We start from the raw sequence: 71,241 nt of genomic DNA on the forward strand, positions 1-71,241 counted from the left end.
GGCATCTTAATCGCGCACGATTACATATACATTGGCCTTCACATAGCCACACACGCGAAGACAATACTCGAACTTCGCGCTGCATATAGGCTCGTCCTTGTTCACATCACATGTATGTTCGCGTACGTGCACACACATGCACGCGGAACTACGGTGATCAAACAAAGGAACACACACACATTATTTCTGGCGCAATTACTAAACATGAACATTTACTAATATGTTTACACTTACGGGGAATGCCTGCAAATAACTAACAAAAAGGAGTTGTCGAGAAGCACACACGCAAACTTTTCATGCTGTCTTTCTAACCGATAAATGAGTTAACAGTCTGTTTTCTCATTTCAAAATAAAAGTCCTTATATGACTAAACAATTTATGATGACAGAGCAGTGGTTCTCAACTTTTTTGCTCCATTCCTGAACAGTGATGGCACGTTCATATGTCTTTTGGGACGCCTCGAGGTTTTGGCTCATGCGTTTAAAACAAAAGACTATTAAAAAAAGTATTTTCTCTTTATAGTTGCCGTGCTTTGTTTCTAAATGTCTCTGCAATTTCGAAGGCTTCAGGCTTTCATTAGCTAGTATTTCGTTGCATAGCACACACAACGACTTGTGCTCACCATTCTTCACGCAATACGTAAATCCATATTTCAGAAATACCGGGTCGTAGGCCCGTAAATATTTCCTCTTTGGTTCTTCAGAAGAATACATATCTGAGCTGGTACTCGGTTTACACAAAGCTTTGTTGTTGACTTTAAGAAATGTATCCATTTTTTTTGTTTAGCCTACACTAGTTTACTCTAGAGTCTAGACATTCTCCGGTCATGTCAGAGTAGATCCTCGCGCAGTACAGTGACGTTTTAAATGTTGATACATTTTAAATATCTGATATGCAAAATTGATTGGCTAAATGTTCTAACATGTTATTGTTAGATAGGCCTACATGCAGAACTAGTGCCGGTTTATGTAGTTTAATGTCAGAACTGGGAGCAGGGATTCCCTAAAGGACAGAGGGAGCATGGCTGGTGAAAAAAGGTTAACATTTAGAACTCGTCTCGCGACCCTTTCAGAAACTCCCGCGACCCAAATTTGGGTCGCAACCCAAGGGTTGAGAACCACAGACATAGAAAACAGATCTGAATCCTTAACACAATCACTTATTTTGGCAATAGCATCATCTTTCAGTCTCATGTCATCAAAAGTGAATGCAGTTTATTGAAAGTGTAATCCTGCCCCAACTCATGCACATTTTGCATCTCTTCGACGAATAATTTCTCTGTACATGTCACTTATGCTATTCACCAAATATTGTTTATGTTTCCTGGACATGTGAGCAGTAAATGATGATTTCACACACCAAACCACTTAACACATCACACGCTGAACTGATTGGTTACCATATGGCTTTTATTTGAATAAAGTTGGGGAGAATTTAAAAAAAATTACAGAACAACCCTTTATTTACCTGACAATCTTATACTTGGTTTTGTAGTTTGCGTTCAATTCCTTGTTTCACAAAGTGGAATTCACCGGTGGTACCAAAAGGGTGTCTGTGAGAGCAGACTAAAGAGCTGCTACTCACACGTTTGTCTTTATTCTGTGAAGTCATCTGTGTGGATCTCAAGTAACACTGAATTACGCTACAGTAGCAGTCTAATTGTCCTGTAACTCAAACAGTTTGGACTGTGAATTGTCTCTAGTGTAAACATATAAGCACATTTGATCCACTCCAGCATCTGAAGAGTATGTGGAGGTCAGTGAATTTGTGATGTTTTAGGCCATAGCAGAGCAACTACAAGGAGGGTGAAAGGAGAGAGAATGAGGATATAATTCGAAGCGGATATAGCTATGGACTAGGATGTCCTTGAAGAAGGAATCAAGCATGCTTTTCAGATTTGTTTCTCAAATCCAAATAGAACCTATTTGTTCTGTTTTGGTTGCTGCCAGAGAGGTCACGTAAAAGATAAAGGAGATAAGCCCCAGACTGTTTTTGCCTCTGGGCAACTGGTTAAGTCAGTGAAAGGATAAACATGTTTTTAGAGGTCATCAATCCACTTAAGACATTCCCAGGGAAGCAATTAGTTCCGCCACACCTGAGACCCCATGGACTGGCTAAATACATCCTGAGGAGACTGGATCAACAGGTCACACACCTGCTGCCCCAGGTGGACAGTGTCATGGGGGTTACATTTATCGCCTAATAATCTCCCTGTGGAGGCACCAATGTCACGGACAGAGCAAGCTCAAGGGGATCAAGGACACCATGGCTATTGTAATGATACTACCCTCATCAGTGCAGGCAGGTATTATTTTAATGGTATATTCACATTCCCCATTTATTAATTTTGCAGACATGCCTACAAATCAAGCAGTACACTGTGGATGCACATTTTCTTCTGTATCTATGCTCCCTAAGAACTGAACACATGATGTTTGTGTTTTGTTTTTTTTGCACCTTGCGCTACCAGTTGAGCAACAGGAGCATCGGTATGATGCAACTGTTGTCTGGTGTTAAATTACTGTTTGTTGTGTCATCAGTGACTAATTGTGAGTAATCCTAGGGTTGAAGTTCACACTGAATTGTGTTCAGATGCATGGAAACTGATTTAGAAATTGGTTTTGCAACATTACATACTCTTCATCACATTTTTACAAAGTAGACTTTTCATTTAGTTACATCATTCCATCATAGTGAAAGAGAATGCTTAGAAATCTTATGGCTAATGTGTGGCTATCAGGGGCTGTTAGACTACAGCTCATAAACTTCACCAAAACCAAAAGACAGAGGTACACCATCAGCTCAACATAGCTACTTTGACCTTGAGTAAGATGGATTTCTCAGATAGTTGTCAAGTTGTCAGGCCTTGTCTACCAGGTGATAATGTGCCTTCCTCATGTAATCTAAATATGAGGTATTGAGCTTGATATGTATGCTGCCACCACATATTTCAACAAAGTAGGTCAACAATTGTAGTTGTAGTATTCTAAAATTAGCAATTACAAGACCTGAACAACCAGAAATGTATGATCACCTCTAATACATGTATTTCACATAACTGATGTTTTAGTTCCTTTAATTTTATATTACTAATGTTTTTTTTTTTCAATTGAAATATATTGACTATGAAACATGTTAGCACTAAATCTTTATTTTAAAAGTGTGTGGTATTTTATGTGTAACTGCATGTGTAGAATACAGCAGAGCTTGAATAGAAAAAGTGTACATTGTCTGAAAGGATGTCATCAACGGCCAAATCAAAAAAAAAATTAAACAAAGGTATGGCAAAGGATTTTACTCTTTGATCCTCGCCAAAGATGAATTCCTTTTCAAAACTTATTCTGTCATGGTAAGTGATAGCCCATCAAGAAAACCCACCCACTATACTTAAAACTCATATCTTGTACATCTGGTCAATTGGGTGGCATATTGACTTTTTAAGGTATGACGATATGACAATACCGTTTATATCGACACATAATTTATATAGTATATACAGTGGTTTGCGTAACATAACCTGTTTGAGGGGAGTTTCACAATACACTATCTGCATCCCGCTGTCTTCCTATTGCTGTCATCACATGCTCTTCCGCTACTGTTTAGGCCAGGTATGTTACATTGTGGCTCATGTCTGCCTATGGGAGATCCCCATGGTCCTGATATGTTTCTCATTAGAACAAGGAATTTTTGTATGCACCAAAATGCATATTGCAGTCATAAGACCCTTAGGGATACAAAGGAAGAGCATATCTTCCAGTTTTACACACAGTAAAAATAATCTGTATCTCAACTAAGCACCTTAAGGTGTAAAACCTACAATCCCACCCACTCTCCCTCTCCCTCTGCAGAGAGCCCTGTGGACCCCATAGCAGCCAGTGACGGAGAGACGGCAGTTCTATATTTCACTGTAACGTATGTTTCCATGAATGAAAAAGAGTTATAAACAGTGTTCAGGACTTAAAGACTACTTTAGATCCTTGTCAATAACGTGAGTAGATATGATGTATCTATAAAACTATTGAGACCTTTTCACGTTTTTGCATGGTACTGGTGTCTGCCATTCAACATCTGAGAAAGTGGAGGTTCCATTTCGTGTTAAATTGTGCATGTTTAGAGTGCATGAGTACAGCCACATCAGTGAACCATTGCCTACAATTTGTATCTTTTGATTAGATCTGTTTTTGATTATGGGTGTTTGGTGTAAGCCCAAACATGCTTAATACATTTGGTACAGCCAAAGGCGCTCAGGTTGTGTTGTGAGGCATTTTATACAATTCCAATTCCAGCTCTGTTAGTTGAAATGGGGCAGACAGCACTAAGTTTTGGCATGTTTACACTTACAACGTATTACAGATATAACTTGAGGGGACATGACCCCAGGGCAGGGTTCAGCGCTGTCGTGGCATTATTACGGGCATTACATTGGGTTGATGAAGCAGGAGTGGATAGTGTAGTCTTATGTTCTGATTCATCTGCAGCTCTTCATTGCAAGAAGGCTAAATCCAATATAGTAGAGCAAATCTTCACTGTCCTATATAGGTTGAATGAGCAGAGAAGTAATGTGGGTTTTTATGGGTCATGTTGGCAGCAGCTAGTGGCTTGAGTGTGAATTGGCAGCAGACAAGGCAATGAGCATTATACCATTATCTGTAAGAAACATTCAAAACAGTAACCTGGTAAAGTGTATGGAGTAAAGGCAATTGTATAAAACATGTTAAATATGTATACTCTGGCAATGATGGCTAGGCTATTTATTTCATATTAGACTAGCTAGTGTTTCACTCAATACCATGAATTAAAAAAAAAAAAAAGCTTTATATGTAGGCAATCAATAATAGTATATCAGTATCTATAGGCCTATACATTTAAAAAAAAAAAAAAAGAGAGAAACACATTTATTTTTCACATTGGTCAAAATTATTAAAATATTAGTTAACAGTCTAAGGTTTACTAAACATTTGGGTTGCACAGTGTTTTACTTGTTGATTTTTTTCCATTAATACATAATATTTGTCAGCTGGTCCTTTATTTTACTCATTACTTTGGTCGCGTCCTCGTGCAGGTTTTGTAGAACTGCGTCAGTCAGCACCCTTGGCTCCCGACGCACCGAAGAGGGTTCGGACGGCTCCTGGTCCTCCTGAGTGACCACGGACTGGACAAAGTTGGGTACTTTAAGAAAATATATTTAGAAATTTGGTTTCCTCTAAATAACAATTATTTCATGGTTGGTCTGCCATTTCAAATTATTTTATTTTACGCATCGAAATTAAGGTTTGCAAACAGTGGTTTGTTTCTTTGGCCAACAATATGGATTGTTAGGCTTTCAGTAGTGAAGGACCCACTAGCAGACAACACAGCTCAAGGTTCAGAGTTAGTTTTAATACATTTCTCAGGCAACAATCCAAAGGCAAAACAGTCTCGTAGTCAACAGGCAGGCAAAAGGTCAAGAATCCAAAAATCAGAGTCCAAGGCAGAAATATCCAAAACACAGAATCCAAACAGGGTCAGGTAAAAAAAATCAGGCAAATGTCAAGATCACAGGCAGAGTATAGTAGACTCACCTAATCGCTGGAAAGGCACAGGTAATAAACTGGCACGATCTGGCAGAGACTTATAGGCACACTGGGCTTAAATACCCACAAACCAATGGCAACAAACAGAAATCAGGTGTGCTCACAAAATGGCGGGAAATCAAACAAAGACAGGGTGGAGTCAGAGACACATGTCATTTCAAAACAAAAACAGAAGGCACATGACACCCCCACCTGATCAAAATGCAAACAAAAGCACATGTTGCCGGAAAACTCAAACAGCAAAATCACTAACAATTGATGTTTGATGGTCCAGCTTGTTCTGTGGGTACAGTGTCACTGTCTCCATGTTCAGTGATGTCAGAGAGACCTTTATCACCAATGATGCTGGCAATGTGTGTGTCCAAAGGTGAGAGGAGGTCTGCTGTGCTCTGTCCTTCTCCAGTTGCACAAATGTCTTGGTTATGTGCAGGTTTTTGCCTTTCAAGATGTTCTCAATGCCATCACTACTGGTTACTGGTATGTATTAAAGAACAAACTGCTGGTAATGTGTGTAATTCGGTTATATTAACCATCAGTGAAATGAATATTCTCATCGGCACAACTTCAGGAAATGCTCCAATGAGAGGGCTTATGGATGCTGATGTAAGTGAAGATCACCCTCTGGTGGTCAAAAGGCCAAACCAGCCTAATGTGTGCCTGATCTTTACTGGCTGCACTGAGTTTATAACAGATATAAACAGACAAATCATATATAGTTTATAACAAACAAATCTCTCAAATACAGAGAGGTAGGTTTAGATCTATTGCTCTTCAAAACTAATAAGGTAAGTATACAAGACAATAACATGTTTTCACTTATTCAACAGAAAACAATGCCTTTTTTTACCATAAACTGTAACCTGTATGTGTGCGTGTGTGTGCTGACTTGTTCCTGAAGCTGAGTGTTAATAGCTTATCCTTGGCTACAGCAGTTAACATGTTTTCCCCCATTAATTCAATGTAGTAATTCTGGCTTGATTGTGTGGTATGTGCACGGGAAGTAGTTTGTCTCTTTTCCCTGAATCTCTTTATACCTGCAGTAACTTGATTTAGTGCCATATCTTGTTCTATAAGAACAGCATTCCAAAATAAGAAACATTCAACTTTTCAAACCTTTATTTTTAAGAAAATAAGCAGAGCGAGCACAACAGCAGCGGCGAGCATGGCTGCTCTCTGGAGGCTCAACAGGCTCAAGCACATGCGTTAACTAAATATTAACTAAGCCATCTACGAAAAAAAGAAAACAGGTTCCTTGAGTGATGGGGTAGAATGGAGAAGGAAGAAAAAAAGACAGAGAAAGAGAGAAATGTTTGTGCTGGACAACCGGCGTACTGGGTTTATGTGCTGAGGTGTTTTTTTCCTGCTCCCACACTACTCCTCTAGGAGCATAGTCTGGGGGTCACCTTTTTTTTTCTCCTCCCTTTCCTCATGTTATGCTGCAATTCTTCCCTCAACCTTGTCTTCCCGTCCTGTCTACCCCCTTGTCCGATGGCGCTTGTGTAGCGGCCGTGGAGATCTCGTGCAGGAGATCATTTGGTGATACTATAGCCTGCATGGAGAATACCAAAACAAATTCCTAGTATCTGTATACATGGCGAAATAAAGTTGAGTTGAATTGAATTGAATTGAATTGAAACCAGTACAGTTTCTTTCTTCAGCAGACTATCGGACCTAACTACGCCACTGGTAGCATGTCAACGACACCACAGAGCAGACTCTACTTTTTGAGGAAGCTTAGGTCATTCAATGTTTGCTGCAAGAAGTTACATGTCTTCTGCCAGTCTGTTGTGGCAAGTGCAATTTTCTTTGCAGCCATCTGTTGGGGCAGCGGCCTCAGAGACTGTTAGAAACTCAACAGAATGATAAAGAAGGCTGGCTCTGTGCTGGGGACTGAACTGGGCCCTATTCGTCGTACGTGGTTCAATTAAGTCGATCAAATGTCCCATTAGCCAGTTAAAATTAACGCGATGATTGAGGACAGGCTATCTCGGTTGGTCCAAGGCTGATCCGCGCTCAAATAATGTAGTTAATTCGAACCAGACTTCACTTATCAGGGCAATTGCGCGTGCCCGTCCTACTTCAAAAGGGGGAAGCGTCGATCACCAAAAACATGATTTTCTAACAGTACAATGGCTACTAAACTTAAAGAAAGAGCCTCTTTTTTTTCTCCGCTGGCGAGCAGGAGATTATTATAAACACTTATGAAGAATACAAGACCATAATCATGGCAAAATCCAACACCGCCACCGCTGCGAGAGAAAGACAAGAAGCTGTGTTTGGGAGGATATTTATGTATGTATATGTTATGACAAGTACAACAGTGGTACAGGGGGTAAAGGAGTTGTCAAGAGAAGTTGTTTAGTAATTGCAAGGTTGCTAGTTCAATTACCCTCATCTCCCTACCCAGTATACTTTTACATTTCTTTGTAAGTCGCTTTGAGTAAAAGCGTCTGCTAAATGACTAAATGTAAATGTATTAATAAGAAATTCAATAAATTGAAGCAGTGAAAAGAAATTGTGTGTATTTCTCTCTATTCTTATCATGAGTCCACCTTAATCATTTTATACAATAATGATATGCTATGGTGCACTAATAACACTGTCATATATTTATGAGTGCTTTGTTCTCCGCATCGCTGACACTACAAAAATGTACCACTCGCAAAAAAGCAAAGTGGCAGTGAATATTGTCAGTAATGTCAACACTTCTCACAGTGTTGAATGGAAGTTCACACACACAGCAATTGCAATCAGCTGAAGCCAGTTGGTTAATTAGGATTCAGACAGAGGAGCTGTGCCTATAAAAGACCAGCTTGGTTGTTTGGGAATCAAAGCTGGGGTGTTGCTGTTGCAGTAGTGAGTAGAAGAGTGCTACTTTTGGGTCTTAGATTCAAACCGTTGAAGTTGGTGATGACTCTTGGCATGATGTTCAGGTACACATTTAATTGTTTGTCTTTAGGTTGTCTTTTCCTCTCTGTCACCTGGTGTAAACAAAGTGTATTCTGCAGGTTGCCTTGGATTTGCCTTTACTTCATATGTGAAATATGTGGCCAAAAACTTCAACAAGGTATGAGTTGGTGCTTTTTTTTTTTTTTTTTTTGTAGTAAAGTTGCATGTTAAGTATATTTTAACTGAAGCCCTTGTTTTGTTCTAGAGTTGGAAGTACCCCAGAGTTCTGGGTACTCTAGCTTCAGACCCAGGCCTCCTGGCATTGGCTCTGTACCTTCCATGAATGACTTCAGCTCAATCAAAGGTCAAGCGTTCCCAAGTTACAATGAACCTTCTAAGGAAAGTAAAGCAGAGACTCCTCATGCCCCAGCAAGCCAGATGCAGATGCCATCAAACCAGGTTTGGTCTCCGGTGAGCCAAGATGGCCTGGCGAACTCAGTGTGGACTCCCCTCACCCCTGCTCAGGAGGGCCAGGGTCAGCAGTCTGTAAGCCAGGCGTTCAAGATGGCAAGGGCCCAGATGTCCCCGCCATCAGTGAGCCAGGCTGCCAAGATGCCACAGGCGCAGATGCCCCCAGCATGGGCCCAGATTCCCCAGGAGAAAACCCAGATGCCCCCAGCATGGGCCCAGATGCCTCCAGCCCCAGTGAGCCAGGCTGCCAAGGTGCCCCTATCCCCAGTGAGCCAGGCAGCCAAGATGCCCCAGGCGCAGATGCCCCCATCATGGGCCCAGATCCCCCCGGCTCCAGTGAGCCAGACAGCCAAGATGCCCCAGGCCAAGATGCCCCGAGCATGGGTCCAGATGCAGATGCCATCAAACCAGGTTTGGTCTCCGGTGAGCCAAGATGGCCTGGCGAACTCCGTGTGGACTCCCCTCACCCCTGCTCAGGAGGGCCAGGGTCAGCAGTCTGTAAGCCAGGCGTTCAAGATGGCAAGGGCCCAGATGTCCCCGCCCTCAGTGAGCCAGGCTGCCAAGATGCCCCAGGCGCAGATGCCCCAGGCGCAGATGCCCCCAGCGCAGATGCCCCCAGCATGGGCTCAGATGCCTCCAGCCCCAGTGAGCCAGGCTGCCAAGGTGCCCCAGGCGCAGATGCCCCCATCTTGGAACCAGATCCCCCCCGCTCCAGTGAGCCAGACAGCCAAGATGCCCCAGGCCAGGATGTCCCGAGCATGGCTCCAGATGCCCCCGGCCCCAGTGAGCCAGGCAGCCAAGATGCCCCAGGCCAGGATGTCCCGAGCATGGCTCCAGATGCCCCCGGCCCCAGTGAGCCAGGCAGCCAAGATGCCCCAGGCCAGGATGCCGCGAGCATGGGTCCAGATGCCCCGGGCTCCAGTGAGCCAGACAGGTGCAGATGCCCCCAGCATGGGCCCAGATGCTTCTGGCCCCAGTGAGCCAGGCAGCCAAGATGCCCCCAGCATGGGTCCAGATGCCCCCGGCCCCATTAAGCCAGACAGCCAAGATGCCCCCAGCATGGGTCCAGATGCCCCCGGCCCCAGTGAGCCAGGCAGCCAAGATGCCCCAGGCGCAGATGCCCCCAACATGGGCCCAGATGCCCCCGGCCCCAGTGAGCCTGGCAGCCAAGATGCCCCAGGCGCAGATGCCCCCATCATGGGCCCAGATCCCCCTGGCCCCAGTAAGCCAGACAGCCAAGATGCCCCCGGCTCCAGTGAGCCAGACAGCCAAGATGCCCCAGGCGCAGATGCCCCCAACATGGGCCCAGATGCCCCCGGCCCCAGTGAGCCAGACAGCCAAGATACCCCAGGCCCAGCATGGCTCCAGATGCCCCTGGCCCCAGCGAGCCAGGCAGCCAAGATGCCCCAGGCGCAGATGCCCCCAGCATGGGCCCAGATCCCCCCGGCTCCAGTGAGCCAGGCAGCCAAGATGCCCCAGGAGCAGGCAAAGGTGCCTCCGGCCCCAGTAAGCCAGACAGCCAAGATGCTCCAGGCCAAGATGCCCCAAGCATGGGTCCAGATGCCCCCGGCCACAGTGAGCCAGGCAGCCAAGATGCCCCAGGCCATGATGCCCCGAGCATGGGTCCAGATGCCCCCGGCCCCAGTGAGCCAGGCAGCCAAGATGCCCCAGGAGCAGGCAAAGGTGCCTCCGGCCCCAGTAAGCCAGACAGCCAAGATGCCCGGGGCATCTGCGCCTGGGGCATCTTGGGCCCAGATCCCCCTGGCTCCAGTGAGCCAGACAGCCAAGATGCTCCAGGCCAAGATGCCCCAAGCATGGGTCCAGATGCCCCCGGCCCCAGTGAGCCAGGCAGCCAAGATGCCCCAGGCCAAGATGCCCCGAGCATGGGTCCAGATGCCCCCAGCCCCAGTGAGCCAGGCAGCCAAGATGAGCCAGGCAGCCAAGATGCCCCAGGCGCAGATGACTCAATCCAACTCTTTAGGTAGTCTTGGCAGCTCCTCCATGGATGTCAGTGGCGATGCTGAGGGTCCCTCATCAGGGCAAGAGCACTACCTTGTGATCTCAGAGCCATCAGGTTTTCAAACGCGCTACGTGGTTAAATCCTTCAATCGTTACGTGCGTGGAAAAAGGGTCTTTTCCCAAACCACCTACATCCCACTGGACGTTCCTCCAAGTGATGGTGCTGCTCAGCCTGCTCCGGTCCCCAGTTTTCCTGGACATGAAGCCCAGACTGGCCAAACTGTAGACTACATTCCTTCAAGGTAGGCCTGGGTGTTTCTGTATGTCTGTGGCCATAAGTGAGTGTTTGAATTCTAATGTGTTTCTTTCTCTTCAGGAAAGGATAAACTTGCCCGGTTGATCTTTGCCATAGAGGTATACGATACATTTTGCACTCAAATTCTGTGTTTCATGTGGGAGGGAGTCTTGCTTTTCTGAACTCCAACCTGAATGGATTTCTAGGATTCACTTTACATTGTGGTTAAAACAATAAAAAGATTTTTCTCATTTTGCTCCTTAATTTCTTGACTAAACCTTTTTAACCTCCTGCTAAAACTGAATGGAATTGAGGTGTAAAAGGCAGGCTATCCATGTGTAACATGGGGCATTTTGTCCTGCTGTTGAAAGAAGCAAATTGATTACAGTATTAGTGGAGAGTCGTGACGTTCAGGAGGTAGAATTTCTTTATTGGGTTCTCTATGACAAACCAAGTTTATAAGAAGCCACCTTCAGAAGCCAAATGTCTGCTTTCTTTTGAACTGTTAAGCTGTAGGTGTGTAACGTGCTGCCTTTGATTATACCATAGAGGCAAATGCTCCATAAAATGGGCTATATTTGTAAGTACCCTGCATCAGTGTTTCAATGATATTCTCCTGTCAACCACATATAGGCAATTTTTATTTTTGTAGTAATTCAAAGTTTTTAAGATATTAATTTCAGATGGTGTATTCTAAAGGACATGGAACAATAAAAAGGGAAACTGTAATTTTAGTCTGAGTATGAAATGGCGTGCATTTGATCAGCTTACAGCAAGCATCTAAGAACAGTTAAGTCTTGCTGGCTACAGCTACTGACAACATCCTTGATGTCATCTGGAAGTTGCTTCCGACACAATTTTATGACGAATATGAATATATGTAGTACACTTTTCTGAAGTTATGTGAAAGGGTCACTGAAACAAAGAAAGAATAATGTTAGACACTTGAACATAGATTAACATCAATGCTGGTGTTCACATCCTGGTGCGAGTCTTCTGGCAGTAGGAATACAATGCATATGTAAGTGATTATATAAAATATGATATAAATAGATGGCAACAACATTAGCAAACTAGTGCTCCCATTGTACAGTATGAAACAGCAATAACAGAAACTCTACAGCAATATCACAGTATCAAAATAGGTGCAATAGAAAGTACATGTGCAAAGGTGAGTCTAATATTCTACTCTAAATATGCAGTATGTTATTGGTTACATGTATCAACTGCTAATTTAATGTAACAACGCTGGTAGTTTTACTGCTAATGACCATAGTAAAAAAGGGAATTTAAGGTACAAAGTAAGAATTATATTCTTGTAACAGTTATAATTTCTTATCCACATCTGTTCAACAAAAAGATGTATTGGCGTAACTACCTTATCCATGACATAAATGGAAATATAAACGGATTTAAATATAAGTTAAGGACACAAATGTGCTCCCCAGCAGCCAAAAGACCCAATCGATGTCTAAATAGAATCACTAAATTATGTTGTAATTAATTTTACCTCAACAAGCTTCATTTCAAGGGAAGACTGTGTTCAAAAAGGTATGTGTTAATTCTCTCTTTTACCCTGTAAGTTACAGGACATATATGTGTGTTTGATAGGGTTAATTTAAAAAATATATAAAACTAATCCATTTTGCTACCTCACATTCTTAGGTTTTAAGCGGTTGAGACCCTAAGAAACTTAAATCCTTCTTAATAAAATAAATTAAGTTCAGCCTAGAAATACTTCACGTCTTGGTAGTCTACTGTTCTGTTCTGAAATAATATGGCCACTTTATCAATATAAATACCCTGAAATATTTCATTAATAAATGCAGCCTAAACAAAATGAAATGGTGTGTCTGATGTTTCATAATTATTTTTTTTTTTTACCTTGTTCAGCCTTAGCCTTTTCCCATGATCCCCTCTGACTCCCTGTCTCCTTCTTCTAGTCTTTATCTTAGGCTATCAATCTTTCCTAGGGCAACTGTCTGAGCCTGAATTGTATTGCAGGGATTATGATTTAACAATATATTCCTTCTATTTTTTAGATGGAACACAAGACAGGCCGACCGTCCCCCTATCAGAGATCAGTGACTGTGCACCTCAAATGCGTAGAGAAAGCATCTGGAGTCATAGCTATTGAATTTCAAATTGGGGACACGGTTACTGCGGATTGGGCTTCCAGCTACGTGTGTGCGTTGCCCGAATTCGGTCTACACCGCCACCATCACAGAGACAATGACCGCTGAAGTTGATGTTGACTGGACATATTCATTCAGAAATATAGTGCTAAAGGGGCAGAGAGCTTACATAAATAGAGAGATTTATCGGTCATATCGGTGTGACTGTGCGCCCTGATATAGAAGCTTGGGGGTGAGCCCCTTGTTATCTTGATTTTTGTTTTCATTTGATCCTCTAATTACTTTTTTTATTGTATTGTATTATTTCGTTAGTTCAACTTTAAATGATCTTTTAAATTTAATTAAAGTATTTTAAAGTTCAATAAAACAAAGAAAAAATGCCAATGTAAAATGAGGGCAGGCAAGCACAAGATCTAACCCAGGACATATGGCCATTACGTTGAACAAGTTATCCACAGGGGCAGTGGTATAAACCGCTTTACTGAGAGGAGCTTTCAGTATGTGGTACACTACTGAGCTAAATACAGTGCCCTCCACAATTATTGGCACCCCTAGTGAATATGAGCAAAACAGGCTATAAAAAAATATGTCTTTGCTGTTTATCCTCTTGGTCTTTCACTCAAAATATTCACAAAAATCTTACCTTTTCACTGAAGTAAAACTATTGAAAGAAAAAAAACTGTTGACATTAAATAAATATTTTTCCCAAAACATGTGTGCCACAATTATTGGCACCCCTTAATTTAATGTTTTTTAAAGCCTGTTTTGCTCATATTCACCAGGGGTGCCAATAATTGTGGAGGGCACTGTATGTCCTGGATCTGGATCCAACTAGCCCACCTGCAGAGGCACATCGTGGACCTGCTGATCGTGCCGCTCCTTCTGGTGACCAGCAGCAGCCAACAACCCTCATAAGCCACCTTGAGTCTGGCCTGGTGCTCGACCACCCAATCCTGTACCCGACCCAGGAGAAAGCCTACGGGGGAGGAAAGGGGAACTCACCCGTGCCCTTATTAGGTGTGGTATTATAGCAGAAAAACACCTGCGAGAGACAGGGGGCCCAATCCTGCTTCCACGATGCCGGCAGTGTGTGTAGCAGGGTGTGGAGAGTTCTATTGGAATGCTTGCACTGCAGGGTGGTACGGGCTAGTAAGGGACTTCTCTATCCCATACAAGCAGCGGAGCTGGTGGAGTAAAGGACTCTCAAAGCCCCTACCTTGGTCAGAATGAATAAGGCTCGGAACTCAGAACTTGAAAATCCAAGGCGTCAGAAGGACCCTGGTAACGGTAGAAGCCTGCTGATCACGAGAAGGGACAGCAACGGTGTATTTGGTGAACACGCCAGTCATGATGGGGACATTCAGTAATCCATTCTTGGATGGCTCCAACACTGTGGTATCTATGGTAAGATCTCATTTGGCCTAGGGCTAGGTGGCCCATTAAACATTGGTGCTGGCCCCGTATCTTTTGCAACGATTGCACTCTTGGCACAACCACTGCTTTATGTCCGAAGATATCTCTGACGGGTGTCAGCGCTGTGGTACCAGTTCAATGGTTCACTCAATGCCTTAGTGTCCGTGTTCCAGTGTCTCCTTTTTTGAAGACTACAGGCAGGATGGAGATTCTCCTCACCCCCATCCAGGTGGAGCGGACACCCTCTCTTTCTATCAGGCCGTCCAATTGGGACAATAGGTCTGGGGACCTGTCGTCTCTCACCTGGGGTAAGCCTGACCTGTTTCCTCCTAAACACCAAGACATCCTTCAGGATCCTTCCTTGCCTCCTACATGGAACAAATGTCAGAGAGAGGAGGGCACAGAAGGACAGATGCCATGGACTGAGTCAAAGACATCATTAAATGTCTGGAAGGGTGTGTCCCAAATTGTCCATTGTTGCTTGAATATGAATCTGCACACACTGACCCTGATTCTGGAGGAGCCATTCATTGTGTATCAACACAATCCCCAAAACAGGAATGGTATTCTGTTCACCTGTTACAATTAGGTTTCATATCCGTCCATGTTTTTGATATGTTACAGTCTGATGTTTTTGACAACAAGATTTACAATTTAAAAGATTTTAGTTTGTGGCAAATAATACAAACAGTAATGAATAACTACATTTATCACAAAAGAGAGAAAATTCTAGGGAGAGAAGAGAATGTGTGAGCATGTGTGCAATGAGTGTCACTCCAGTGTTGAAGGGAGACAGAAAGTGTTTGTGAGAGAAAAAAGGTGATAATATGGTGTATGGTGACAATAGATTTCATGACAGTTCATGTATTTATTAATTCATTTAAAATATATTTGGGCTATCAACATTTATTTATTCCCAATTGAAATATTGTTTTTGGAAAAATGACAGGAACTTGGCTAAATAGATAGGACAGCCCTCCCACAAACACTTATGAGGTAAGATTAATGTTTTAGTACTAGTCATGCAGATGAAAAGTAAGCTTGTGCTTTATTTATCTTCTGTCATCATATGACCATGTGCATCTACCACATTATGCTACCACATGAAGTAAGTTTCTGTGGTAATAAACCTTCTGTGTAGATAACGGCACAAATTGTCCTTTCCTCACGACATAAAAGCAAGTGATGAAGGGCTAGAAGGGCTGAATGAAGGAAGAAACTTTGTGTTAGGCACTTCTTTCCATTAAAATTAGACATTTACAGCCCATTCATCACATAAGGACAGTTTTTTAATACAACATACGAAGCATACATAGGAAGGTCTGTGCATTCTATCAAGTCTCCAGCTTTAACATTGAGCTTTCCACAGGCCTTCAAAGATGCTGCAACAAAGCATAAAGTAAAATATTTACGCAAATTCAAGCACCCCGAATACTATGATATACCCAAGCCACACCCTTGGAAGTCCCTTGAATAATCTTCTAGTAATGGTATCATATTTTAAGCCTAGAAAGTTTGAAGGAGCTAGCTAAACGCTGCTAAAAAAGCGTCTCAAGTACAGGCACCCCCTCCCTCCTAAAACATCTTTTTGTGACAAAACTATTGGGAGTAGAGAGCTAATATTTGGGACTATTCATATTAAGAAGTTTATGAACAACCTTGAATTTTTTCAGCCAAATCTGAGATGGTCGAGTGGGGAATTTTCCTTAAATTGTCACGTTTGGCGTGGAATGACCCCATACTTCAGGACCAGAACATTATTTTGCTGAACACCAATGACAAGTTGCCTCCCTCTCGTGTCCATTGATGGAACTGTGATTGATGGAACCCAAACACAAACACAACCACACAAATTCGTAAAACAATGTTTTATATTTCATTTGCATTAATGTATAGTTCTTGTATTGTACCTACAGTATATATAGCAAATTAATGTTTAAACTGAACTAGTACTAGTCAGCTAAGCTTGAGCTAAGCTGAGCTTGATTACATAGTTTTTGTCCACATACATCAATAATTTAGCAGAAAAGTAATTTATTCATTTGAAATTATTTTGAATTATTATTGTCATCATTATTATTATTATACCGATAATTATCATACTGACTGATTAGATGTGAGTCATATGACACTCTCTGTCAACTGAACTACCCAGTAGCAGAACCCAATCTGCACTTTTGTCCCAGAAAATGTGCAGTTAGAGAATTATCATAGGTATAAGCGCAACAGACATGTCTCATATACAGATTATTCACATCTATTGAACAGGCATGGCGGCGGAGTTGCTGTGTAAAAAGCCATGATCAAGCCCACCACATGCAATACAGACAGGGTGTGACTGATCTGGAATTCCTGGTATTAAACGTTGTGGCCCCAGTTCAGGTACTAAATGCAGTGATCTACACATCATCAGATTACAACACCTTTTTGCCAAATCTGTCAGGTATTGGACTCTTTACATGTTATTGCTGATAGTGCAGTTATTGTCTGTGGGGATTTTAATGAGGACCTACTGGCCTATGGAAGGAAACCTAGAAACCCAATCTAGTGTTTTCATCCATCTCATTACCCCGTCAACCACAGAGAGGTATACATTGTTGGACAATATCTTCATTTCTGATCTGCAACACTGTGCAGATTCAGGTGTTCTCCAAACATATTACAGTTATCACAATCCTGTGTTTTGTATTCTAACTTAATTTACTCAATCCATCTCAGTTCTATTTACACTGCTGTAACCCATAAAACCACCATCACACAACAAATGTAATGATGTCAGCAGAAAGGAGTTTCATTCCATCAATGTACAGATCATCTGCGATGCACATTTGGCCCTGACGGTGCCCGGGGGCCTGGAGGACTGCATGACTCCCTTAGCCAACCTGAGGATCCAACAGGAGCAGACTTATAACCAGGGTTGGGAGGATTACTTTAAAAATGTATTCCGTTACTATTACTGATTATTACCTGTTATGTAATCAGTAATGTAACTTGATTACTTTCCGTTACTTTTGGATTTCCTCAATGCCAAATGTGCAAATGAAGACAACAGAAAAGAGACATTAATAGCCTTGTCCACTGTATATTGGTGGTTTTCTCCATTTTGATGTCTGTGATGGATATAAATGCTGAAAAACATTGGTCCAACCTTGAAGACAAAGACATTTACTGCTAGAGTCATAAACTGCACAACTCAATACATTTCATGAAGTGGTTGTGCTATCCACAAACCCCTCCTAAAAGGGCACACACCAGTTTTTTCAGAAGACATACTTTCTACATTTGTGCAATAGTAGTGCTAATAATTAGCATCTGGTGTGTCTGGCGTCCCATGTATTACTGAGGAAATCAACTTAGTATGCTACAAATATCAAAATGTACTATATTGTCATAGCTATGTGTTTGACAACAAACTGAACTCTATACTAAATATGTAAAGCTCTTTTTATGTGCCACTGTATTGATTGGAATGTCAGGATTTACTTTTTGGGCCCAAATGCAGCATTTCACCGAGATATTGTACTAGTGTACTAGAAGTATGAACCATAGAAAATAAAAATAAACCGGTCATCCCCCACTTTTCTTACCCGTAGTTGAACACTCTCTCACTGTCAACAGTTTTTTCAAACAAATATCTTGCATAATTTTACACTTTTTGCCCAATCCCCTGAAGGAAAATGGGCATGAGGGCCGTGTGATTGTGGTTTGATGTGTGCATATATGTCACGCCATCGCTGAACTCTGCTCCTGCCACGCTCCCTTCGACTTCAACTCGCACACCTCCGTCTCATTCACAATCACCGGAGTACTAATCACGCACATTTGTCACCTCTTTACTTAAACCATTCACTCCTTGTCTGACCTGGCATCATCATACAGGGCCGTCCCTAGCGCATTTGGCGCCCTAGGCAAGCTTCACTCCTTAACAGTTCTACAGTACTGCACCTTTAGGAACAAGGAACGTCACACGTCACTGGCTAGCTAGCGTTAGTTAACTAGCAAGATTACATACAATCCATTCGCTAAAGTTGACAATACAATACTTGGATTTTTACCAGTATTCCTCACTTGTTGACAAGTTGCCGTGTTTGTCTTCCTTCCTTCTTTGCCCATCTAGCACGGGGTGAACACTGCAGTATTGGCCTGGAAAGTCGTGGCTTGCCATGTGCTCCACAGCCTGGTCAGAGCCCCCATGCCTGACAAAGATCCTTTACCACCTCCTAATGCTGGGGCCATTCAGATGAGCGCTGGGGCCAAACTAACACTATCCCATACAGAGATCTTAGGGAAGTCTGCCTATTAGCCAAGGTTTGAAAAATAAGAGAAAAGCATTTATTTAGCAGTATGGTCACAAAATATTAGTATTAGTATTATTATTAAAATATTAGTTAACAGTCTAAGGTTTACTAATAATTTGGACTGCACAGGAAGCTTATTTTACTTGTTGATTTTTTTCCATTGATACATTGGAAATAATTGTCAGTTGGTCTTTTATTTTACTCATTACTTTGGTCGTGTCCTCTTGAGTTTGTAGAACTGCGTCAGTCAGCACCCTTGGCTCCCGACGCACCGAAGAGGGTTCGGACGGCTCCTGGTCCTCCTGAGTGACCACGGACTGGCCAAAGTTGGGTACTTTAAGAAAATATATTTAGAAATTTGGTTTCCTCTAAATAACAATTATTTCATGGTTGGTCTGCCATTTCAAATTATATTATCTTACGCATTGAAATTAAGGTTTGCAAACACAGTGGTTTGTTTCTTTGGCCGACAATATGGATTGTTAGGCTTTCAGTAGTGAAGGACCCACTGCAGACAACACAGCTCAAGGTTCAGAGTTATTTTTAATACATTTCTCAGGCAAAAATCCAAAGGCAAAACAGTCTCGTAGTCAACAGGCAGGTCAAAGGTCAAACATCCAAAAGTCAGAGTCCAAGGCAGAAATATCCAAAACACAGAATCCAAACAGGGTCAGGGCCCCATTCGTCGTAAGGGTTGAAGCTTAGTTAATCAATTGTCCTTTTAGCCCGTTAACATTAGCGCGCTGATTGAGAACAGCAAATATCGATTCGTCAACGGCTCATCCGCCTCCAAATCATGTGGTTAATTTCAACCAGGCTAAACTTATCAGGGCTATTGCGCGTGCACGTCCTACTTCAAAAGGCAGGAAAGGTTGATCACCAAAACAATGATTTTCTAACGGTATAATGGTTCTAAACTCAAAGAAAAGGGCTCTTTTTTTCTCCGCTGGCGAGCAGATGAACATGAACGCTTATGAAGAATACAAGACCATAATCATGGCAAAATTCAACACCGCCACTGCTGTGAGAGCAAGGTGTGTTGGGATGTTTATAGGGTGATATCTATGTATGAATACTAGTGCTGTCAGTTTAACGCGTTATTAATGGCGTTAACGCAAACCCATTTTAACGGCGTACATTTTTTTATCGCGAGATTAACGCGATTTTTATTTTTATTTTTTTAGATTTACATTCTTTTTGGCCTTGCAAACTGTGTAGTAGGCTAACGTTACGGTTTGAGTGAATGGTGAGCGCGATACGGCGAAATGGATGATAAAAAGCTTCTGAATGGAAAGTTTACTTTTAAAAGTTAGTAGTAGGCTTATCTTTTATTGGTAACCTAACTGTTACGGTTCATTGTTTCTGAAATAAGAGGCCTGACTGCTATGTTCCCAGCAAACTTGAAAAAAAATAAAATATTAAGCCATGGTTTAACTGCACTATAGGCTGAGTCCTTGTTTACCTGAAATGTGCACTTTATAATTTTATTTTGTACCGCCCTGTTTGGCAATGTTGGTTTTCAATCAAATAAAACATTTGCATAAAGCAAGCCAATCCACTTTTCCATGTTGATAAGGGCATTAAAATAAAAATAAAAAGATGGAAAAAATAAATAAACGAAGGGACATTTAGAATAGATAAAAATGTGCGATTAATCACGATTCATTTTGAGTTAACTATGACATAAATGCGATTAATCGCGATTAAATATTTTAATAGTTTGACAGCACTAATGAATACCCAATGGCAAGTGTCAACTGGTACAGAGGATTACTCTACCGGTTTGAAACTGGAAGGTTGCTGGTTCAAATCCCCTCACCTCCTTCCTCGAAGTAGTTTTACATTTCCTTGTAAGTCGCTTTAATAAAAGCGTCTGTTAAATGACTAAATATATTAATAACAAATGCAATAAATTGAAGCAGTGAAAATAAATTCTCTGTATTTCTCTCTATTCTTATCATTAGTCCAACTTAATCATTTTCTACAATAATGATATGCTATGGTGTACTAATAACACTCATATAATTATGAGTGCTTTGTTCTCCGCATCACCGACACTACAAAAATGTACCACTCGCAAAAAAGCGCAAGACAGTCAATGTTCGACTGTGGTGTTTGCAATAAATGACTCGAAAAGGTCTTGTAACTTAATTATTCCTTGTCGGCTTAATCGGTAGCGCTCATACAAGAACTCATCATGATGGAATAATGGATCTTGGCGATCGCAAATAACTCTCTCCCTACGCTAATCTAACTATCTAATATCAGTCCTTGGTCAATGGGATCCCTCCTTTTTCCAGGGGTGTGGCAAGCTTATCCAGCTACACTTAAGTTAGCCTGCGCTGGAGCAGGTTAGTGCTAATTGATATGTTACTATGGTGATTTATCAAAAGTTGCTTCCACGAACCAAAAAGAGGGGCGTTTCTTATCTTAGCCTGAAAATTAGCTCGCTAAACCGCTTAGCGAGCTACGACGAATACCCCCCTGTATCACCAATGATGCTGGCAATGTGTGTGTCCAAAGGTGAGAGGAGGTCTGCTGTGCTCTGTCCTTCTCCAGTTGCTCAAATGTCTTGGTTATGTGCAGGTTTTTGCCTTTCAAGATGTTCTCAATGCCATCACTACTGGTTACTGGTATGTATTAAAGAACAAACTGCTGGTAATGTGTGTAATTCGGTTATATTAACCATCAGTCAAATGAATATTCTCATCGGCACATCTTCAGGAAATGCTCCAATGAGAGTGCTTATGGATGCTGATGTAAGTGAAGATCACCCTCTGGTGGTCAAAAGGCCAAACCAGTCTAATGTGTGACTGGTCTTTACAGTCTGGCTGCACTGAGTTTATAACAGATATAAACAGACAAATCATATATAATTTATAAAAAAACAAATCTCTCAAATACAGCGAGGTAGGTTTAGATCTATTGCTCTTCAAAACTAATAAGGTAAGTATACAAGACAATAACATGTTTTCACTTTTCATGCCTTTTTTTACCATAACCTGTAACCTGTATGTGTGCGTGTGTGTGCTGACTTGTTCCTGAAGCTGAGTGTTTATAGCTCATCCTTGGCTACAGCAGTTAACATGATTTTCTAATGGTACAATGGCTACTAAACTCAAAGAAAGAGCCTCTTTTTTTCTCCGCTGGCGAGCAGGAGATGATCATGAACGCTTATGAAGAATACAAGACCATAATCATGGCAAAATCCAACACAGCTGCAAGAGAAAGACAAGAAGCTGTTTATTGGGTGATATTTATGTATGTATGTGTAATGGCAAGTATGACAGTGGTACAGGGGGTAAAGGAGTTGTTAAGAGGAGTTGTTTAGTAATTGCAATGGTGCTAGTTCGATTCTCCTTACTCAGTGTACTTTTACATTTCTTGAGTAAAAGCTTCTGCTAAATGACTAAATGTAATTGTATTAATAAGAAATTCAATAAAGCAGTAAAAAGAAATTGTGTGTATTTCTCTCTATTCTTATCATGAGTCCACCTCAATCATTTTCTACAATAATGATATGCTATGGTGTACTAATAACATATAATTATGAGTGCTTTGTTCTCCGCATCGCTGACACTACACAAATGTACCACTCGCAAAAAAGCAAAGTGGCAGTGAATATTGTCAGTAATGTCAACACTTCTCACAGTGTTGAATGGAAGTTCACACACACAGCAATTGCAATCAGCTGAAGCCAGTTGGTTAATTAGGATTCAGACAGAGGAGCTGTGCCTATAAAAGACCAGCTTGGTTGTTTGGGAATCAAAGCTGGGGTGTTGCTGTTGCAGTGGTGAGGAGAAGAGTGCTACTTTTGGGTCTTAGTTTCAAACCGTTGAAGTTGGTGATGACTCTTGGCATGATGTTCAGGTACACATTTATTTGTTTGTCTTTAGGTTGTCTTTTTCTCTCTGTCACTTGGTGTAAACAAAGTGTATTCTGCAGGTTGCCTTGGATTTGCCTTTACTTAAGTGAAATATGCGGCCAACAACTTCAACAAGGTATGAGTTGGTGCTTTTTTTTTTGTAGTAGTAAAGTTGCATGTTAAGTATATTTTAACTGAAGCCCTTGTTTTGTTCTAGGGTTGGAAGTACCCCAGAGTTCTGGGTACTCTAGCTTCAGACCCAGGCCTCCTGGCATTGGCTCTGTACCTTCCATGAATGACTTCAGCTCAATCAAAGGTCAGGCGTTCCCAAGTTACAATGAACCTTCTAAGGAAAGTAAAGTAAGTAAAGCAGAGACTCCTCATGCCCTAGCAAGCCAGATTCAGATGCCATCAAACCAGGTTTGGTCTCCGGTGAGCCAAGATGGTGTGGTGAACTCAGTGTGGACTCCCTTCAACCCTGCTCAGGAGGGCCAGGGTCAGCAGTCTGTAAGCCCTGCGTTCAAGACGCCATGGGCCCAGATGTCCCCGCCCTCAGTGAGCCAGGCTGCCAAGGTGCCCCTATCCCCAGTGAGCCAGGCAGCCAAGATGCCCCAGGTGCAGATGCCCCCATCATGGGCCCAGATGCCTCCAGCCCCAGTGAGCCAGGCAGCCAAGATGCCCCTATCCCCAGTGAGCCAGGCAGCCAAGATGCCCCAGGTGCAGATGCCCCCAGCCCAAGTAAGCCAGACAGCCAAGATGCCCCAGGCCAGGATGCCCCGAGCATGGGTCCAGATGCCCCCGGCCCCAGTGAGCCAGGCAGCCAAGATGCCCCAGGCCAAGATGCCCCGAGCATGTGTCCAGATGCCCTGGGCTCCAGTGAGCCAGGCAGCCAAGATGCCCCAGGCCAAGATGCCCCGAGCATGGGTACAGATGCCCCCGGCCCCAGTGAGCCAGGCAGCCAAGATGCCCCAGGCCAAGATGCCCCGAGCATGGGTCCAGATGCCCCCGACCCCACTGAGCCAGGCAGCCAAGATGCCCCAGGCCAAGATGCCCCGAGCATGGGTACAGATGCCCCCGGCCCCAGTGAGCCAGGCAGCCAAGATGCCCCAGGCCAAGATGCCCCGAGCATGGGTCCAGATGCCCCCGACCCCACTGAGCCAGGCAGCCAAGATGCCCCAGGCCAAGATGCCCCGAGCATGGGTACAGATGCCCCCGGCCCCAGTGAGCCAGGCAGCCAAGATGCCCCAGGTGCAGATGCCCCCAGCATGGGCCCAGATGCCCCCGGCCCCAATGAGCCAGGCAGCCAAGATGCTCCAGGCCAAGATGTCCCAAGCATGGGTCCAGATGCCCCCGGCCCCAGTGAGCCAGGCAGCCAAGATGCCCCAGGCCAAGATGCCCCGAGCATGGGTCCAGATGCCCCCGGCCCCAGTGAGCCAGGCAGCCAAGATGCTCCAGGCCAAGATGTCCCAAGCATGGGTCCAGATGCCCCCGGCCCCAGTGAGCCAGGCAGCCAAGATGCCCCAGGCCAAGATGCCCCGAGCATGGGTCCAGATGCCCCCGGCCCCAGTGAGCCAGGCAGCCAAGATGCCCCAGGCCAAGATGCCCCAAGCATGGGTCCAGATGCCCCCGGCCCCAGTGAGCCAGGCAGCCAAGATGCCCCAGGAGCAGGCAAAGGTGCCTCCGGCCCGAGTAAGCCAGACAGCCAAGATGCCCGGGGCATCTGCGCCTGGGACATCTTGGGCCCAGATCCCCCTGGCTCCAGTGAGCCAGACAGCCAAGATGCTCCAGGCCAAGATTCCCCAAGCATGGGTCCAGATGCCCCCGGCCCCAGTGAGCCAGGCAGCCAAGATGCCCCAGGCCAAGATGCCCCGAGCATGGGTCCAGATGCCCCCGGCCCCAGTGAGCCAGGCAGCCAAGATGCCCCAGGCCAAGATGCCCCAAGCATGGGTCCAGATGCCCCCGGCCCCAGTGAGCCAGGCAGCCAAGATGCCCCAGGAGCAGGCAAAGGTGCCTCCGGCCCGAGTAAGCCAGACAGCCAAGATGCCCGGGGCATCTGCGCCTGGGACATCTTGGGCCCAGATCCCCCTGGCTCCAGTGAGCCAGACAGCCAAGATGCTCCAGGCCAAGATTCCCCAAGCATGGGTCCAGATGCCCCCGGCCCCAGTGAGCCAGGCAGCCAAGATGCCCCAGGCCAAGATGCCCCGAGCATGGGTCCAGATGCCCCCGGCCCCCGTGAGCCAGGCAGCCAAGATGCCCCAGGAGCAGGCAAAGGTGCCTCCGGCCCCAGTAAGCCAGACAGCCAAGATGCCCGGGGCATCTGCGCCTGGGGCATCTTGGGCCCAGATCCCCCTGGCTCCAGTGAGCCAGACAGCCAAGATGCTCCAGGCCAAGCTGCCCCAAGCATGGGTCCAGATGCCCCCGGCCCCAGTGAGCCAGGCAGCCAAGATGCCCCAGGCCAAGATGCCCCGAGCATGGGTCCAGATGCCCCCAGCCCCAGTGAGCCAGGTAGCCAAGATGAGCCAGGCAGCCAAGATGCCCCAGGCGCAGATGACTCAATCCAACTCTTTAGGTAGTCTTGGCAGCTCCTCCATGGATGTCAGTGGCGATGCTGAGGGTCCCTCATCAGGGCAAGAGCACTACCTTGTGATCTCAGAGCCATCAGGTTTTCAAACGCGCTACGTGGTTAAATCCTTCAATCGTTACGTGCGTGGAAAAAGGGTCTTTTCCCAAACCACCTACATCCCACTGGACGTTCCTCCAAGTGATGGTGCTGCTCAGCCTGCTCCTGTCCCCAGTTTTCCTGGACATGAAGCCCAGACTGGCCAAACTGTAGACTACATTCCTTCAAGGTAGGCCTGGGTGTTTCTGTATGTCTGTGGCCATAAGTGAGTCTTTGAATTCTAATGTTTCTTTTTCTTCAGGAAAGGATAACTTGCCCAGTTGATCTTTGCCATAGAGGTATACGATACATTTTGCACTCAAATTCTGTGTCATGTGGGAGGGAGTCTTGCTTTTCTCATTTTGTCTTGTCTTTTCAGGCCCTGAACTCCAACCTGAATGGATTTCTAGGATTCACTTTACATTGTGGTTAAAACAATAAAAAGATTTTTCTCAAATTTTGCTCCTTAATTTCTTGACTAAACCTTTTAACCTCCTGCTAAAACTGAATGGAATTGCTACCCATGTATAACATGGGGACGTTTCTCCTGCTGTTGAAAGAAGCAAATTGATTACATTATTAGTGGAGAGTCGTGACGTTCAGGAGGTAGAATTTCTTTATTGGGTTCTCTGACAAACCAAGTTTATAAGAAGCCACCTTCAGTCAAATGTCTGCTTTCTTTTGAACTGTTAAGCTGTAGGTGTGTAACATGCTGCCATTGGTTATACTATAGAGGCAAATGCTCCATAAAATGGGCTATATTTGTAAGTACCCTGCATCAGTGTTTCAATGATATTCTCCTGTCAACCACATACAGGCATGTTTTATTTATGTAGTAATTCAAAGTTCTTAAATTAATTTCAGATGGTGTATTCTAAAGAACATGGAACAATAAAAAAAAAAGAGAAACTGTAATTTCAGTGTGAGTTTTAAATGAAATGGAGTGCATTTGATCAGCTTACAGCAAGCATCTAAGAACAGTTAAGTCTTGCTGGCTACAGCTACTGACAACATCCTTGATGTCATCTGGAAGTTGCTTCCGACACAATTTTATGACGAATATGAATATATGTAGTACACTTTTCTGAAGTTATGTGAAAGGGTCACTGAAACAAAGAAAGAATAATGTTAGACACTTGAACATAGATTAACATCAATGCTGGTGTTCACATCCTGGTGCGAGTCTTCTAGCAGTAGGAATGCAATGCGTATGTAAGTGATTATATAAAATATAAATAAGTATATAAATAAATAATAAATATAATGTATATATTATAGTAAATAATAAATAAATAATAAATATAAATAGATGGCAACAACATTAGCAAACTAGTGCTCCCATTGTACAGTATAAAACAGCAATAACAGAAACTCTACAGCAATATCACAGTATCAAAATAGGTGCAATAGAAAGTACATTTGCAAAGGTGAGTCTAATATTCTACTCTAAATATGCAGTATGTTATTGGTTACATGTATCAACTGCTAATTTAATGTAACAACGCTGGTAGTGTGGAAATATAAACTAATTTAAATATACACAAATGTGCTCCCCAGCAGCCAAAAGACCCAATCGATGTCTATATAGAATTACTAAATTATTTTGTAATTAATTTTACCTCAACAAGCTTCATTTCAAGGGAAGACTGTGTTCAAAAAGGTATGCGTTAATTCTCTCTTTTACCCTGTAGGTTACAGGACATATATGTGTGTTTGATAGGGTTAATTTAAAAAATATATAAAACTAATCCATTTTGCTAATTCACATTCTTAGGTTTTAAGCGGTTGAGACCCTAAGAAACTTAAATCCTTTTTAATAAAATAAATTAAGTTCAGCCTAGAAATACTTCACGTCTTGGTAGTCTACTGTTCTGTTCTGAAATAATATGGCCACTTAATCAATATAAATACCCTGAAATATTTCATTATTACATGCAGCCTAAACAAAATGAAATGGTGTGTCTGATGTTTCATAATTGTTTTTTTTTTTTACCTTGTTCAGCCGTAGCCTTTTCCCATGATCCCCTCTGACTCCCCGTCTCCTTCTTCTAGTCTTTATCTTAGGCTATCAATCTTTCCTAGGGCAACTGTCTGAGCCTGAATTGTATTGTAGGGATTATGATTTACCAATATATTCCTTCTATTTTTTAGATGGAACAAAAGACAGGCAGAGCATCCCCCTATCAGAGATCAGTGACTGTGCACCTCAAATGCGTAGAGAAAGCATCTGGAGTCATAGCTATTGAATTCCAAATTGAGGACACAGTTACTGCGGTTTGGGCTTCCAGCTACGTGTGTGCGTTGCCCGAATTCGGTCTACACCGCCACCATCACAGAGACAATGACCGCTGAAGTTGATGTTGACTGGACATATTCATTCAGAAATATAGTGCTAAAGGGGCAGAGAGCTTACATAAATAGAAAGATTTATCGGTCATATCGGTGTGACTGTGCACCCTGATATAGAAGCTTGGGGGTGAGCCCCTTGTTATTTTGATTTTTGTTATCATTTGATCTTCTAATTGGGTCATTCCACGCCAAACGTGACAATTCAAGGAATTTTAAATTTTCAAATTGCTATAACTACAAAAGTATTTAAGCTAGCTCCTTCAGACTTTCTAGGCTTAAAATCTGATACCATAACTTGAATAATATGGATTTCCAAGGGTGTGGCTTGGGTGATCATAGTATTCGGGGTGCTTGAATTTGCTTGGAATTTTTACTCTACGCTCTGTTGCAGCATCTTTGAAGGCCTGTGGAAAGCTCAATGTTAAAGCTAGAGACTTGATATGATACACAGATTTTATACACAAACGCAGTTTAAGCTCTGTGTCATAAACGTACCTTTTGCTACCATTTGAATGTGCTTCCATAGGCCATTGAATGCTGGCCGTGTACAAAAATCCCATATTTTCAAAAAATATTTTGAGAAAACGAGGCAGAACACCATCACAATTTTTTTTATATGTTAAGAACAAATATCTAATCTTTCCCCAAAATTTTTTTTCATGTTGGTAAATGCTGTCATTTTTTTGCTATAGCATGCCAAAAATTGCACAAAATGGGTTTTCATCCATTTTCAAGCTTTAATATCTTCCAGCCCATTTATCACATGAGGACATTTTTTTTAATACAACATACGAAGCATACATAGGAAGGTCTGTGTATAATATCAAGTCTCCAGCTTTAACATTGAGCTTTCCACAGGCCTTCAAAGATGCTGCAACAAAGCGTAAAGTAAAATTTTCGCGCAAATTCCAGCACCCCGAATACTATGATATACCCAAGCCACACCCTTGGAAGCCCATACTATTCAAGTAATGGTATCATAATTTAAGCCTAGAAAGTTTGAAGGAGCTAGTTTAAATACTTTTCTAGTAATAGCAATTTGAAAATGGCTCTTCAGAAAACGCTGCTAAAAAAGCGTCTCAAGTACAGGCACCCCCTCCCCCCTAAAACATCTTTTTGTGACAAAACTATTGGGAGTAGAGAGCTAATATTTTGGACTATACCTATTAAGAAGTGTATGAACAACCTTGATTTTTTTCAGCCAAATCTGAGATGGTCGAGTGGGAGCCATTGTCCCGTTTGGCATGGAATGACCCAATTACTTTTTTAATTATATTGTATTGTTTCGTTTGTTCAACTTTAAATAATCTTTTACATTTAATTATAGTATTTTAAAGTTTAATAAAAAACAAAGAAAAAATGCCAATGTAAAATAAGGGCAGGCAAGCACAATATCTAACCCAGGACAGATGGCCATTACGTTGAGCAAGTCATCCACAGGGGCAGTGGTATAAACCACTTCACTGAGAGGAGCTTTCAGTATGTGGTAGACTACTGAGCACTCTTGGCACAACCACTGCTTTATGTCCGAAGATATCCCGACGGGTGTCAGCGCTGTGGTACCAGTTCAATGGTTCACTCAATGCCTTAGTGTCCATGTTCCAGTGTCTCCTTTTTGAAGACTACAGGCAGGATGGAGATTCTCCTCACCCCCATCCGGATGGAGCGGACACCCTCTCTTTCTATCAGGCCGTCCAAATGGGACAATAGGTCTGGGGACCTGTCGTCTCTCACCTGGGGTAAGCCTGACCTTTTTCCTCCTATACACCAAGACATCCTTCAGGATCCTTCCTTGCCTCCTACACGGAACTAATGTCAGAGAGAGGAGGGCACAGAAGGACAGATGCCATGGACTGAGTCAAAGACATCATTAAATGTCTGGAAGGGTGTGTCCCAAATTGTCCATTGTTGCTTGAATATGATTCTGCACACACTGACCCTGATTCTGGAGGAGCCATTCATTGTGTATCAACACAATCCCCAAAACAGGACAGGTATTCTGTTCACCTGTTACAATTAGGTTTCATATCCGTCCATGTTTTTGATATGTTACAGTCTGACGTTTTTGACTGCACAGATTGACAACAAGATTTACAATTTAAAAGATTTTAGTTTATGGCAAATAATACAAACAGTAATGAATAACTACATTTATCACAAAAGAGAGAAAATTATAGGGGAGAGAAGAGAATGTGTGAGCAGCTGGTTTAATTAGCCATAGCGAGCAGAAGCCTCATAAATGGGGAGAGAGGAGGGAGTGTTGGAGGTTCCCCCGCCCTGGCTTTGCTGTTATTTGTTACAGGATCTTGGCGGAGTGCCGCGAGTTGCAGAGGAGAGTTTGAAAGCAGAGGGCCGAGGAACACTGTCTTTGGCGAAAGTGGAGACGAGACGTGGGGATCCCTCGATAATCAGCTGACTGAAGGCTGACTCAGGATAACGTAAACCAGCTGTGACTACAGTGGAGCTGTCATGGACAGAAAGTTCCGGCTAGCGAGAAGTTCCGGATGACGCAACAGATGTTCCAATCAGCTGTTTATCAAAGAATCTTGGCGTCGTTGCTATGATGGTTGCTATGAGCTCGCGGTTGACATATAGGAGTCGCGAGAAGCTGTCATTTACCTCAGGAACACCTCAGGAACACACAAGCGGACAGCGACAGAGACAGCGACAGCATTACATTTCAATTACATTTCTTTATTACATTCTAATCTTCATTATCCTATTTGCCTACTTTGTGAAAATGGTATCGTTTGATAATATTTTATTTTATCTTGTAGGTAGCAAGGACAAGTACAAGCCAGGGACGGAAGAGTCCGCCAAAAGAGCTATTAGAAAAGCTGCAAAAGCCTACTGTGTCCAAGGTAGGCCAGCAATTAGCTGCTTGTGTCAGAAGTAATCGTTCGTCTTTAGTACTTGATTGTTAGCTTACATTTTTACATGAAATACCGACGTGGTTCTTAAAGGTTGTTATGAACAGAAAGGTTAATTGTTATTACTTCGGGAAGATCCAGAGCAGAGATGGTTAAAGCTAGCTGTCTTTGAACATTGTTAAGCACTACTTCAATTACTTTTAATATGCATTTGAACTGCTCGGCTAATAAGAAAACATCACAAAGTATATTTGTCCATGACAGAGCCGTAACCGGTGTGGACGTACACCTCCTTTTGCGCAACTGCCAGGGAGGAGAGAAGTGTGGAGCTTTCCTCCCTCAACGAGCTAAGTGGCCCTTCCTTGCCCTGTTAGTTTTAGATTAAGCAAGACTGTGCTTGAGTGTGCATGTTTCACAAGTGGTGAGCAGCAGGGCTCTCAAGTTTTGAAGACAGGCAAGAGTGACATATACCCCCCCCCCCCCCCCCCCCCCCCCCACCCCGGCCACGCACCGGCCCGCCCCCATTCCGCCCGCCCCTCCCCTGCCAGATGCCCACAGACCAGCCCCCCCCCCCCCCCAATTATTATTAGTGTTTTTTTGTTGTTAATAATTGATCAGACTTGCAGAAAAGATTTGACACATGGCACTGACAATTCAACCAATTACTAAGTATTTATTCAATTTGGGAGAGAGAGAGAGAATTATGACTTGTGTTGTTTATTGTAGGGGTTTGTTGCCTTTTTGGACTCTTATCATTTTTGGTGTTGGTTCCCATTATATATGCCATAGTCATAGAATTGGATGTATTATTTAGGAAAAATGATATTCATGAACATTGTAGTCAACCTTATGCATTTAAATGTACCTTGACCTCTTGCACAATCATCTCTGCAGTCACTGGCAAGTAAAAGTTTTTGACTGCGCTGGTTGACTTCAGTGCCTGCTGTTTGGCCAGATGCCCCTTACTGCCTATGTGCCTTGTCACATCCCGCACACCTGGATGGGCACAGGAGTTCTCTTGGTGGCAGATAGAGCACCAGTAATATGAGCGGGTGCTTCCTACAGTAATAAATGGCCATTTAGAGGTCCATTCACTATTAAAAGAGGTCTTGTAGGTGGCTGCTCCTGGGACTTTTCTCCCTTTTGTTCTAGCCATCTCCTCCACTGTTTCTTCCACCGTCTCCTCCTCTTCCACCTGCACCGTCTCCTCCTCCTCCACCTGTACTGTCTCTTCCTTCTCCACCTGTACTGTCTCTTCCTCTTCCACCATCTCCTCCTCTAATGTGTTTACGACCTTCTCTGGGCCTAATCTGGCCTTTTTAGGGGGCTTTCCTCTTTGGGCGAAGGACATGATGCTTATTTGTTTTTTACCTGACATCTTTGAAAGACAGATGCAATGATTAATGCATCCATGGCCAGGATATTTATAACATGCTAGTATGCCTAATGAGCTCGCGATTCACAACTTCACGTGAAGAAGCCTCGGAATCTGAATAGAATGTTCAAGCAAACACATTTACAAAAAATAATGCCCATAACATCATTGAATATTAAGGGCTGCCTAATATTCGTTCGAATTATAGGCTATATATATTTTTAATAGGCCTACTCGAATTTATTATAGCCTATTAACGAAGTTCGGAGTCAAAGCTATAGTGAAAAGGCAGGCTATAGCCTAAAACTGTGTTGGCTACAAACACTCATTAAAACCTGATGCTAATTATCTGGGAAATATTCTCTAACTGCAGTCAAGTTGTCATTGCTTGTGTCAAACCATTGTGAATTTGTTGTAACACTAAAACAGGAGACTACTTATCCTTTGTAGAAGACTGATGCTCGGAGCTCCAGTGGTTTCCTCAGGTGAGCGAAACTTTCGGAAGATAAGTCACGCGCAATTCCAGGATGCTTTATTTTCATTGGTTGCTGGATTAAATCTTACCCAGATACAACAGATACAAAAGATACGTTTTTTTCTGATTGGCTATTGTGTAGCCCATTTTTCTTTGATTGGCTGATAATTGGCACCTCACGGCAGAACTCCAGGGGATTCGGGGAGACGTGCTTGATTCCTCCATGGTGAGGGCAGCGCGGCCAGGTCATGTTTGCGTGCTGCGGCACATTAAATAGCCTAGAGTTTTTTTTCAGCGTGAGAAATACGATGTGTGGCGGGAGTACGTGATTAAAGACCGAAATGAGTGACTGTCACGCTCAATGCGTGACACCTGAGAGCCCTGTGAGCAGTGTATTGCGCAGAAAGGCAGTAGCCTGCTAATGACTGTATGTATGTTGGTTGTCTGTGTTATTCACTTCTGAAAACAATTTTGATGTGACCCAAAAAGTTTTGGTTGTTGATGGGTGTCTTTTTGTCTTTACAGCAGAGCTTGTTAGCCTTCGATCACTGCCTGAGCCCACGACCAGAGATGATTTACTGGCGTGTAAGTATATGATACACATATACAGTATATACTGCATGTACAAATACGTAAACACACATACAAAATACAAACACACATATACAAGAGGAGAACATGGTGCCCTGCTCTCTCTGGTAGTGCACATGATAATTAATTATAAACCATTATGTAATAATTTAAACCATTATGCCCCTAATCACCACTGGTCAATAAGTCATGTTTTATCCTCCCTCAGATGCTTGCAAGCTAACCCTGGATCCCAACACTGCTCATAATAACCTCACACTGTCTGAGGGAAACTAATGTGAAATTCATATCCTGACCATCCAGACAGATTTGATTCATATGGTCAGGTGCTGTGTAGAGAAGCTGTATCTAAACACTGCTACTGGGAGGTTGAGTGGTCAGGAAATGTTGACATTGCTGTATCATACAACGGGCTCACAAGGAAAGGAGGGGCTAAAGATTGTGGACTAGGATGCAATAACAAGTCTTGGAGTTTGAATTGCTCTTCTACACATTCATACATGAAAATAAACAAATGTCACTCCCTCATGAGCCCACCTCCACCTCTAGAATAGGAGTGTATGTTGATCACGAGACAGGAACTCTGTCTTTCTGTCACAGGTTCAGGTTTAGTTTTTCTTATCTTTATCCGGTACACTGCATTATTCACAGTTAGCTTATCAATATCCTTTGGCTGTGAAGCACCCCTTCCCAACATACAGACACGGATGCAGAAGTAGAGAAAATAAAATAATCTGTATTTAATACAATAGCTAATAAATATGTAGAAAAGGTGCAACGAGTAAAAGAGTCAAATTCATGTCTTAAGCACTCTCCTCCTACGTATGGCTGGCAGGCGTGCCGGTCCCTCACTGTCTCAGCTGAGCTTCACTAGGAAGTAAACATACACACGCACGCACACACACATCGTCAGGTAGGCAGCCACTTGTAGATGGCCTATAGGCCTACTGTGAATGTGGAGGCCTGGAAACTACAATAAGACAGAAAATTATCCAAATGCAATTTAACAAACATAAACTTTCCTCCAGGCCCTACTGGAGCATTTTGGCACAGACCAAGTCATCCAGTGTCCTGCATCATAAATATAGACACCGGAATTGGTGTGAAAATTAGGTACTGGTCATATTTTATTAAACAATTGAGGTGCAGGAGACTAAAGACATCCACTCTGACATGCTCCAGCTTGACAGAACTGCTGTAGAGACGACAAACTTTAGACAAAAGACCACGAGGTGAGTCAAAGATTTCTGGAGGTGTATTTCAAGGTACTCCTGCAGGGAGTCAATTCCAACATCAAGTAGAGGCAGGCAAAAGACTAAAGGGCATCACAGTGTTACAGGTTAAATACTAGTCAGTCATGGGAGGTTACAGTGGGGTCAAGGGTCAACATTGGGGATGTTTTTACAGGTCAAGGTTGGGCAGGGGGCGTGGGAGGGGAGGGGAGGTGACCTTCCTACGGAAGGTTCCGGAACACACACACAAAGGCAAGATGGTGGACAGATGATGTGTATCCCCCCACCTAGGGCAGGCAGGATGTCTGCTAGGGTGTCAAGAACAGACATTCATGAGGCCTACTTAGCATAGGCCATGGTTGTGGCTTCCCAAGGGTGTGCCCAGACTATCAATACACATGGCGCGCACACACACACACACACACACACACACACACACACACACACACACACAGGAGAACATACTTTCAATGCGATGGTAAGTATATAAATGAATGGTAATATCAATTTTCATCAAGCTCCAGTGTAGTCCACTCTAAATCTAGTCAGATCAGATCTAATGCAATGAAAAATGGCATTTATGTTAGGGGTTATACATTTGATATTTAAAATGAAATAACAATCACAATGTTCCTGCATGCGGCATTGTGTAAATAAACAGGGGTACGTTCGTCGTAGGATTGAAGCTAAGTTAATCAATTGGCCTTTTAGCCCGTTAAGATTAGCGAGCTGATTGAGAACAGCAAATATCGGTTCGTTAACGGCTGATCCGCATCCAAATCATGTGGTTAATTTCAACCAGGCTAAACTTACCGGGGCATTTGCGCGTGCACGTCCTACTTCAAAAGGCAGGAAAGGTCGATCACCAAAACAATGATTTGGTAACGGTATAATGGTTCTAAACTCAAAGAAAATTGCTCTTTTTTTCTCCGCTGGCGAGCAGGAGATGAACATGAACGCTTATGAAGAATACAAGACCATAATCATGGCAAAATTCAACACCGCCACCGCTGTGAGAGCAAGGTGTGTTGGGATGTTTATAGGGTGATATCTATGTATGACTAACTGATGGCAAGTGTCAACTAGTACAGAGGTTCTCTCTACCGGTTCAAAAGTACAAGGTTGCTAGTTCAAATCCCCTCACCTCCTTCCTCGATATAATTCTACATTTTCTTGTAAGTCGCTTTGAATAAAAGCGTCTGTTAAATGACTAAATGTATTAATAACAAATGCAATAAATTGAAGCAGTGAAAATAAATTGTCTGTATTTCTCTCTATTCTTATCATGAGTCCACCTTAATAATTTTCTACAATAATGATATGCTATGGTGTACTAATAACGCTCATATAATTATGAGTGCTTTGTTCTCCGCATCACCGACACTACAAAAATGTACCACTCGCAAAAAAGCGCAAGACAGTCAATGTTCGACTGTGGTGTTTGCAATTAATGACTCGAGAAGGTCTTGTAAATGAATGATTCCTTGTCGGCTGAATCGGTAGCGCTCATACAAGAATAATTGATCTTGGCGATTGCAAAGAACTCTCTCCCTCCGCTAATCTTATTAACTATCCAATATCAGTCCTTGGTCAATGGGATCCCTCCTTTTTCCGGGGGTGTGGCAAGCTCATCCAGCTACACTTAATTTAGCCTGCCCTGGAGCAGGTTAGTGCTAATCGATATGTAACTATGGTGATTTATCAAAAGTTGCTTCCACGAACCAAAAAGAGGGGCGTTTTTTATCTTAACCTGAAAAATAGCTCGCTAAACCGCTTAGCGAGCTACGACGAATACCCCCCAGGTGTTGCCTTTGTTACCTTCTTCTCTATTATGTTTACCTCATTACCAAAGAGCACAGAATAGGAAACTGACGTTTTGACTGACAGGTAGAGGTGTCTCAACAGTGACCTCAGGGTTTCTGCAGGTTTCAACGAGTTAAATTTAAGACTTTTTAAGACCTTTTTATGACCATGATGAATGCAATTTAAGACCTATTTCACGTCCTTACGGGCAAACAAAGTATGAAGGATATGAAGTAAAATCAATAGTCCCAAAATTACTTGCAAAGTTAATGAATTTATTCACATTAAACTGAACATGACTACACACATAAATGCGTGTACGCAAGAGTAACGTATACGTGTGTACACAAGAAATAGGCCACATTAGCACCCAAGTCTGGGCATACACCATCACCACTCAGACTCAGAGACAGTGGGACTGTAGACTTACCCGTACGTCGTCATTACCCCACAAGAGAACGACGACCCCCTGGCAGATTGAATATGTAGTCTAGAGACTAACCTCTAACAGTGGGGCAGAATACACCCCAGGGTTAAATCTGGGAATTGAGGCAGTCTACCCTCTTTCCATAGTTCAGGAAATGTTATTTTGTTAATTTGTTAAATGTTATTATGTAACATTGTTAAAGTAAAAAGGACTGTTATATTAAAAAGAAAAGCAAGTTTCTTTAAGGTTTAAGACTGTTAGAAACGAATAATCAATACAGCGAATATTACTTTTACTTATGGGGATTTAAAAGTAAAGGGGGAGGAATGTTGTGTATTGATTTTGAATTAAGTTTGTTCCCTCGGGGCATCCGTAATACCCCACTGTTAACCTGCATATAATGCTGGGTATTTTTGTCCTATGAAACATACAGTAAAGAATGCACGTGATTTCTATCACGGTCTCATGTCCGATCATTACTTTGTTGTATAGCACACTCTATACAGATACAACAGTCTCTCAATGAAATCTGCCAATCCAAATCGCGTAATGTAAGACGTCTTGTCCTTTCCCAACTTGAAGGTTTTTAGCGATGTCAGAATCAGGGATCATGGTTTGAAACAGCTCACCTATGTCATCATTGCTTTTATAGGACTGATGTTTTGCTACCGTGTGTAAAGTCCAGAGCACCTCTGCTTTTAATGTTGGCGTAGATGACGCTGTCCGGAGGTCGCTTACCGGAGTTGTAGGCGTCAAAGTTGATAGAGCAGACTGGGTCGCACTGGGGCCGGGTGATGCTCCCAATGAACCAGAACAAAATTGGGTGATTGCAGGTGTTTGCTGCTGGCTTTTTAGAGTGGCGTTATGTTTTTCTGACCTTCCATACGACTCTGCTTTCATACCCAAAGAAGCTGATTTCAGCGTTTTCTTGCACAAAGTGCAGGGGGCTTCAAATGGGTTATTTTCGACAGGCTTCAACCAAGCACTAAATGCACTGTTCTCGAGACCGATCTCGTTGAACTTGCACTTACCCATATTCGAAGCAACGTTAACAAACAATTTTAAGCCACCATGTTATCCCACAACGCACATCGCAACACACTACCTTAGCGTGCTCCGTCAAATCCTGACCGGGCTGAAGTTTGCCGTGTTTTTATTGTTTCCATGTGGTTTTCGTTTTGTTGTGGAGTGATCCCCAAAACAACTTTAAAACTTTATAAAAGTCACATATAATCCAATACATTTTTATGACCAGTCAAAATCGTAATTAAGACTTTTTATTACATTTTAAGGCCTAAAATTCGGATTATCTGATTTGAGACTTTTTATGACTTTTTAAGGACCCGCGGAAACCCTGGACCTTTTACAGAACTGCATATATGAACTAATATCTTCTGTGATAATGCATCATATCTGAATAGTGACAATACCTGAAGGAAACAAATGGGGTTGTCAGTGTGTGAAATCTGCTCCAGCGCAGCATCTCTCTTCTTCAGCTCAGCAATCTCCTGCTCCAGCTTCTTCATGAGTTCTTCTGCTCGACTCACTTCAGCCCTCTCCTGATCTCTGATCAGTTCTGACACCTCAGAGCGTCTTCTCTCAATGGAGCGGATCATTTCAGTAAAGATCCTCTCATTGGGCCTCATTCTCGAACGCAGTTAAGAAGAATTTAAGAGGAATTTAGGAGGAATTTCTTCTGAATTGGATTTAGGAAAACATTTGGCATTCATGAAAGTTCTCTCATCTGGGATTTGTTCTGAACTTCAGAAGACTTTCCGAACTCGAAATAGCAGTCGTAACTCGGCCAGAGTTTTCTCAAATGCGATCCCTTAAAAAAGGAATCGCATTTAAGAAAACTCTCCGTGTTAAAAGTGTTAATGAATTTGTGAGAACTCGTTGGTGATTGCGTTCACATCAACTCTACAGACATCCTCGGATTAAAGTAATTATAATAATAATAATTACGAGAATATTTGTATCATTAACAATTACGTTTCACATGTATAGTCATGATTCTACGAGGCACCGTGATGTCATAAAATAAATAAAAGGACTGCGCTCGTCTAGTGAGCGTCGTTTGGCACTGCCGTCTGTGCAAGTACGGCAATCCAGAATTTTCGACTAGTGCTTAACTTGCACTTACAGCAGTTACATTCCTGCACTTCGTTTTTATTTTCTATTTCGTTTTTCTATTTCTTATGTAAAGTAGTATTTATTGTTACACTAGGTCTCTATTGCTCGTAGCTTGACTGTTCTCTCCCTTGTACGTCGCTTTGGACAAAGGCGTCTGCTAAATGACTAAATGTAAATGTACACGAACACTGCAAATGTAAGTGAATAAATAAATAAGCACTAAACTCAATCGCGTAAAAATAGCCATAGTGGAATATAATGGACACATCTATCCTGCAACAGTACCTCCACCTCTACACCGGTTCTGCGTTTACTTGTGCTCGCTTTCCGCTTTGACATGACTCGCTTACGAGTTGCTTTCGCGTGGACTCGGTAGATTCCGACAGCACATGTCACTACGGTTGCGTGCCCTTATAAGGTGCTGGCGGGGCGTGTATGTATGCAAATCCAGGTGCACGAGAACGCGCTTTCAATTTAAGAAAACTCTTCCGGGGGAGCACAGCTCAGAACACTTCTGCTGTGTAGGAACACATGTTCAAGCGTTCATGAATTTGGTGGAGGTCTTTTTCTTACGTTGCTTTTCCGAAGCCCGTAAGAAACATTTCAGAAGAAACTTCAGAAAATGTTCGAGAATGAGGCCCACTGTCTTCCACTGCTGCCTGTGCAGAGCTCTGTTTGGACACAAGACAAGACAGGAGACATGAATTGCTACATATGTCTCTTGTTATTTCCTCTGGTTGATACAACTCACCTGAAGAGTTTTCACAGCCTGTCTCAGGTCCTGCAGTTCAGTCTCTTTTTCCTGGATGATCCGTTTGGATTTTCTCTGAGTATCAGCCAACGATTTCTGTGAACAGATGGAGCTATTAGAGTTGGGTATTTAATGTATTGAAATATTAAACAATATCATTGTTTGGAAGATTTTCACTTTCCCTGCTTCCCTCACAGACTCACTTCCACGCCCCTTTCCCAGCCTGTTCATTTCCCCATTCTGTTTCACTCAGCTTCAATTAGCCCTGATCACTTGCCTCACCAACACCCCATTTGCCCATCTCAAGCCAGCCACCCTAAACTCCAAAACTCCTTTTCATGGTCCTTCGAGCCAGAGCCCTTATGACCAATGGAGTCCAGTCATTCACTGCCTTCGCTACTTCGACCTGAGCGCCCACGCCGGCAAACCCAGCTTCCTGCTCGCTATGATGAGTTTGTCCTGCAGTATCGCCAAAGGCCTTAAGCGCCTGCAGGAGCGCAGGAGCAACAGCCCCTCTACTCTGCAGACATCTTTGGTACTGATCCTCATTATGAACCCCAACCCCAGCGGGAAGATGAGAAAGAGCCAGAGGATGCAGAACTGCCCGAAGAGAACAGAAGTCCACCTTCTTCACCTTTCCCTTCTGAGGGAGCCCCAGCCCCCCCCCCCCCCCATGACCCTCGGGCAGCTCCAGTTCCTGACCCTCAAACTGCGCTCCTACAACAGTTATTAGAAGAAGTAAGTAATCAGGGCAGATTAATCCAGCAGTGCATGATTAGAGTTAGTACCAACTCCTCGCCTTCTCGCTCATGGCCATCCCCCTGCCTTGATACCCATGGCCCCTAATAGCAGCATCCTCTCAGGCCCCTCACACTGCAGCGCCACCTCAGGCTACCACAAGTAGTCATAGGCCCTCTCCTCACCCACTTCAGCAGCGGCTTCCTTCCCCTCCTCCTGTAAGCCGGGCTCCCCCTGTCCAGCCCTTAGTTCAGTCCTGGCATACCTCAAATCTTCCTGCCCATAGTCAGTTCCCTGCCATAAGACAAGTCCCAGCCCCACATAACTCTCTGCACTCAGTCCATACACTGCCTCATCAAGCCTCGCCTAGTGCCATGACCCAGTCTGCCCAGCCTGTGTATCAGCCCCTCAATGCACAACACCACCACCTGACTTATGCTGCTCATTCAAACCATCTAGCCCCCCCTGTGGCCCGACTGCAGTTCTACAGATGGGTAGAAGGTCCCTCATTCCCTGATCTCACCAGAGAGGATGAAAGCCAGTATATGATGCTGAATATAGCCCTATCCAACCTGTTGGACCCGGGTGAGTCTGAGCAGTATAAATACCATATCTTACTGGATCACTTAAAGGTAGATCAAACAAAGCGACTTGCACTGGCTTATGTTGATGCCCCAGACCCCTACACTCAAGCTAGTAGAGCCCTAAATGAGCGTTATGGCCAACCCAGACAGCTTGCTCTTAGAGAGCTTCGAGCCATCATGGACATGCCCACTATCCGAGCAGGTGATGGTAGAGCCCTAGATCAGTTTTCACTTAGAGCGCATCCTTGAGAAACTTCCCAGTGAGCAGTTTTGCCAGTTTAAAAGAAAGTATGGATCAGAGCCAGTCAGGTTCCCTTTCCTATAACCTCCTAAACTTCTCCAACTGGCTGCAAAGAGAAGCCCGCTGTCAGCCAAGAAGGGAGAGAGTCCCTCAGCCGATCCAACCAAGGCCACCACCACTACATCCTCACTCATACAGAGGTACAGCCTCCATGGTTCCAGGAACTCCTATCAAGCACCCTCCTCCAAAGCTCAAACTGCCCCACCTAAGGCCAGTCAGCCTCCCCCTAATACCTCATCTAAACACTGTCCAGTCTTTGCGTATTGTAAATCCACTGAAGCATCATGTCAGTAAATGCGATCTATTCCTCCAGCTCCCCAATGAGCAGAGAGCAAGCTGGATCAGAGAGCAGAACCGCTGCTGGCGATGTGCACGAGACCACTTTGCAACCCAATGTGACCTGAAGGGGCGCTGTAACCAATGCAATGGGAAACATTTGCAGTTCCTATGCGACATCAACCAGCGGTCAGCTCAGAACCTTTACCTAGACCACTCCAGTGACTGCAATAAAGTGCTGCTGAAGGTAGTGGAATGCCATACTGGATGATGGGTCAGAAAGGACAGTTCTCTTGCACCCTGCAGCCCAGCTAGTGGGCGAGCCAGAGAGCCTCAGACTGCGGACTGCGAGACAGGATGTCCAGACTCTTTACGGCGCCACTGTGTCTTTCAAACTCATCCCAAAGGCCCATCCAGGGAAATCCTTTGCAATCAGCAATGCCTTCACTGCTGACAAGCTAGCTCTGTCTGAACATTCTCACCCAGTGAAATCCCTCCAGCGGCGCTATCCTCATCTAAGACAGCTCCCCCTTAAACGCCTCGACAAAGTAAGCCCCCTGCTGCTCATGGGAGCAGATCACACTCACCTTATCACTCCAACACAGCCTGTGAAGTCAGGCCCCCCTGGAGCTCCTGTAGCAATCAAGACCCAGCTTGGCTGGACACTGCAGGGACCAGCAAGAGACATAGCCACATCCCCCTCAACCAGGGTCCACTATATCTCCTTCAAATGCCCGCCGGATGACGTCCATCGCAATGTGCCGAAACTGTGGCAACTGGATGCAATGCCTCAGAGGAGCATGACCGCAGTTGTGCGCTCTAAGCAGGACCAACAGGCACTCCACCAGCTCGAGACCCAAGCCATCAGAGTCCCCGTTGATGCTATTCTTCGCTATGCCACACCTCTCCTCCGAGCAGACCCATGGGCCCACCTAAATGCCCCTAAGGAAGCAGTGATTTACCGCCTTCGCAGTTGTGAGAGACGACTACTTCAAAATACTCAACAGGCGGAGACCTATAACAGTGAGATCCAGAAATAAGTTAATGCTGGGTATGAATTGAGTTTGATTGCTCCTTTTCCTATCAGAATCAATGCCTGAATTCCCAACTGCTTCCTGGGCCAACCCTGGGGCCTTCCCTGCTTGGAGTTTTACTTCACTTCAGGCGGCACAGGATTGCCATCAGCGGAGATGTGAAATCAATGTTCCACCAAGTGTGCCTCCTGCCCCAAGACAAACCCTTTCTTCGCTTCCTCTGGCGTGACCTGGATTGCAGATCCCCTCCAACTGTGTATGAGTGGCAGGTTCTCCCATTTGGCACCACCTCCAGCCCCTGCTGTGCGATCTACACTCTCCAAAGAATTGCCAAGGATACACATGCCGAGGAACGCATTACTTATTCCATACACAATTGTTTCTATGTGGACAACTGCCTCCAAAGTCTCCCCACAACAGAGGAAGCCAAGGACCTCCTTCACAGCCTTCACACAATCCTCTCCTCTGGTGGCTTTGAGATTAGACAGTGGGCTAGTAATGACCCCAAGGTCATCTGTGACCTACCCCCAGAAGCCAGGTCAGACCAGAGCTCTGGCTGTCTAATCATCCCTCTCTTGACCCCATGGAGTCTACACTGGACCTCCACTGGAACTGCCTCTCAGACACCCTGAAATACAAGCATAGACCAATTAAAGCCACTACCCCCACAATGAGTCACATCTATAGAGTTATTGCGAGCCAATACGACCCCCTTGGCTATATCCTTGCCTACACAACAAGAGCCAAGATCATTGTCCAGCACTTCTTGGGTAAGACACTGAGAACTCGAATGCTGCTGCATGTGCTCCTCCTGTGTGCATTATCTGAGCCATAAACCACACACACAACTTCCTATCACACACACCCTCAATATACACACACATGCTTGTATACACAGACACATCCATACAGTCCTATTCATAACCTCACTGGAAACTGTGAATCCTGACTGGACAATTGTGTTCTCACCGACATCCCCATTTGGTCTCAAGCCAGCCACCCTTAACTCAAAAACTCCTTTTAATCATGTATTAGTACGGATAAAGTTACTTTTATGATTAAAAAAAGTTAGAACTCAAAGTCATCAACATAGACTTTGACTATTTTCATTTAACCATAACCCTGAACCCTAAAGATGCTGCTGTATCAAATGTGGGATTGAAATCAAGAAATGAGCCTGAGGAATAAAAACTGAGAATAAAAAAACTCACCTGTTTCTCAGTTCTCTCTGCTGCAGCTGAAACTGTATCATGTCCTTTATGTTCATCCATGACACACAGCATACAAATGCACCTCTCATCAGTGCGACAGAAGACCTCTAGTAGTTTATCATGATGAAAGCAGATCAGATCTTCTAGTTTACCAGCAGCTTCAATCACTTTGTGTTTCTTCCCTGGGTTAAGATCATTATGAACTCTGAAGTGAGTTTCACAGTAAGAGGACAGACACATCAGACAGGGCTTGACTGCCTTTCGTTTTCTCCCAATGCAGACGTCACACTCCACATCTCCAGGTCCAGCATAGAGTGGGGATGGCGAAACAGAATTTAATCCTGTCTTTTTTAACTTCTCTACCATATCAGCCAATATGGTATTTTTCCCGAGAACTGGCCTTGGTGTGAAGGTCTGTCTGCACTGTGGGCAACTGTGGACTCCCTTCAGATCTTCCTGATCCCAGCAGCTTGTGATACAATCCATACAGAAACTGTGTCCACAAGGAATTGCCACAGGATCCTTCAGTAGATCAAGACAGATTGGACAGCTAAACTGGTCCGGAGAAACTGACACACTAGCCTCCGCCATGTTGCTGAACCACAGAGACCCTCACAGACTGAACAGGAAGCAGCATTTACTTTCGTTTATCATGAAGCAAGAATATTCAGGGCAGTGGGAGTGGCTTCCTAGGACATGTGGCTTCAGATACATATGGGGGTGGTTCTAGGAAAACAAAAAAGGTTGGTTTGAAAGAGTAGAAGGGAAATATATTCATGTTTTTGTTTGACAATGCATGATTCTACTTTCTCATTTCAAACATGATTTGCTATACACTACAAATCTCCACACTCGTGTAAGCATACCCGATTAACATTATTAAATATGTTTCATGTTTGGTGTAGAATATTTATTTTAAAGATCCATAAAACATCACCGTATCTCTTCATTGTGAGGAGCTTTAAGTATAACAACATGAACATTATAAGGTATAAGAACATTATTTTGCTGAACACCAATGACAAGTTGCCTCCCTCTCTTTTCCATAGATGGAACTGTGATTGATGGAGCCCAAACACAAACACAACCACACAAGGTTTTATATTTGATTTGCATTAATGTACAGTTCTTGTATTGTACCTACAGTATATATAGCAAATGCATGTTTAAACTGAACTAGTACTAGTCAGCTAAGCTTGAGCTAAGATGAGCTTGATTACATAGTTTTTGTCCACATACATCAATAATTTAGCAGAAAAGTAATTTATTCATTTGAAATTATTTTGAATTATTATTGTCATCATTATTATTATTATACCGATAATTATCATACTGACTGATTAGATGTGAGTCATATGACACTCTCTGTCAACTGAACTACCCAGTAGCAGAACCCAATCTGCACTTTTGTCCCAGAAAATGTGCAGTTAGAGAATTGTCATATGTATAAGCGCAACAGACATGTCTCATATACAGATTATTCACATCTATTGAACAGGCATGGCGGCGGAGTTGCTGTGTAAAAAGCCATGATCAAGCCCACCACATGCAATACAGACAGGGTGTGACTGATCTGGAATTCCTGATATTAAACGTTGTGGCCCCAGTTCAGGTACTAAATGCAGTGATCTACACATCATCAGATTACAACACAAATCTATTTTTGCCAAATCTGTCAGGTATTGGACTCATTACATGTTATTGCTGATTGTGCAGTTATTGTCTGTGGGGATTTTAATGAGGACCTACTGGCCTATGGAAGGAAACCTAGAAACCCAATCTAGTGTTTTCATCCATCTCATTACCCCGTCCACCACAGAGAGGAATACATTGTTGGACAATATCTTCATTTCTGATCTGCAACACTGTGCAGATTCAGGTGTTCTCCAAACATATTACAGTTATCACAATCCTGTGTTTTGTATTCTAACTTAATTTACTCAATCCATCTCAGTTCTATTTACACTGCTGTAACCCATAAAACCACCATCACACAACAAATGTAATGATGTCAGCAGAAAGGAGTTTCATTCCATCAATGTACAGATCATCTGCGATGCACATTTGGCCCTGACGGTGCCCGGGGGCCTGGAGGACTGCATGACTCCCTTAGCCAACCTGAGGATCCAACAGGAGCAGACTTATAACCAGGGTTGGGAGGATTACTTTAAAAATGTATTCCGTTACTATTACTGATTATTACCTGTTATGTAATCAGTAATGTAACTTGATTACTTTCCGTTACTTTTGGATTTCCTCAATGCCAAATGTGCAAATGAAGACAACAGAAAAGAGACATTAATAGCCTTATCCACTGTATATTGGTGCTTTTCTCCATTTTGATGTCTGTGATGGATATAAATGCTGAAAAACATTGGTCCAACCTTGAAGACAAAGACATGTACTGCTAGAGTCATAAACTGCACAACTCAATACATTTCATGAAGTGGTTGTGCTATCCACAAACCCCTCCTAAAAGGGCACACACCAGTTTTTTCAGAAGACATACTTTCTACATTTGTGCAATAGTAGTGCTATATAATTAACATCTGGTGTGTCTGGCGTCCCACTTATTACTGAGGAAATTAACTTAGTATGTGTAACCGGGTCATATTTTGAGGTTGTTGTATGTTATCTAAGTGGTAATGGAACATGTCTCCTTTAAATGCCAGAAAACTACATTGCATCATGTTGTAGTTCCTGGGTTGGTATGTGGTGAATTCTGGGTATTAAGACTGGAGCGAGAACGCAGTGCATCAGAGAAGGTGGCTGGCGTGAGGGATATTTGGTGATACTTGGTTAATATTGCTGACATATAGCCATACTGGTATCCTGGGAGCACACGTGTGTGGAGGATAGAGATGTGTGCGTGTTAGGAACATTATCACCACTACCGTTTTGTATTGCTGAACCTTACTTTTATTTATTTTCTTATACGGCTAGTTGAGCTACAGAGTTGGGATAGGCTTAGCTTGTGTACATGTTAGTTTATCATATAAGATTTCTATTTGATGTCATTTTATTTTTGTACTTTTCTATACAAATCTTTTGTTTCTATATCTATCAGATAAAGAACCATTACTCTTAATTTTGTTGGACTTTGTGTGTTTTATTCCCTGCCAACATATGCTACAAATATCAAAATGTACTATATTGTCATAGCTATGTGTTTGACAACAAACTGAACTCTATACTTAATATGTAAAGCTCTTTTTATGTGCCACTGTATTGATTGGAATGTCAGGATTTCCTTTTTGGGCCCAAATGCAGCATTTCACCGAGTTATTGTACTAGTGAATCTACACATCATTTGCATAGAAGAAAGTATGAACCATAGAAAATAAAAATAAACCGGTCATCCCCCACTTTTCTTACCCGTAGTTGAACACTCTCTCACTGTCAACAGTTTTTTCAAACAAATACCTTGCATAATTTTACACTTTTTGCCCAATCCCCTTTGCAATATAGCGTGGGAACTGTTGGGCGGAAATGTGAACTAGTTCAGTTTGTTGCCCTGAAGGAAAATGGGCATGAGGGCCGTGTGATTGTGGTTTGATGTGTGCATATACGTGTATGTCACGCCATCGCTGAACTCTGCTCCTGCCACGCTTCCTTCGACTTTAACTCGCACACCTCCGTCTCATTCACAATCACCGGAGTACTAATCACGCACATTTGTCACCTCTTTACTTAAACCATTCACTCCTTGTCTGACCTGGCATCATCATACAGGGCCGTCCCTAGCGCATTTGGCGCCCTAGGCAAGCTTCACTCCTTAACAGTTCTACAGTACTGCACCTTTAGGAACAAGGAACGTCACACGTCACTGGCTAGCTAGCGTTAGTTAACTAGCAAGATTACATACAATCCATTCGCTAAAGTTGACAGTACAATACTTGGATTTTTACCAGTATTCCTCACTTGTTACTAGCTATTGGCTTTATCTGTGCGCCCCTGGTGTCATTTATGACTGGCTGGCCTTCAATGTCTTTTTTGTATAATGTATAATAAATAGACATATTATTTTTTATATACTCTGTAAAATCTTTAAAGAACTATGCAGGGATTAATGTATTCCGGCACCGTGCCGGATTTCCGGCGTGCGGCGTTTGGCTGCGAAAAAAAATCTTATATTAAAAAAATTTAAAAAACACGTCTCGATATTATCACCATCACTTTCGAATTCATGAGTTCGTCTGCCAATGAAATGAAAGGAGCACAACTCTCCTGCTCTCAAAATAACAGTATTAGCCAATCAGAAGTAGATTGGGGCGGGTCTTGGGAAAATGTGCTTCAGACTTTTCTCTATCGCTCTGCCTAGCGTAGCTGCCCGAGACATCACACCAAAGGAGAGTAGGATGGAAAGTAAGTTCATGAAAATAAATGGCGCTGGGCATGGATAGAAGATATGGGAAGGGAAGGACAGTAAGCCTTTTGGTAGCTGGTGTAAGAAGTTAAGAGAAGCAGGTGCTTGTTTCTGTACTTTGTGCTCGAGAAAGCTAATATATGCAACTAGCTCTCCAACACACAACGCCTTTACCGGGAGCAACATCCTCAGCTGATGTACCGGCATCAATAACTGACCGTGTGTGTGACGTGTGTTTCACTAAACTGTCAATATCCAATCAGCATGCCGCTATTTTAACACACACACGGCATAATACCAGAGTTTAAAAGACGTATTTCGGAAAAGCTAAAAAAAAAAACGGCATGTTTTCCTTAAATGTCGACGAAGCCACCAACAAGTACATGGACAAAGTCCTGTTTTGTATTTATTTCCCAACATTAGTTACCAGTTCTTGTAACATTTTAATGTTTTGTTTGTTATTTATTTTATTGATATATTTTCTGTTAATTTCCTAGTATTTAATTTACGATTATTTCTTTTGATCAAAGTAATTATGGAAATGCAATATAAAACTACATTATTATCCACAGTTCACTGTTTTAACAGTTTAAAAAGTAAATCGCTGTCCTTTTTCATATATCCTCAATTAAATGGTTACAAATCAAATCTTCTTCCACTGACATACCCTTATAACATGTCACCTTGTGATTGTAGGTCATCTTGTAACCTTTCAAGGACAAAGCTTAGCAGCTAAACTTGATATCAAAAGAAATCGTAAATGCTACATGTGTTATTACCATATTGTAGTGAGGTGGAGTACTATTGCTGACCTTTCTTGGGATTGCAGTTTCAAAAGTCTCACCATAATCTGCAATCATTCATTTCTAAATGTTTGTTTGTTTGTTTTTTTGACCCTGCGAATGTGTCCATGCCACGGGACGATCCCCCCCCCCCCCCACCCCACCCCACCCCACCCACAAAAAAAAGTTCAGGCTCAGGATTTTTTTTTGCTTCAACCCCTGACTATGTGAAAGGGAGTAGGAAGGCTTTCAATGATAAGGTACATCTTTTCTTCTTAACTCCACTAAAGTGCCCGGGGCAATTCTGGCATTCATGAAAGTTTTCTTTTCTGGGATTCATTCTTGGCTAAGAATAGGATTTAAGGATTTACCTTTCTCCTTGGCACGTTTCTCTTCTTCCTTTCTTTTCTTTTTGAATCGCGCCCCGGATGGCTTTTGCCTCTTCATAGTTTCTTTCGTCGACGCTGCTAGCATGTTCTGACAACACCAAGGAGGTACGTACCCCTTTCTCTTTCGATTTGTGGCTCATTTTTCCCTTGTGTCGATATTTTCAGCCAGGGAAAGCATTTTTTTAACTCAAGGTCATCATATGGAATTGTAGTTTTGTCTGTTGTTTTCTCGTGACGTGTTGTAAAGTGCGCATGTGGATGATCGTATAATGTCCTGCATTTTAAAATCCATATGTGATCCTGTTAATAATCCCAATTTCTGCTAAAAGTATCTGTAATCTAATTACGTAATTTTTTTTGTAACTGTAACGGAATACAGTTACACTTTTTTTGTATCCTAATTACATAACGCCGTTCCATGTATTCTGTTACTCCCCAAGCCTGGTTATAACCAGGCCCATGCACACTCTATATCCACTGTTGAGTGTGCAGTAGGCCTGCTGAAAGGTTGATGGCTTTGCCCATCTAGCACGGGGTGAACACTGCAGTATTGGCCTGGAAAGTCGTGGCTTGCCATGTGCTCCACAGCCTGGTCAGAGCCCCCATGCCTGACAAAGATCCTTTACCACCTCCTAATGCTGGGGCCATTCAGACGAGCGCTGGGGCCATACAGATGAGCGCTGGGGCCAAACCAACACTATCCCATGCAGAGATCTTAGGGAAGTCTGCCTATTAGCCAAGGTTTGAAAAATAAGAGAAAAGCATTTATTTAGCAGTATGGTCACAAAATATTAGTATTAGTATTAAAATATTAGTTAACAGTCTAAGGTTTACTAAACATTTGGATTGCACAGGAAGCTTGTTTTACTTGTTGTTTTTTTTCCATTGATACATTGGAAATATTTGAAGTTGGTCTTTTATATTACTTTGGTCGCGTCCTCGTGCAGGTTTTGTAGAACTGCGTCAGTCAGCACCCTTGGCTCCCGACGCACCGAAGAGGGTTCGGACGGCTCCTGGTCCTCCTGAGTGACCACGGACTGGACAAAGTTGGGTACTTTAAGAAAATATATTTAGAAATTTGGTTTTCTCTAAATAACAATTATTTCATGGTTGGTCTGCCATTTCAAATTATTTTATCTTACGCATCGAAATTAAGGTTTGCAAACACAGTGGTTTGTTTCTTTGGCCGACAATATAAATTGTTAGGCTTTCAGTAGTGAAGGACCCACTAGCAGACAACACAGCTCAAGGTTCAGAGTTATTTTTAATACATTTCTCAGGCAACAATCCAAAGGCAAAACAGTCTCGTAGTCAACAGGCAGGCAAAAGGTAAAAAATCCAAAAGTCCAAGGCAGAAATATCCAAAACACAGAATCCAAACAGGGTCAGGTCAAAAATCAGGCAAATGTCAAGATCACAGGCAGACAGAGTATGGTAGACTCACCTAATCGCTGGAAAGACACAGGTAATAAACTGGCACGATCTGGCAGAGACTGAAAATACCCACAAACCAATGGCAACAAACAGAAATCAGGTGTGCTCACAAAATTGCGGGAAATCAAACAAAGACAGGGTGGAGTCAGAGACACATGTCATTTCAAAACAAAAACAGAAGGCACATGACACCCCCACCTGATCAAAATGCAAACAAAAGCACATGTTGCCGGAAAAACAAGAACTCAAACAGCAGAATCACTAACAATTGATGTTTGATGGTCCAGCTTGTTCTGTGGGTACAGTGTCACTGTCTCCATGTTCAGTGATATCAGAGAGACCTTTATCACCAATGATGCTGGCAATGTGTGTGTCCAAAGGTGAGAGGAGGTCTGCTGTGCTCTGTCCTTCTCCAGTTGCACAAATGTCTTGGTTATGTGCAGTTTTTTGCCTTTCAAGATGTTCTCAATGCCATCACTACTGGTTACTGGTATGTATTAAAGAACAAACTGCTGGTAATGTGAGTAATTCGGTTATAATAACCATCAGTCAAATGAATATTCTCATCGGCACATCTTCAAGGAATGCTCCAATGAGAGTGCTTATGGATGCTGATGTAAGTGAAGATCACCCTCTGGTGGTCAAAAGGCCAAACCAGCCTAATGTGTGACTGGTCTTTACAGTCTGGCTGCACTGAGTTTATAACAGATATAAACAGACAAATCATATATAATTTATAAAAAAACAAATCTCTCAAATACAGCGAGGTAGGTTTAGATCTATTGCTCTTCAAAACTAATAAGGTAAGTATACAAGACAATAATATGTTTTCACTTATTCAACAGAAAACAATGCCTTTTTTTACCATAAACTTGAACCTGTATGCGTGTGCGTGTGTGTGCTGACTTGTTCCTGAAGCTGAGTGTTTATAGCTCATCCTTGGCTACAGCAGTTAACATGATTTTCTAACGGTACAATGACTACTAAACTCAAAGAAAGAGCCTCTTTTTTTCTCCGCTGGCGAGCAGGAGATGATCATGAACGCTTATGAAGAATACAAGACCATAATCATGGCAAAATCCAACACAGCTGCAAGAGAAAGACAAGAAGCTGTGTATGGGACGATATTTATGTATGTATATGTTATGACAAGTACAACAGTGGTACAGGGGGTAAAGGAGTTGTCAAGAGAAGTTGTTTAGTAATCGCAAGGTTGCTAGTTCAATTCCCTTCATCTCCCTACCCAGTATACTTTTACATTTCTTTGTAAGTCGCTTTGAGTAAAAGCGTCTGCTAAATGACTAAATGTAAATGTATTAATAAGAAATTCAATAAATTGAAGCAGTGAAAAGAAATTGTGTGTATTTCTCTCTATTCTTATCATGAGTCCACCTTAATCATTTTCTACAATAATGATATGCTATGGTGTACTAATAACACTGTCATATATTTATGAGTGCTTTGTTCTCCGCATCGCTGACACTACAAAAATGTACCACTCGCAAAAAAGCAAAGTGGCAGTGAATATTGTCAGTAATGTCAACACTTCTCACAGTGTTAAATGGAAGTTCACACACACAGCAATTGCAATCAGCTGAAGCCAGTTGGTTAATTAGGATTCAGTCAGAGGAGCTGTGCCTATAAAAGACCAGCTTGGTTGTTTGGGAATCAAAGCTGGGGTGTTGCTGTTGCAGTGGTGAGGAGAAGAGTGCTACTTTTGGGTCTTAGTTTCAAACCGTTGAAGTTGGTGATGACTCTTGGCATGATGTTCAGGTACACATTCAATTGTTTGTCTTTAGGTTGTCTTTTTCTCTGTCACCTGATGTAAACAAAGTGTATTCTGCAGGTTGCCTTGGATTTGCCTTTACTTCATAAGTGAAATATGCGGCCAACAACTTCAAGGTATGAGTTGGTGCTTTTTTTTTTTTTTGTTTTGTAGTAAAGTTGCATGTTAAGTATATTTTAACTGAAGCCCTTGTTTTGTTCTAGGATTGGAAGTACCCCAGAGTTCTGGGTACTTTAGCTTCAGACCCAGGCCTCCTGGCATTGGCTCTGTACCTTCCATGAATGACTTCAGCTCAATCAAAGGTCAAGCGTTACCAAGTTACAATGAACCTTCTAAGGAAAGTAAAGCAGAGACTCCTCATGCCCCAGCAAGCCAGATGCAGATGCCATCAAACCAGGTTTGGTCTCCGGTGAGCCAAGATGGCCTGGTGAACTCCGTGTGGACTCCCCTCAACCCGACTCAGGAGGGCCAGGGTCAGCAGTCTGTAAGCCCTGCGTTCAAGACGGCATGGGCCCAGATGTCCCCGCCCTCAGTGAGCCAGGCTGCCAATGTGCCCTCATCCCCAGTGAGCCAGGCAGCCAAGATGCCACAGGTGCAGATGCCCCCATCATGGGCCAAGATGCCCCTATCCCCAGTGAGCCAGGCAGCCAAGATGCCCCAGGCCAGAGTGAGCCAGACGGGTGCAGATGCCCCCAACATGAGCTCAGATGATGCCAGCCCCAGGGAGCCAGGCAGCCAAGATGCCCCAGAAGCAGGCAAAGGTGCCTCTGGCCCCAGTAAGCCAGGCAGCCAAGATGCCCCAGGTGCAGATGCCCCCAGCATGGGCCCAGATGCTTCTGGCCCCAGTGAGCCAGGCAGCCAAGATGCCCCAGGCGCAGATGCCCCCAGCATGGGCCCAGATGCCTCTGGCCCCAGTGAGCCAGGCAGCCAAGATGCCCCAGGCGCAGATGCCCCCAGCATGGGCCCAGATGCCCCCGGCCCCAGTGAGCCAGGCAGCCAAGATGCCCCAGGCGCAGATGCCCCCAGCATGGGCCCAGATGCCCCTGGCCCCAGTGAGCCAGGCAGCCAAGATGCCCCAGGCGCAGATGCCCCCAGCATGGGCCCAGATGCCCCCAGCATGGGCCCAGATGCCCCCGTCCCCAGTGAGCCAGGCAGCCAAGATGCCCCAGGCCCAGAATGGGTCCAGATGCCCCCGGCCCTAGTGAGCCAGGCAGCCAAGATGCCCCAGGCGCAGATGCCCCCAACATGGGTCCAGATGCCTCCAGCCCCAGTGAGCCAGGCAGCCAAGATGCCCCAGGCCAAGATGCCCCGAGCATGGGTCCAGATGCCCCCGGCCCCAGTGAGCCAGGCAGCCAAGATACCCCAGGTGCAGATGCCCCGAGCATGGGTCCAGATGCCCCCGGCCCCAGTGAGCCAGGCAGCCAAGATGCCCCAGGCCAAGATGCCCCGAGCATGGGTCCACATGCCCCCGGCCCCAGTGAGCCAGGCAGCCAAGATGGCCCAGGCCAAGATGGCCCAGGCCAAGATGCCCCGAGCATGGGTCCAGATTCCCCCGTCTCCAGTGGGCCAGACAGCCAAGATGCCCCAGGCGCAGATGCCCCCAACATGGGCCCAGATGCCCCCGGCCCCAGTGAGCCAGGTAGCCAAGATGCCCCAGGCCAAGATGCCCCGAGCATGGGTCCAGATGCCCCCGGCCCCAGTGAGCCAGGTAGCCAAGATGCCCCAGGCCAAGATGCCCCGAGCATGGGTCCAGCTGCCCCCGGCTCCAGTGAGCGAGACAGCCAAGATGCCCCAGGCGCAGGCAAAGGTGCCTCCGGCCCCAGTAAGCCAGACAGCCAAGATGCCCCAGGCCAAGATCTCCCGAGCATGGGTCCAGATCCCCCTGGCTCCAGTGAGCCAGGTAGCCAAGATGCCCCAGGCCAAGATCTCCCGAGCATGGGTCCAGATGCCCCCGTCCCCAGTGAGCCATGCAGCCAAGATGCCCCAGGCCAAGATGCCCCGAGCATGGGTCCAGATGCCCCCGGCCCCAGTGAGCCAGGCAGCCAAGATGAGCCAGGCAGCCAAGATGAACCAGGCAGCCAAGATGCCCCAGGCGCAGATGACTCAATCCAACTCTTTAGGTAGTCTTGGCAGCTCCTCCATGGATGTCAGTGGCGATACTGAGGGTCCCTCATCAGGGCAAGAGCACTACCTTGTGATCTCAGAGCCATTAGGTTTTCAAACGCGCTACCTGGTTAAGTCCTTCAACCGTTACGTGCGTGGAAAAAGGGTCTTTTCCCAAACCACCTACATCCCACTGGACGTTCCTCCAAGTGATGGTGCTGCTCAGCCTGCTCCAGTCCCCAGTTTTCCTGGACATGAAGCCCACACTGGCCAAACTGTAGACTACATTCCTTCAAGGTAGGCCTGGCTCTTTCTTTATGTCTGTGGCCATAAGTGAGTGAATTATAATGTGTTTCTTTCTCTTCAGGAAAGGATAAACTTGCCCAGTTGATCTTTGCCATGGAGGTATACGATTAATTTTGCACTCAAATTCTGTGTTTCATGTGGGAGGGAGTCTTGCTTTTCTCATTTTGTCTTGTCTTTTCAGGCCCTGAACTCCAACCTGAATGGATTTCTAGGATTCACTTTACATTGTGGTTAAAACAATAAAAAGATGTTCTTTAATTTTGCTCCCTAATTTCTTGACTAAACCTTTTAACCTCCTTCTAAAACTGAATGGAATTGAGGTGTAAGAGGCAGGCTATTCATGTGTAACATGGGCATTTTGTCCTGCTGTTGAAAGAAGCAAATTGATTACAGTATTAGTGGAGAAAGTTGGAACGTTCAGGAGGTAGAATTTCTTTATTGGGTTCTCTGACAAACCAAGTTTATAAGAAGCCACCTTCAGTCAAATGTCTGCTTTCTTTTGAACTGTTAAGCTGTAGGTGTGTAACATGCTGCCATTGGTTATGCTATAGAGGCAAATGCTCCATAAAATGGGCTATATTTGTAAGTACCCTGCATCAGTGTTTCAATGATATTCTCCTGTCAACCACATGCAGGCATGTTTTATTTATGTAGTAATTCAAAGCTCTTAAGAAATTAATTTCAGATGGTGTATTCTAAAGAACATTCAACATCACAAAAAAAGGATAAACTGTAATTTCAGTGAGTTTTAAATGAAATGGAGTGCATTTGATCAGCTTACAGCAAGCATCTAAGAACAGTTCAGTCTTGCTGGCTACAGCTCCTGACAACATCCTTGATGTCATCTGGAAGTTGGTTCCGACAATTTTATGACAAAAAAATGAATATGTAGTCCACTTTTCTGAAGTTATGTGAAAAGGTCACTGAAACAAATAAAGAAAGAATAATGTTAGACCCTTGAACATAGGTTAACATCAATGCTGGTGTTCACATCCTGGTGCGAGTCTTCTGACAGTAGGAATGCAATGCATATGTAAGTGATTATATAAAATATGATATAAATAGATGGCAACAACATTAGCAAACTAGTGCTCCCATTGTACAGTACAAAACAGCAATAACAGAAACTCTACAGCAATATCACAGTATCAAAATAGGTGCAATAGAAAGTACATGTGCAAAGATGAGTCTAATATTCTACTCTAAATATGCAGTATGTTATTGGTTACATGTATCAACTGCTAATTTAATCAGAATCAGAATCAGAAAGGTTTTTACTGGCAAGTAGGTTTTCACCTACGAGGAATTTTTTGTGGTACGTTGGTGCAAACAATAAACATACACAATAAACAATACACATTAAGTTACAGCAGGGGGGTATTCGTCGTAGCTCGCTAAGCGGTTTATCGAGCTAATATTCAGGCTAAGATAAAAAACGCCCCTCTTTTTGGTTCGTGGAAGAAACTTTTGATAAATCACCATAGTTACATATCGATTAGCACTAACCTACTCCAGGGCAGGCTAAATTAAGTGTAGCTGGATAAGCTTGCCACACCCCCGGAAAAAGGAGGGATCCCATTGACCAAGGACTGATATTAGATTTAGATTAGCGGAGGGAGAGAGTTCTTTGCGATCGCCAAGATCCATTATTCTTGTATGAGCGCTACCGATTCAGCCGACAAGGAATCATTAATTTACAAGACCTTCTCGAGTAATTTATTGCAAACACCACAGTCGAACATTGACTGTCTTGCGCTTTTTTGGCGAGTGGTACATTTTTGTAGTGTCGGTGATGCGGAGAACAAAGCACTCATAATTATATGAGTGTTATTAGTACACCATAGCATATCATTATTGTAGAAAATGATTAAGGTGGACTCATGATAAGAATAGAGAGAAATACAGACAATTTATTTTCACTGCTTCAATTTATTGCATTTGTTATTAATACATTTAGTAATTTAACAGACGCTTTTATTCAAAGCGACTTCCAAGGAAATGTAAAACTACATCGAGGAAGGAGGTGATGGGATTTGAACTAGCAACCGTGCAGATTCAATCCGGTAGAGGCAACCTCTGTACCAGTGGACACTTGCCGTCAGGTATTCATACATAGATATCACTCTATAAACATCCCAACACACCTTGCTCTCACAGCGGTGGTGGTGTTGAGTTTTGCCATGATTATGGTCTTGTATTCTTCATAAGTGTTCATGTTCATCTCCTACTCGCCAGCGAAGAAAAAAAAGAGCCCTTTTCTTTGAGTTTAGAACCATTATACCGTTAGAAAATCATGGTTTTGGTGATCGACCTTTCCTGCCTTTTGAAGTAGGACGTGCACGCGCAAATGCCATGATAACTTTAGCCTGGTTGAAATTAACCACATGATTAGGATGCGGATCAGCCATTAACGAACCGATATTTTCTGTTCTCAATCAGCTCGCTAATCTTAACGGGCTAAAAGGCCAATTGATTAACTTAGCTTCAACTCTACGACGAACGTACCCCAGGAGTGTGCAAAAAAGGGATTAGAGTCCGTGTTGGGGGGCGGGGGTCCCGGGCCTTGTTGATGAGGCCAACCGCAGACGGGAAGAAGCTGCTCAGGTGGCGTGAGGTTTTGGTCCTGATGGACCGCAGCCTTCTGCCGGAGGGGAGTGGCACAAGGAGTTTGTGTCCAGGGCGGGAGGGATCAGCCATAATCTTCCCTGCACGCCTCAGGGTCCTGGATGCATACAAATCCTGGAGAGATGGCAAATTGCAGCCAATCACCTTCTCCGCAGAACGAATGACACGCTGCAGTCTGCTTTTGTCTTTGGCAGTGGCAGCAGCGTACCAGATGGTGATGGAGGAGGTGAGGATGGACTCAATGATGGAGGTGTAAAAGTTCACCATCATTGCCTTTGGCAGGTTGAATTTCTTCAGCTGCCGCAGGAAGTACATCCTCTGATGTGCTTTTTTGGTGAGGGAGATGATGTTTAGCTCCCACTTGAGGTCCTGGGAGATGATAGTGCCCAGGAAGCGGATGGACTCCACACTGTCAACTGGGACGTCACTCAGGGTGATGGGGTTGGGAGGGGCTGGGTTCTTCCTGAAATCGACAACCATCTCCACTGTTTTCAGCGCGTTGAGCTCCAGATTGTTCTGTCCACACCAGGTCACCAGATGGTCAATCTCCCACCTGTAGGCAGACTCATCACCACCAGAGATGAGCCCAATGAGGGTGGTGTCGTCCGGGAACTTGAGGAGCTTGACGGACTGGTGACTGGAGGTGCAGCTGTTGGTGTACAGGGAGAAGAGAAGAGGGGAAAGAACGCAGCCTTGAGGGGAACCGGTGCTGATGGTCCGGGGGTCAGAGACATGTTTTCCCAGCCGCACGTGCTGCCTCCGGTCAGACAGGAAGTCTGTGATCCGCCTGCAGATGGAGTCAGGCACACTCAGCCGGAGAAGCTTGTCCTGTAGCAGAGCCGGGATGATAGTATTGAAGGCAGAGCTGAAGTCCACAAACAGGATCCTGGCATAGGTTCCTGAGGTGTCCAGGTGCTGGAGGATGGAGTGAAGGGCCATGTTTACTGCATCGTCTACAGACCTGTTAGCTCTGTAGGCAAACTGGAGGGGATCCAGTAGAGGGTCAGTGATGGCTTTGAGATGCCGCAACACAAGCCGCTCAAATTACTTCATCACAACAGAGGTCAGAGCAACGGGTCTGTAGTCATTAAGTCCACTGATCTTTGTTTGTTTGTCCAATGTAACAACGCTGGTAGTGTTACTGCTAATGACCATAACAAAAAGGGAATTTAACGTATACAAAATGATCACATTGTAAGAATTATATTCTTGTAACAGTTATAATTTCGTATCCACATCTGTTCAACAAAAAGATGTATTGGCGTAACTACCTTATCCATGACATAAATGGAAATATAAAACTAATTGAAAAATAAGTTAAGGACACAAATGTGCTCCCCAGAAGCCAAAAGACCCAATCGATGTCTAAATAGAATTATTAAATTATTTTGTAATTAATTTTACCTCATCAAGCTTCATTTCAAGGGAAGACTGTGTTCAAAAAGGTATGCGTTAATTCACTCTCTTACCCTGTAGGTTACAGGACATATATGTGTGTTTGATAGGGTTAATTTAGAAAATGTATAAAACTAATCCATTTTGCTACCTCACATTCTTAGGTTTTAAGCGGTTGAGACCCTCAGAAACTTAAATCCTTCTTAAGAAAATAAATTAAGTTCAGCCTAGAAATACTTCACGTCTTAGTAGTCGACTGTTCTGAATCGAAAACTAGCACTTTGGCTGTTAAGTTACAGGGGAAAGTGCCTACATGACATAGAAAAAACTGTTTGTTGTATGAGGTGTGGCAGGCTAATCTCATAAACAAAAGACAAAATAAAATTCCACTACTTTTGGGTATGCAGAACAGTGCTTAATACATTTGATAGGGTAATGCTGTGGCACATTATTCTGAAATCATAACCCAGAGGCTATATTGCTACCGCCTGGTGATCGTGCTGCTGTACAGGCACACTGTTGTTTCAGTTGAACATCTTTTTAAAGGTACTGTGTGTAGTTTTTAGTGGCATCTAACAGTGAGGTTGCAACCAATTGAATAGCACTCTCTCACTCCTCCCCTTCCAACCTAGGGTGATGATGTAAGACTACAGATGATGTCATCTTCTACGACCGCATCGAATAGTCAGTCACTTAAGGTTAAGGTCAAATTTAGGACTCTAGGTCATTAATGATGACATTAGAATATGTTATGAAATTTAACATTCCTCATTAAGCCACTTTCTCAGTATGGCATTGATATTTATAATACTTGTCAAGGCTATAACATATGGGCTTTGTTTTATACAAATGGAGCAAGCAACCGATAAGCTATCAATGCAAGCCTCCAACTGATTGGGTGGCAAAGTGCTGTATTTTTAAGACAGTAACTTAGCATTTATGGTTATTGGCCTTGCCACCCTATTTACAAGAGTGACATTTTTTTACTTCATACAATACATACAATGTCAATGCTACTGGAAAGAGGATTAAGAAAGTGGCCTAATAAAGAAACCAGCTATTAACAATCATCTTTAACAGGTCTATTGAATGGCAAAAACAAAATTACCTATTTTTTTTACCTACAAACACATTTTCTTTATTCCTGATTAACCTCTCAACTGTTACCTTGTCATTAACTATTACTGCAACGCAGACATATGGCCACTGCTTTTCTAAAGATCGCAATTCGGTACTGTTAGCCTACCTACCTATGCAATTGTGCTTACAGGCAGATTCAAATGTACTAAATAGTAGTCTTACTCTTATTCATCAACTAGGTTTACGGAGCAGCTGTGAGTGTTTGTACTAGGGTGCCAGTTACACTCTTCAGTTCAATTCAGTTTTATTTATATAGCACCAAAACAATAAAAATGGCCTCAAGGTGCTTTACAGAGCCCAGAGCCAGAACCCCCAGGAGCAAGGAAATACTCCCATTAAAAGGAAGACACGTTAACACGTTAAAAGTGGCAGGTAATATGGCCACTTTATCAATATAAATGCCCTGAAATATTTAATTATTAAATGCAGCCTAAACAAAATGAAAGGGTGTGTCTGATGTTTCATAATTGTTTTTTTTTACCTTGTTCAGCCATAGCCTTTTCCCATGATCCCCTCTGACTCTCTGTCTCGTGCTTCTAGTCTTTATCTTAGGCTATCAATCTTTCCTAGGGCAACTGTCTGAGCCTGAATTGTATTGTAGGGATTATGATTTACCAATATATTCCTTCTATTTTTTAGATGGAACACAAGACAGGCCGACTGTCCCCCTATCAGAGATCAGTGACTGTGCACCTCAAATGCGTAGAGAAAGCATCTGGAGTCATAGCTATTGAATTCCACTTTGGTGACACGGTTACTGTGGATTTAAATAATCTTTCAAATGTAATTAAAGTATTTTAAAGTTCAATAAAACAAATAAAAAATGGCAATGTAAAAGGAGGGCAGGCAAGCACAAGATCTAACCCAGGACATATGGCCATTACGTTGAGCAAGTCATCCACAGGGGCAGTGGTATAAACCGCTTCACTGAGAGGAGCTTTCAGTATGTGATACACTACTAAGCTGAATATGTCCTGGATCTGGATCCAACTAGCCCACCTGCAGAGGCACATCGTGGACCTGCTGATCGTGCCGCTCCTTCTGGTGACCAGCAGCAGCCAACAACCCTCATAAGCCACCTTGAGTCTGGCCTGGTGCTCGACCACCCAATCCTGTACCCGACCCAGGAGAAAGACTACGGGGGAAGAAAGGGGAACTCACCCGTGCCCTTATTAGGTGTGGTATTATAGCAGAAAAACACCTGAGAGAGCAGTGTGTGTAGCAGGGTGTGGAGAGTTCTATTGGAATGCTTGCACTGCAGGGTAGTACGGGTTAGTAAGGGACTTCCCTATCCCATACAAGCAGCGGAGTTGGTGGACCTGAGGGGCCTGGTGGTAGAATAAGAGGTTAAGAGGTCTGTGATACAAGACAGAGCCTGCCCACTAAGGGCTTTAAAAACGAACAGGAGCACCTTAAAATCAACACGCCAGCTGGTGAACACGCCAGTCATGATAAGGAAATTCTGTAATCCATTCTTGGATGCCTCCAGCACTGTGATATCTATGGTAAGATCTAATTTAGCCTAGCCCATTAAACATGTGTTCTGGCCTGGAATCTTTTACAACTTGCAACGATGGCATTCTTGGCACAACCACTGGATGTCCGAAGACAACCCGGGAACGCATGTCAGAGAGAGGATGGCACAGAAAGACAGATGCCATGCCATGGACTGAGTCACAGACATCATTAAGTCCAGGAATGAGGCTTGCTGGAGGGGCATTGGGACCGGAGTGTTGATAAGGGCGTGTCCCTTGTGTGCTTCACCGTCAATATTTACACCAGTGGCTATGTAAATATTACCTCTGACTAACATTGCATAAAAAAATCATCTGCACCTTCTTATGACTCAGTACATCAATTTAGTTGTTAAAAAGTCAAAGTGTCTATTGTTGCTTGAATGTGAATCTGCATACACTGACTCTGATTCTGGAGGAGCCATTTATTGTGAATCACCAAAATCTCCAGAACAGGACAGGTTTTAGATTTTAGTTTATTGCAAATAATACAAACAGTAATGAAGAACTGCAGTCATCAAAAAAGAGAGAATTCTAGGGGAGAGAAGTGGATGTGTGAGCATGTGTGGGATGAGAGCGTCACTAAAGTGTTGGAAGGAGACAGAGAGTGTCTGTAGGAGAAAAAAGGTGATAATATGGTATATGCTGATACTAGATTGTATTACAGTTTATTTATGTACTTATTTATTTTAAATATATTTGGGCTATCAAAATGTATTTATTCCTAACTGAAATATTGGTTTTGAATATTACGGTAACTTGGCCTAATAGAAGTGTCAATCCTCCCACAAACACGTGGGAATGTTTTAGTACTAGTCATGCAGATGAAAAGTAAGCTTGTGCTTTATTTATCTTCCGTCATCATGTGACCATGTGCATCTACCACATTATGCTACCACATGAAGTAAGTTTCTGTGGTAATAAACTTTCTGTGTAGATAACGGCACAAATTGCCCTGTCTTCACAACATTAAAGCAAGTGATGTTCATGCACAAATCATTGTTCTGTACAATTTAGCAACTCAAATGCAACCCAACAGCTAGGCTAGAAGGGCTGAATGAAGAAAGAAACTTTGTGTCAGGGACTTTTATCCATTCAAATTAGACATGAATGTTTTGATTCTGCTGGTATGTTGTCACTGACACAATTTGATTCTGCTTCCAATGCCGAGCCAAAAGCCAGGATACAGTGGCTCAGTGAATGTGGTGTGTACTTTGTGCAGAAGAATCATTGTATCAGAGACACTGTAGAAAGACAGAGTTCCTGCCTTGTGATCAGTGCCGCCGCTCCCATAACGCACACTACGCGCTGTGCGTAGGGCACCAACTCCTGTGGGGGCACCAAAAAATAGGCAACTGAAAAATCATCATAGTTATAATAATTATAATGCCGATATTATTTCAGTATAGAAATATTAGGGACCTTTTAGGCATGTATATCACAAAACAGGCAGAACAAGAGATATATTTAATTGCTTAAAAAAAGTTACGCTGGTGATTTGTCCCGTTAGGGACAGCTCCAGTCCCGTATTCCAATCACAGCCTTTTTTATTTGTATCCGTGAAAAGAGAAAAATATAACAGTTAAGTGTAATCTGTGCCCTGGAGACAAGCGCCTCTCAACTGCACTTGACTCCACAAGCATTTGTTACGCCAACACGAACAGGTGAAACTTGTAGCGAGAGATCATCATGCCTCGACTGAAGGACAGACTGCCCCAACTCAAATAGAGTATCTTAAATCAAATTAAATTGGAAGCTTGCACATTGACTACTGGTTGTTTTCATATTTCATATCAGCATTCTTTACACATAATGAACTGGTGTTAATATGTGTGAATATGAACTCATGAATATGAATTCGTTCATACGAAGTGTCACAGGCACCCATTATAATTGTAGAAGTTAAATCGAGGAGACTATAACATTAGCTAGATAACTAGCTATCATTTCATGCAAACGGAAATCTTCCATTTAAATCGTTTGTTATTAAAAGTTTCCTTAGCTAGCTAACCATAGCCTTAGCTAGATAACCATAGCAACCAGGAATTACAACTTTAGCTGCAAAGTTATGGATCTGGCAAGAGGTAAATAGCGCCCCCCCTTGACCCATCTAAAACAATGTTAAAACTATGGCCAGGCAGTGAACTGCAACCAGTCTGAGTTACATAGGACGTTGAGACAGAGGCCCTGTTCGAAATGGGTTAAAATGCTGATTAACGAATGACGTTCTGACTCTGATTCTGATCGGAGCGCGGGCCCCAAATTGGGCAGCCTTGGTCTAATGCTATTTCAAGAAAACAACATGAAATTTGAGAGAAACTTGTAATAATTGTCATGACTATTACTATGAACAATACATCCAAGCAAGTACAGTAGTGGTTTGCCAAAATTACACTGAAATTAATAGGTTTATGGTATGGCTAATGAAACCTTGCGATTTTCATTATTGTTGGTCAGCTGTTGGCGCGTGCGCACACCTGGAAGAAAGTGTCCCTCACTTGGGGTTGAGGAAGTTGTTCTTTTTCGTTTTAATAAAATGTTAAACTGGCAGAAACAAACTTTTTTTTGGGGGGGGCATCATAAAGGACTTATGCTTAGGGCACCAAAATGGCTAGCAGCGGCACTGCTTGTGATCAATATACACTCCTATTCTAGAGGTGGAGGTGGGCTTATAAGGAGGTGACATTTGTTCATTATTATGCCTGAAAGTGTACCAAGATAATTGGCACTGCAAACTCCAAGACTTGTTATTGTGTCCTAGTACACAATCATTAGCCCTTCATTTCCTTGTGAGCCCTCTGTATGATACAGCAATGTAAACATGTCCTGACCACTCAACCTCCCAGTAGCAGTATTTAGATACAGCTTCTCTACACAGCACCTGTTCATGTGAATAAAATCTGTCTGTATGATCAGGATATGAATGTTTCACATTAGGGCACCTTTCTACAACTCTGTTTCCCTCAGACAGTGTGAGTTCATTATGAGCAGTGCTGGGATCCAGGGATAGCTGGCAGGCATCTGAGGGAGGATAAAACATGACTTATTGAGCAGTGGTGATTAAGGGCATAATGGGTTTGTGAAAGACCGCTCAAGCCGGCCATCTCACCATGTGGGATATAGCCTGGTAGAATGGGGTTGCAGGCACAAACACACCACGCAGGAGACAGTGGCTTTCATAAAAATAGCTAGATTTATTTACAACAGGGTTTTTTAAAAACCCCAAAACATACAAACACAAACTGAACACGCTAAAGCCTATACTAGACAAGGTACACCTCTGAGCATTCAGGTTTTGTCTAGTACCTTGTCCAAGCTCCATCCAGCATGTTCAGTCTGTCCTCCATCTCCATGAAACAATGAGGTGCACCTTAAGTAAGGCCACCTTGGTCCAATTAAAAGGTAATTGGACCCTTCCACAGGGGTGGGGGAATCTGGACCCAACCATTTAGGTAGGGGAGTCCAGTCCTTCTTCCCTCCTGGACCACAGTGAGAAGAGGGAGGGACTTCACCTTTTTACAGGTTTAAATTATTAATAATAATTAATTATTGTGTGCACTACCAGATATACAAGAGGAAACATAGTGCCCTGCTCTATGTGTGTTTGTATTTTGTATGTGTGTTTATGTATTTGTACATGCAGTACCTATATGTGTATCATTTACTTACACGGCAGGAAATCCTCTCTGGTCGTGGGCTCAGGCAGGGATAGAAAGCTAACATGCTCTGCTGTAAAGACAAAAAAGACACCCATCAACAAATACAACTTCAAAAGGTCACATCAACATTGTATTCAGAAGTGATGTTTTCAAAGTCATGGTACTAATGCGTCTCATACCAGTTTTAGAAATGTCCTTTAGTCCCTGCTGGAGTGCATCCTATAGTTTCTCCCTGAGCTGAGAAAGTCTTTCTTTTACTTGATCAAAAGACAGATCTGTGTGGACCGTGTGACTGGGTGAGTTGTCAGGAGTAGAGGAGGAACAGAGAGACTGGAAACTCTACAATGACACAGAAAATGAGCCAAATGTCATTTAACAAAAATAAACCTTCCTCCAGGCCCTACTGGAGCATTTTGGCACAGACCAAGGCATACAGTGCCCTGCATCATAAATATAGACACCAGAATTGGTGTGAAAATTAGGTACTGCAAACAATTGAGGTACAGGAGACTTTTAAAGACCACTTCCACTCTGACCCGTCCAACTCCAGTCTAGTCCTATTCAGATGAGATCTAATGCCATGCATAATGGCACTGATGTTAGGGGTTATGGATGTAATATTTTTCTGCATGGGGCATGTGCAAATAAAGAAGAGTGCCTTGGTTACCTTTCTTCTCTGTTATGTTTACCTCATTACCAAAGAGCACCTGAATAGGAAACTGACATTTTGACTGACAGGTAGAGTGGTTTTAACAGTGACTTTTTACAGAACTGCATAAATAAACTAATCTCTTCTGTGATAATGCATCAAATTCAAATAGTGACAGTACCTGAAGGAAACAAATGTGGTTGTCAGTGTGTGAAAGCTGCTCCAGCTCAGCATCTCTCTTCTTCAGCTCAGCAATCTCCTGCTCCAGTTTCTCATAGAGTTCTTCTGCTCGACTCACTTCAGCCCTCTCATGATCCCTGATCAGCTCTGTCACCTCAGAGCGTCTTCTCTCAATGGAGCAGATCATTTCAGTGAAGATCCTCTCACTGTCCTCCACTGCCACCTGTGCAGAACTCTGTTTGGAAACAAGACAAAACACGAGAAATTAATTTCTACAGGAGTCTCTTGTTATTTCCTCTGGTTGATGCAACTAACCTGAAGAGTTTTCACAGCCTGTGTCAGGTCCTGCAGTTCATTCTCTTTTTCCTGGATTATCCGTTGGGATTTTCTCTGAGTATCACCCAACAGTTTCTGTGAACAGGTACATCTATTAGAGTTGTGTATTTAATGTATTGAAAGTATAAACCAATGTCATGTATAAGTACAGATAAAAATCACTTTCATCAACATAGACTTTGACTATTATTATTTAACCATAACCATGAACCCTATATATGTTGATGCATCAAATGTGGGATTGAAATCAAGAAATGAGTCTGAGGAAAAAAAACTGAGAAAATCAGAGAATACTGCTGCTATTCAATAACACATTTTAGCTGGAAGCTGTCAGAATCAGGAGTACCGGCTAAGGGAGTATCACCTGTTTCTCAGTTCTCTCTGCTGCAGCTGAAACTGTATCATGTCCTTTATGTTCATCCATGACACACAGCACACATATGCATCTCTGATCCGTGCGACAGAAGACCTCTAGTAGTTTATCATGATGAGAGCAGATCAGATCTTCTAGTTTACCGGCAGCTTCAATCACTTTGTGTTTCTTCCCTGGGTTGAGATCATTTTGAACTCTGAAGTGAGTTTCACAGTAAGAGGCCAAACACACCAGACAGGACTTGATTGCCTTTCGTTTTCTCCCAATGCAGACGTCACACTCCACATCTCTAGGTCCAGCATAACAGTGAGCGGGCTTGTTCTTGTAGAGTCCGGCTGGGGATTCTTCTCCTCCTCTGTCCTCGGACGCAACCACAGGGAGTTGTCGTCCTCCACGGCCCCGTACATCTGGGCCAGCTTGCAGAAGCGCTCAGGTAGTCATAGTCGTGGTCGGCGTGTGAGGCGCTGGACTGCAGTGAGCTGAGCGACTCGGCCACTGAGCCCTCGCCTTCGTAGGCGTACGTCTGCAGCGAGTCATAGGGCGGTGCGCACAGGTCCAGGTCCGCCTCGTACAGCTTGGCCAGCACATAGCCGTGGACGCCGGCACCGCCGTCGGCGAGGGCAAACGCCGTTCCCACGGGGACCTGCGGCACGTGGCGTGACAGGGTCTGGATCTCAGGCTGCATATCCTGGCGGCCCGGGTGGCGCCCAGGCGGCTGGGCCTCGCGCAGGTACCAGAGCGCAGCGATGTCAAAGGCCTCTGTGTCCTCCTCGCCACCACCCTCGTCGTCATAGCGCACGATGTTCTCGTGCACGTTCTCCTCCTCGTCCGTCAGGTAGGGCTTCTTGCGCTGGCTCCTCAGGGAGAGCATCAGCAGGATCATAACTGGAGGGGAAAAGGAAAGATGGAAGGAGGGAGAGAGGGAAGGAGGGAGAGAGATAAGGAGTTTATTAAAATTACAGTGATTAGAATGTAGGCCATGAATCCTTTTGTCAGGACTTTGAAACAGACAGATATATATATACATATATATATATATATATATATATATATATATATATATATATACATCAATCAATGAATCATGTCATCAGTTTCATGAAAACACACCTTGATTATCTCTGAGTGTGAAGTTGGGATTTTTTGCAGCTTCGGGGTCAAGACTGTAGTAAAAATGTTGTCCTCCAAATGGGTCGTCCGCATCCTTCGCCGTGAGGGTGTGAATCAACTTAGAACGGCAAGTAACAGAACATCAGAAATTTGGTCCTTGACTGTGTGTGTGTGTGTGTTTCTTGGCTATGCGAGGTCTTACCTGTCCTGCTTTAGCATTCTCGCACACAAAGGCTTCATAGTACGGAGTGAGTGAAGGAGGATTGTCGTTAATGTCCATGATCCTTATTGCCACAGACACACAAACACTGAGTGATCAGATATAAAAAGAATAGAATGTTGTTTTAAACATCTCTGTCCTGTTCCCTCTTCATTGCTCTATGTATATCACAACGGCTTTGAACAATCACATTGGACTGCTACAAGTAACACACTGATGTAGTTTGTTTGGCAGTGACCAAACTTCTGAGATGGATCTATTTTTTGATTCAGAACTGATTGTCCTTTGCTCATGGACATGTTTGTTTGTATGTATATGTGAGATTGACTGCTTACTCATCTCCATGGCCAGTACACTGATGTTGTGCCAGTCATCAGTGACCTGGAAGTGATGTCAATGTAGAAGTACTTCCCAGGGTCACTCATCCTCTCCATGGAGTACCTGGCAAACCAAAGGAGAAATTGCTTAAAAATAATAAATGCATTTCCACCAATGTCCACTAAGGGGAACCCTAACAACAGTTGTGGATGTGAGTGTCCTGATGGAACCACTATGCCTGTGCTGTTATAACAGCATCAGCCCCTGAGCAGTCACATTCTGGTTCAGTGGCCTGAGTGTTATGGCCTGTTCAATAACATTTCCCTCAGTAACTTTTTAATTAGGCGTGAAAATGCTTTCTGAGGGGAACAACTACTCTGTTTGTTAGTATAGATATATAAAGATAATATGTAAATATTTAAATATTAAAATCATTTGAACCTTCTTATGGCTTAGTTCATCAATCTAGTTGTTACAAAGTAAAATTGTCTATTGTTGCTTGAATGTGAATCTGCACACTGACAGATTCTGGAGGAGAAATTCATTGTGAATCACCAAAATCTCCAAAACAGGGCAGGTACTCTGTTCACCTGTTACAATTAGGTTTCACATCCGTCCATGTTTTTTATATGTTACCATCTGACGTTTTTGACTGCACAGATCGACAACAACAGTTATATATTTGAAAGATTTTAGTTTATTGCAAATAATACAAACATTAATGAAGAACATTAGTCATCAAAAAAAGAGAAAATTCTAGGGGAGAGAAGTGGATGTGTGAGCATATGTGCAATGAGAGTGTCACTAGAGTGTTGGAGAGAGACAGAGAAAGTGTGTGGGAGAAAAAAGGTGATAATATGGTGTATGGAGAGAATACATTGTTAAATTAATTAAAAATATATTTGGGCTATCAACATTTATTTATTCCTAACTGAAATATTGTTTTTTGAATATTACAGGAACTCGGCCAAATAGAAGCGACAACCCTCCTACAAACACTTATGAGGTCAAATTAATATTTTAGTTCTAGTCATGCAGATGAAAAGTAAGCTCGTGCTTTATTTATCTTCCATCATCATTTGACCATGTGCATCTACCACATTATGTTACCACATGAAGTAAGTTTATGCGGTAATAAACCTTCTGTGTAGATAACGGCACAAATTGTCCTGTCCTCACGACATTAAAGCAAGTGATGTTCATGCACAATCACTGTTCATTCTTCTGTACAATTTAGTAACTCAAATGCAACCCAAAAGCTAGTCTAGAAGGGCTGAATGAAGATAGAAACTTTGTGTCAGGGACTTCTATCCATTCAAATTGAATTGAAATTAATGTTTTGATTCTGCTGGTATGTGGTCACTGACACAATTTGATTTTGCCGCCAGTTCTGAGCCAAAAGGCAGGATACAGTGGCTCAGTGAATGTGGTGCGTATTTTGTGCAGAAGAGTCATTGTATCAGAGACACTGTAGAAAGACAGAGTTCCTGTCTTGTGATCAACATACACTCCTATTCTAGAGGTGGAGGTGGGCTTATGAGGGAGTGACATTTTATTATTATCATGTATGAATGTGTAGCCAGATGAAGAGCAGTCCAAACTCCAAGACTTGTTATTGTATCCTAGTAGACAATCTTTAGCCCCTCCTTTCCTTGTGAGCCCTTTGTATGATACAGCAATGTAAACATTTGGTCCTGACCACTCAACCTCCCAGTAGCAGTGTTTAGATACAGCTTCTCTACACAGCACCTGACCCACTGAATTAAATCTGTCTGGATGGTCAGGATATGAATGTTTCACATTAGGGCACCTTTCTACAACTCTGTTTCCCTCAGACAGTGTGAGGTCATTATGAGCAGTGTTGGGATCCAGGGTTAGCTGGCAAGCATCTGAGGGAGGATAAAACATGACTCATTGAGCAGTGGTGATTAGGGGCATAATGGTTTAAGTTATAACTATTAATGAATTATTATATGAACTACCAGATAGAGCACTATGTTCTCCCCTTGTATATGTGTGTTTGTATTTTGTATGTGTTTATGTATTTGTACATGCAGTACATATATATGTATCATATACTTACACGCCAGGAAATCCTCTCTGGTCGTGGGCTCAGGCAGTGATAGAAAGCTAACAAGCTCTGCTGTAAAGACAAAAAGACACCTATCAACAACCACAACTTTCTGGGTCACATCAACATTGTATTCAGAAGTGATGTTTTCAAAGTCATGGCACTAATGCGTCTCATACCAGTTTTAGAAATGTCCTTTAGTCCCTGCTGGAGTGCATCCTCTAGTTTCTCTCTGAGCTGAGAAAGTCTTTCTTTTACTTCATCAAAAGACAGATCAGTGTGGACCGTGTGTCTGGATGAGTTGTCAGTTGCAGATGAGGAACAGAGAGACTGGAAACTCTACAGTGAGACAGAAAATGAGGCAAATAAACTAATCTCTTCTGTGATAATGCATAATATCTGAGTAGTGACAGTACCTGAAGGAAACAAATGTGGTTGTCAGTGTGTGAAAGCTGCTCCAGCTCAGCATCTCTCTTCTTCACGTCAGCAATCTCCTTCTCCAGTTTCTCCATGAGTTCTTCAGCTCGACTCATCTCAGCCCTCTCCTGGTCTCTGATCAGTTCTGTCACCTCAGAGAGTCTTCTCTCAATGGAGCGGATCATTTCAGTAAAGATCCTGTCACTGTCCTCCACTGCTGCCTGTGCAGAACTCTGTTTGGACACAACAACGAAGAAGGCTGACTGCAGTCAGTTTTTTATTGCACAACACAACTCACAGCAACACACGTGTTATATATATGGAGGCGACCAGGACACACTACACACACACACACACGCGC

At 43.3% G+C, this 71,241-nt stretch overlaps 4 protein-coding genes and 1 pseudogene across 15 annotated transcripts in view; 2 read left to right on the plus strand and 3 right to left on the minus strand.

The window, feature by feature from the left end:
• Positions 1-8,397: 8,397 nt before the first annotated feature.
• On the plus strand, positions 8,398-26,014 carry LOC116224452 (basic proline-rich protein-like). Of its 6 annotated transcripts, none has more exons than XM_042710283.1 (7): positions 8,398-8,506; positions 8,582-8,640; positions 8,728-9,927; positions 10,036-10,370; positions 24,153-25,747; positions 25,820-25,856; positions 25,937-26,014. In XM_042710283.1, the coding sequence occupies exons 1-6, from the start codon at positions 8,484-8,486 to the stop codon at positions 25,827-25,829; spliced, it is 3,222 nt and encodes a 1,073-aa protein (XP_042566217.1). In that variant the 5' UTR covers positions 8,398-8,483; the 3' UTR covers positions 25,830-25,856; positions 25,937-26,014. The 6 variants fall into 6 exon arrangements, with proteins under 6 accessions (XP_042566217.1, XP_042566218.1, XP_042566216.1 ...); XM_042710284.1 differs by having other exon boundaries at positions 8,728-9,918; positions 10,027-10,370; XM_042710282.1 differs by having other exon boundaries at positions 8,728-10,370.
• Positions 26,015-37,325: 11,311 nt separating this feature from the next.
• On the minus strand, positions 37,326-44,307 carry LOC105897211 (E3 ubiquitin-protein ligase TRIM47-like). Its single transcript, XM_042710335.1, has 6 exons — positions 43,708-44,307; positions 39,564-39,659; positions 39,456-39,483; positions 39,325-39,329; positions 38,110-38,310; positions 37,326-37,460 (listed from the first exon to the last, which is right to left on the minus strand). Exons 1-6 carry the CDS (start codon positions 44,296-44,298, stop codon positions 37,326-37,328), a joined length of 1,056 nt encoding a protein of 351 aa, XP_042566269.1. The 5' UTR covers positions 44,299-44,307.
• Positions 44,308-52,336: 8,029 nt separating this feature from the next.
• LOC105897251 (basic proline-rich protein-like) lies at positions 52,337-55,131 on the plus strand. Of its 3 annotated transcripts, none has more exons than XM_031583977.1 (6): positions 52,337-52,451; positions 52,525-52,580; positions 52,668-54,172; positions 54,503-54,864; positions 54,935-54,972; positions 55,055-55,131. In XM_031583977.1, exons 1-5 carry the CDS (start codon positions 52,429-52,431, stop codon positions 54,942-54,944), a joined length of 1,956 nt encoding a protein of 651 aa, XP_031439837.1. In that variant the 5' UTR covers positions 52,337-52,428; the 3' UTR covers positions 54,945-54,972; positions 55,055-55,131. The 3 variants fall into 3 exon arrangements, with proteins under 3 accessions (XP_031439837.1, XP_031439836.1, XP_031439835.1); XM_031583976.1 differs by having other exon boundaries at positions 52,668-53,812; positions 53,882-54,864; XM_031583975.1 differs by having other exon boundaries at positions 52,338-52,451; positions 52,668-54,864.
• Positions 55,132-64,290: 9,159 nt separating this feature from the next.
• LOC105897213 (tripartite motif-containing protein 16-like protein) overlaps positions 64,291-71,241 on the minus strand; it is an 8,825-nt gene continuing 1,874 nt past the window's right edge. Inside the window, exons 3-6 of one of the 5 annotated variants that reach the window (XM_031583810.2) lie at positions 70,880-71,113; positions 70,643-70,802; positions 70,476-70,535; positions 64,291-64,568 (exon numbers count right to left, since the gene is read on the minus strand). In XM_031583810.2, the coding sequence (XP_031439670.1) occupies positions 64,327-64,568; positions 70,476-70,535; positions 70,643-70,802; positions 70,880-71,113 (696 nt within the window). In that variant the 3' untranslated portion in view covers positions 64,291-64,326. Of the gene's footprint in view, positions 64,569-65,113; positions 65,546-66,036; positions 66,271-66,350; positions 66,447-69,071; positions 70,282-70,475; positions 70,536-70,642; positions 70,803-70,879; positions 71,114-71,241 lie in introns of those variants that run through there. The other 4 variants (XM_031583809.2, XM_031583811.1, XM_042710227.1 and 1 more) reach the window with 4 other exon arrangements.
• Positions 66,763-68,143, minus strand: LOC116224378 (annotated as a pseudogene).

This window comes from Clupea harengus, chromosome 17 (assembly GCF_900700415.2).
Source record: "Clupea harengus chromosome 17, Ch_v2.0.2, whole genome shotgun sequence".
Classification (NCBI taxonomy): Eukaryota; Metazoa; Chordata; class Actinopteri; order Clupeiformes; family Clupeidae; genus Clupea; species Clupea harengus.

Coding starts and splice junctions, on each gene's coding strand:
- LOC105897251 (XM_031583975.1), top strand. CDS start 52,429: ATGACTCTTGGCATGATGTTCAG. Junction 52,452..52,524: donor ACTCTTGGCATGATGTTCAG/GTACACATTCAA, acceptor TGTATTCTGCAG/GTTGCCTTGGATTTGCCTTT. Junction 52,581..52,667: donor ATGCGGCCAACAACTTCAAG/GTATGAGTTGGT, acceptor GTTTTGTTCTAG/GATTGGAAGTACCCCAGAGT.
- LOC116224452 (XM_042710282.1), top strand. CDS start 8,484: ATGACTCTTGGCATGATGTTCAG. Junction 8,507..8,581: donor ACTCTTGGCATGATGTTCAG/GTACACATTTAA, acceptor TGTATTCTGCAG/GTTGCCTTGGATTTGCCTTT. Junction 8,641..8,727: donor TGGCCAAAAACTTCAACAAG/GTATGAGTTGGT, acceptor GTTTTGTTCTAG/AGTTGGAAGTACCCCAGAGT.
- LOC105897211 (XM_042710335.1), bottom strand. CDS start 44,298: ATGGCGGAGGCTAGTGTGTCAGTTTCTCCGGACCAGTTTAGCTGTCCA. Junction 39,484..39,563: donor AGGCTGTGAAAACTCTTCAG/GTGAGTTGTATC, acceptor GTGTCCAAACAG/AGCTCTGCACAGGCAGCAGT. Junction 37,461..38,109: donor ACCCCATTTGTTTCCTTCAG/GTATTGTCACTA, acceptor ACCCGGCCCCAG/TGCGACCCAGTCTGCTCTAT.